Raw genomic sequence first — 62691 nt, 5'->3', positions numbered from 1 at the left:
GTAAAAACACTAAATGTGTAAGTTAAAAATATTCTAATAATACAAAAAGCTACACAGTGAACAAATTCCTTCCCCCCCAACCCTGGCCCCCAGCTTCTGCTGTCTGCCCCACCCTGGCCACTCTTAACAATCTATCCTATAGGCATGTAACCTCCCCCTGCCTCACTTATACAAGTAGTGACATGCCACACCTGCACCCTGCAGTCTGCTTTTCATAAAACTATCTATAAACGGACCTCCTGGGTCAGAAGATACGTGCGTTTTCTATTTTGATGGATATATTCCTACACTATCCACCAAAAGAGGATGATGCTTATTTCTCCAATATGTCATCAACACCTTATGCTATTACTTTTTCATTTTTGTTATTGTACAGGATCAAAAAACCACATCTCGTTGTGGTTTTGCTTCACCTTCTTTCATCCTGTTTGAGGTTGAGAATGTTAATATGCATAAAAAACATGGACAGTTGTTATTTTGTAAGTCAGCTGTACAGGCACCTCGCCCATGTTGTGCACCTACCAGTTTTCTTGGAAGGTAGAAAATGCGGCATCCTCAACCCTCCTCTCCTGGGACCATGGCACTTAGTGGCCATTGCATTAGGCCGCGGAGTGACAGGTGGGTGTCAGAGTGGGGGCAGCGGGCCAAATGGCCCAGGAGAGACCCACAGAGTGTGGGAGGGAACCACATAGACCGAAAGCACGGCTTTTATGTCAGAAGGGGTTTAAACATCAACAAACAAAGAACAAAAGAATGTGTGAGAGGGACCTTATGGCCTCCTAGACCTAAAGTATTGCCTATCTGGGTTTTTGCAGAAAACGTTTGCAGGTCCTGGAAGGGATAAGGAGAAAAAAGAGGAGGTTAGGAGGTAGGAGGCTGGGGGCAGGAGGGGACTCAGACACATGATGGCTCAGAAGGGAAGAGTCCCCAGTTCTCTTAGCTGGAGGGCTTCGTGGTGTCAACATTCAGCCAAGAGTTCAGGAAGGATGATTTAAGAGTGTTCTGGAATCAGCAATGAGGAAGTGGGTTACTATGACCTTTGTAGAACAGGTTTGGGGGAGTGTTGATGGGCAGGTTTTTGAATCACAAGAAAGAAAAAAAAAAAACAGTGACGGAAGGGCCCAGGGTTGGGGTGGGGTGGGGTGGGGATAGAGGGAGGGAGAGAGAAAGAAATAAGGAGGGAGGGAGAGGCCCGGACACAAAACACAAGTGCTTAGCAAAAGTGAGTTGGAACAAAGAAAAAGTGGCATGACTTCTTTAAGACAAACAATAATTATTATATAATATTATATAATTATAATTATTATGGACACAAATACTGTTCACTTCTTTAAAGCACACCTTAGGTCTGTCTGACGTAAGCTGCAGATCGTCCTTCTCCAATCTCTCATTCTTTAGGGAAGCAAATCCCTGATGCACATAACAAGAGTGTCAGCCCCCTGGTGGGACCGTCCTTGGGTGTGAGCCCGTCCTGCCCTGACACGTTTCAATGCGCTCCTCAAAGAGGAAAAGAGACACAACCAGGACACATGGTGAACAGTGCAAGAGCCACAACTCCGGCTTTTAATCTCCGCTCCTTTTCTGTCTGATGGCTGCCATGCCTTCCTCCTTTGAGATCCCCAGCAGCGTCTAACATCCAGCTAGCATCAGTAGATCCTCCGTAAATTTTTCCAAATTTTATAGATTCATTTCCAGACATTGTAGTTTATTGTTTCCCAACCTTCTATTTGGAATACCTTCTTCCATTTTTGGAAAATTAGCATCAGTGAGATAGGATTTTTTGTTTATGTATTTATTCATTGGTGGAGAGGGAGTATGATGCGGGTGGGGGGGGTGGGTAGGGAAGAGCAGAGGAAGAGAGACAAGCAGACTCCTCGCTGAGTGTGGAACCCAACGCGGGGCTCAATCTCATGACCCTGAGGTCATAACCTGGCTGAAACCAATAGTCAGATGCTTAACCCATTGAGCCACCCAGGTGCCCCAGAGGTAGAATTTTTTTATTGTGCTAAAATATACACAATGCAAAAATTGACCACTGCAATCATTTTCAAGTGTACCATTCTTTACCATTATGTACGCTCTCATTGTTGCATAAAAGTTTACACGAAAAATTTAAAATTTACAGATAACCTGAACTTTTTCATTATCCCCAACTGAAACGTTGCACCCATTGTGCAATAAGTCCCTATTTCCCAAGTTGAGGTACAGTTTGTAGACAATAAAATCCCCATGTTAAGTGTACACTGTGTTAGACGTTGACAAATGTATACTCTTGGGTAGTCACCCCCTAATCAAAATATAGAATATTTCTGTCACCACAAAATATTCCCTCCTGGCTCTTTGCTGTTGGTCCCCAAACTGCCTCTTGTGCTTTGCTCAAAGCATGTACTTTTGCAGTCCTGCAGATTAAAGAACCACACCTCATTGTGGTTTTATTTTGTCTTTTGTGTCTGTGTGTGTGTATGTATGAGGTTGAGAATGTTTCTGTCTTTACAGGTTTTTTTCTGCTTTTCTAGGATTTCATAAGAATGGGATCAAACAGTATATAGTCTTGGGTATTTGGCTTCTTTCACTGAGTGTAATGTTTCTGAAATTCACCCATGTAGCAGTAGTTTGTTCCTTTTTATTGCCAAGAAGTGTTCTAGTATATGAATCTACCAAAGTTTGTTTATCTGTTCACTTGCTGACAGAGATTTTGGGTATTTTCAATTTTCTTTTATTTTGCTATTATGAAGAAAGCTTCTAAAACACTCACGTACCAGTCTTTGCGTGGACACATATTTTCAATTCTCTTGGGTAAAAAACCAAGAGTAGAATTGCTGGGTCATATGATTAGTGTAAGTTTGGGAGAAATTGCCAAACTGTTTTCCAGTGTGGCTGTACCATTTTGTTTTTCACTGCATTGCAGGAGAGTTCTGTTGCTCTACGTCCTTGCGGACACTTGGTGGTGGTGTCAGTTTTTACAATTTTAGCCATTCCAGTGGATGTGTAGTGGTGTGCAGTGGCTTCGGTTTGCATTTGTCTGATAAATAAAAACGTGGACCATTTTTCACATGCTCATTGGTCAATTGTATATCTCATTTTGTGAAGTGTTTGTTTAAATCTTTTTTCCATTAAAAAAATTGGATGCTTGTCTTATTATTTATAAGAGTTCTTTAAATATATCTGTATACACGTCCTTTGTCAAACGTATATGAATATTAGAAGTTTAAATTTGTCTAATTTTCCTCCACAGAGGCAAAGGTGGGACTTCTTTTTTTTAAAGATTTATTTATTTATTTATTGAGAAAGAGAGTCTGTGTGCACGTGTGCACGGGGGGTGATGCAGAGGGAGAGAGAGAATCTCAAGCAGATTCTCCACTGAGCACAGAACACAACATGAAGCTTGATCACACAACCCCAAGATCATGACCCCAAGACCATGACCTGAGCCAAAACCAGGAGTCAAATGCTCAAAGGACTGAGCCACACAGGCATCCCAAGGGTGGGACTTCTTAATTCCCCAGAAAAGCAAGGGCATCCTCACCAGGTTTTACACCTGTGGGTGGCATTGCTCTCAAAGAGTAAACAAAGGATGGCTTGGAGGCAGTTGGCTTTTTTGAGCACTACGCCTAAAGTGGTAACAAGCAATGGCTTGTGGTCTTGGTGGGTAAAGGCAATCTATGGCTCCCTGGCATTCCAGAAAGCAGCCGCAAGAATCCATAACCCAAAGCCATGGAGGGTATCTGGTGAGTAGGGTCTGAGGCGTTTAAGCCATGTGTGTCTTTGGGAGAAGGAAAACATAGTAGAAGTGGAGTGGACCTCAGGAAGCTGGGTGCCCTGGCTTAGTCGCTGCATAGGGAACTCTAATGAAGGTCTGTAACCTGTGTCTTGTCCTGATTAGAATGAGGGAAAGCAAAGAGCACTGATGGTGCAAAGAGCCTTGGAAGGTGTCACCCTAACCTCTGGTGTCCTCATGTTCTCTCTCTTCCCCTTTCCAGTTAGTTGAATGTTTGAAATCATCCATGATGTGGGACCTCATGGAGTCCTCTCACATGTTCGTTGTCTGCTGGTGCTTTATCAGAACCTCGTCAAAACACAGTGCCTAAAATCCTATCCAGGAAGTTCTCCAGGCAGCAGTGGGAAGTCTCAGGGGTGACCTCTACACACAGTGATTCCAGTGATTATCTGGAATATTTATCTGCAGGAAAATCTTTGGTCAGGAGACTGGAGTTTCCTTAGAACATGACTAACAAGCAGGAGGGTATCTTTGCCAGCACTGGTAGGGTGCTGCTGAAACGCTCTGTCCCATAAAACTGACCTCACGTGGGCAGCTGGAGCCAGAGCGGAGCAGCTGGAGATGCAGTGTGTGAAGACTGCTTGTCGGGGGCTTGCTCTGACCCCAAGGGGAACCAGGAAATCAGAGCTCGGATGAATGAGAGAAGAACCATGGTGGGTGGCAGATGCACAAAAATCAAGCAAGAAAGGAGAAGCCAGGAGACCACATCTGCTCTATAAAGAAATAAAAGGAAGTTGCGGGGAGGGGAGTCAGGAAAACTTCATCAGGTCTCAGATGGGACCTCAAGGATGAGTAACATGACGCTAGGGATGGAGGGAAGGGCCAAGGAGTTCAAGCAGAGGGACCAGATGTCAAAGGTCCCTAGGTGGCCTGGTCTTCCTGGAGATGTCACTTTCACGGTGACACTCTACAGCCTTGGAGCTCCAAGCACAGGGTGGGCACCTTGTCCTTAGCGTGAGCTGGGGCTGTTACCCGACTTGCTCTGCAGCCATTCTCTGGTGGGGATGTGTCCTGTCCCCCTGCCCCATGCTGCTATCCAGGGTCCTGTTCATATCAGAGGCTGGCCCTTTAATTTTTAAAGCCCTCCCTAAAGCCTTGTGGCTCCTGATGGTATCTATCTCCCTTGGGTCCTGCGGACAACTGGCCTCCTGGTCCCAAATTCCTGTTTTCTTGCTTCCTTGCCAGGCTTGGCCAGCCTCATTCCATGACATCTGGAAAATAACTTTCTTGCGCCATGTTTTAGCTTTTAAAAACTACATGTGATTCCATAATCTCATAGTCATATTGTGATGGCCTCAGTATTTTTGTTTAAGATCTTTTGAAGAAAATATTATATAATGATATTTAGTTTCATTGTAGGTGTAGCCAAGAATGCAAAGTGCAATTATAGGTGCACCCAGTTCTTGGAAAAACTGATACATGGAAATTCTCATAACATGGTTATATTCCGAGAGGATTTTTCACATTAAAAAAACCACTGCTGGTTTCCTCTAAATAATTTCCCCAATGCAGTTAAAAGAAGATCAAGTTTAAAAAAAAAAAAATTCAATCCATATTCAACTTCTCAGCATCCGTAGGAGGATAGTCGTTGTATGAAAGGAGGCACATCTGATGCTCTGTTCTCCTTCCCACCTCTCAGCACACCAGGACTTGTGTGGCCTCCTCTTCCCGAAACCCTGCAATCTCCAGCCTTCAGCTGGTCCCCCCTGTGCTCACCCAGGGACTCCGCCCAGCACAGACTCTGGAGCTGGAGCTGTCTCTGGGAGACCTAAAGCTTACCTCCCTTCTCTTGATCCCAAACACACTCCAGCCACTGACCCATTTCTCTCTCCTCTTTCCAACAGAACTCTTCAGAAAGTTGTCTGTACCCATCATCTCCACTTCCTCTCCCAGTATCCTTTTTTTTTTTTTTTTTTTAGATTTTATTTATTTATTCGTGAGAGACACACACAGATAGGCAGAGACATAGGCAGAAGGAGAAGTAGGCTCCCTTTGGGGAGCCCAATGTGGGACTTGATCCCAGGATCCCAGAATCCCAGGATCAAGATCTGAACCAAACGCAGACACTCAGCCACTGAACCGCCCAGGTGACCCTTCCCCCGTTATCCTTGAACACAATCTCAGTAGGCTTTCACCTAACCACCCCTCCGAAACCACTCTTGTCCAGGTCACTTGCCAGGTCCAATGGGCACTGCTCTTCCTCCTCTTACTTGACCACTCACTAGCTGAGTGTTCTTCTCTGTGGAACCCCTTCCTTCCTTGGCCTCCGGACCCCACTCCCCTATGCTTCTCCTGCAGTCTCGCTCGTCTCTCTTCACTGTGTCCTCATCTCCCCAAAGCCCAGCCATTGGACTATTCTGGGACTTAGTCCTCAGACTTCTTCTCTCCTCCTGTCTTCACTCCCTAAGTGGTATCTGCAGCCACGTGGCTTCAAAAGCTACCAAATTCATGTTTCAGTTGGGACCTCTCCTCTGAACTCCAGACTCACACAAGCCTTCCACTTCCCCTCTTGTTCATCTCCAGTCTATTCCACCGAGCTGCTAGAGCGACCAGGTTAAAGCATACATTCGAGTTTGTCGTTCTTTTCTCAAGATCTTCAATGGTGCCCCACCTCATGTGGACTGAAAGCCCGTCTTCGTGAAGGTCACCGAGGTCTGTAAGGACCTGGCCCCTGTGTGTTTCTCTGCGCTTTTGTCACTGCTTTCTCACTTTGCTCCCATCTCTGGCATGCAGTAGGTCACTGGGCTGGTGGACAGCCCTTGGGCGCTAGGGATGGCCTCCGGGCAGGAGAGTTGCCTCCCCCAACAGCCCACCCTGAGCCTTTTCCCATGGCGGCCACTGCTGAATGACATGGGGTGCAAGGGCCCAGCCCCCTCCCCTGCATGGGACAGCCCTGGAGGGTCATCCATCTTCAGAACTCCCCACGGGAGACCGCTTACCTTCCCACATGGTCTTCCTCCTCTCCTCCCCTTCCCTCCCACAAGTTGATCCCAAGAGTACTCCCTAATAAACACCCCAGGCACCAATCACCACCTTAGACGCTGCTTCCTGGGGGAACCCATCCTGGGAAACTGATCTCTTTGCTCTTTCTTGAACCACCTGCCAGGTACCCTTTGCCTCAGGGTTTTTGCAATTGCTCTTCCTTCTCCCCGCAGAGCTCTTCTCCTAGATATTCCACAGCTCACTCCCTTGCTTCCTTCACATCTCTTCCAAACATCCTGTAGGGAGTGGCCCTTCCTGATTAAAAGAGCCGGCACCACCAGCACCAATTCCACCCCTCCTATTATCCCTTAGACACAGTTGAATGAGTGGTCACCCCAGCACTCCTCTGCAACTGCTCTTGTGGAGGAGCCTCACTGGGCTGCAGGGTTTTCTACAGTCTTCATCATCATGTGACACATATTTCTTTGTGGATTTCTCCCATTGGACTCTAGGTCCATAAGGATAGGGACTTCATCTATTTTGTTCACTGTTCTTCCCCTGGCTCCTGTCCAGGCTGGTGCTGGACCTGCTCTGACCTGATGCTAATCATTGGCCGTTGTTATATCCTCTGTGACAAAGTCCTGCCTTGTGGGTTTCCATCTTGATTCCTTTGATCCCTTTGACTCTGAGTCAATGTCTTCCCATGGCTCCCACTGTCTCCTCGATGACTTAGGGTCCGCCTTATTATCTCCTCTTGAGTCTTTCTAGAGGTATGATCCCATCCCTAGAGTCCAGTTCCTATCTATCTGCTGTTCGATTACCGGGAAGCCTACATCTCACTCTCCAGATGCCCCTGTGTTGTGGAATACAGGAACCTCCACCCCGCAATCCAAATCCCTATTCTCATCCACATTCCACCTGGGGTCTGGGCAGCCTCCCTGAAAGCCTTGTCCAAACTAAATCTGCAGCATCAGAGAGGGCACTGAAAGGTGGTGTTACCTCTGCAGGGAAGGAAGTTCACGTTGAGGCCAGAAGGGCCCGGGTGCACATCCCCGCTCTGTTCCTCACGGTGGGGCACCCTTGCCCTAGTCCCTCATTTCTCTGTGCTTTCACTTGCCCCCCTTGGAAAGCACCCTTTATGACATCAGCCTTGCAGAGCAGCTGTCAGCAACACACGAAGACATGAAAGAAAATGTCTGGCACATCTCTGGCAGTCAGCAAACTTCTCCCGACTGCACTGAGACCATCTGCAACATCTGTCCCATTGCATTCAGTAGGGTAGCACTATGTCCTCAGGAGGCAACTTTGAGTCCAGGTGGCTCTGTGTGGAAAAAAAAAAAAATATATATATATATATATATATATATATATATATATATATATGTAGTATTTTTCTTGGGAAAACATTAGCATTCTGTGAAGGGTCATGATAATTCCAAACATGTTGGAACAATACAACAGTACCTTGTGCCACTCAGTTACACTGTCAGCCAAGTCCACCAGGTCCAGGCATTTATCTCATGCACAGGAACGCTTGGCTTTACCTCTGAAAGGCAGCCCTTACTGAACAGGTAGCACTAAGGCTTACTGAACACTATCCTTGCTTTTGCCAGATTTAATGGAAACATTTATACTAAACCTTGCCAAATTCACAGAAGCTTTTCTAGTTCCCATTACTTTGCTACTCAAAAGGAAGGGAGTACTCGCCTCGGCGGTAGGGTGTGGTATATTTAACAGAGTGCTGAAAGCAAGTTCAACGCAAGTGACCAATGTTGGCAGATTGCACAACTCTCAAGTTATTTTTGCGGTGGGCAGTGTTTTTCTTTTTTATTCTATTTTCTTCCCTCTCGAGTTGGCTAATGATTTCCAATGAATAGACTCTGTCTGGTACAATCCAGCTAGCTTGCATTGCATACGCAAAGTCAATGAGGAGGGGCTGTGTGGACACTCATTATTTTAATGGACCCCTGGTACAGTGAAGATGGAAGAGGAAATGTTGGGGTGTTCATTCATAATTTGTACTCTTGGTTTGGAAGCAGGTCATCAGCTGAGCAAAAAGCAGGTAAAAATATGCAATAAGATTATCGCAATTTCTGAAGTCTGAGCCATCATCTATTAAGGAATCAAAACATGTGTAGACACATCATGAAAGCTTTTGATACTCTTCTACGTGGCCTGGTACAGAGCTTCCCTGTCTGCCTCTTGTGCTTTCTCTGTGATACTTCCAGGCAGCATGTGTTTAAAGTCATTATTGGTCACTACAGAATCTGACAGACATGGTATCCTCTCAACGTACTGTATCCATTGCCATAGCTGGAGGTGAAGAGTGTCCTTGAGAACATGGTGTGCGTCCAAGAAGGCAATCAGATTCCTGCTTCATATTCAGCCCAAGATGGTTCAAAGATTCCCAGTTTCCTCCTGGGGAGCTGAGTGCAAAAGTCAAGGGTGAATGTTTTCCAAGACAAGCTTTAGCATTTAAACTTCCATTTTCTTTTTTTTTTTTTTTTAAGAGGGTGGGGTGGGGCGGAGGGAGAGGGAGAGAGAGAATGTTAAGCAGACTCCACACCCAAGCATGGAGCCTCACACAGGGCTCGATCTCATGACCCCGAGACGATGATCTGAGCCCAAATCAAGTCAGACACTTAACCGACTGAGCCACCAGGTGCCTCTCAAGTTTTGATTTTTAAAAATTTTCACATGCTCATGTTAAAAAAAAAAAAAATTAGGGCAGCCCTGGTGTCGCAGTGGTTTAGCGCCGCCTGCAGCCCAGGGCGTGATCCTGGAGACCCTGGATCGAGTCCCACGTCAGGCTCTCTGCAGGGAGTCTGCTTCTCCTTCTGCCTGTGTCTCTGCCTCTCTCTCTCTCTGCATCTCTACGAATAAATAAATAAAAAATCTTAAAAAAAAAATTAAAGACCACACCGTGAAGAGTAAGCCTCCCTCAGCACACTGACCCTGGGAAGCAACTACTGTTACCATCTCTTTGTAGGTTCTTCCCAATAGTGTCTACGCATAGAAGAGGAGCTTTGATTTTTGAAATGCATTTTTATATGTTCAGCTAAAGTGGTTTGTAAGATCTCTTTTCCAAATAACTCTCCATGGTAACATAACTTTGGAACATGCACAACAACACACGCTCACACGGACACACACATAGACACACACACAAGTCGTCCTCTTCAGCATAAAATGGAGGGGAAATGATGCAACAGAGTGACTAGTAGGTACATTCCAGTAAACCGCGGTGGGGAGTGGATTCTCAGATGGTTCCAGACAGCTTTTTGTACAGAAATAGCCCGGTGAGAACACCCAGCCTACTCAGACAGCAGAACAAATCCCAGGAACTTGCCTTTGTGCAACCTTCCCCTTCAAGCTCAAGTCTAAACACATCAGAGCTTGGCAGGGCTGCTCGGGTACATTGGCCGACAGACAGACACTCCAGTTTCTCAGGCTGTCCATGCTTTTCCCTCCGAACCAGTAGATTTCTAGATCGGATTGCGTCACCTCCTCCCCCGCTGCCAAGACGCAGAAGCTGAACACCCCTTAAGTTTCTCTCCATCGTGCAGTTGATTAAAAACCCAACTCGCTCCCACTCAGGAGGAAAGGGAAAAACACCAGCAAGCACAACGCTAAAACATATGTGTGCATGTTTGGCAGAAACGAGAAAAATCCTTCTGTCTAGGCCACTCTGAAACTAGGTCATGCACGGTATCGCTCAAATTGGGAAGGTGTATTTGGCTTCAGGACAGAGGTGGCTGGATGAGAGCGATACGGGGTAACTTGATAAGCTGCCATTCTAGAGACTTTCCATACCTGACATGTGAGTGGAGACACTGGAGCTTTTACCTCAGTACTGATACAGAATAAAAGAGCTGTCATAATTTTGAGTAAAGTCAGCCAATCTACAGGAACCTGAGTAAAAATCTCTCATCAAAAGCCAACACTCTAAAATAGGAACCATATGGAAGCCAATAGGAAAGGAGCATTGCCATTGTGCAGTGGATATAACTCGGGAGCACAGGCCTTCCTCCTCATTAAGGAAGTAGTGACCTGGCTGTCTGGTTTTGGGAACACTGGAAAGATCACGTTCCGCAGAAATACTGCCTCACCTGCTGGCTACTGCCTGAAAAATCCTTTCTGAGTTGAGAAAGCCTTGAAGTCCTCAACAGCAGAGAAAGCGTAATAAGCAAAATGCCCTGAACAGAACAGGGATCATCATAATGCTCATTTCCTGAACGCTGACTTACGGTAGAGGCTCACATTCATACTCAGGACTTTACATGAATGATCTGCTTTAATCCCTGTGGTAGCTGGTCCCCAGGATGACCCCTCTGTGACCTGGCCTCTACATATATATGCCGGCGTGTGGTGCCCCTCCCTGGAATCTGGCCTGGCTCTGTGACTCACATGTAACCAGTAGAATGGGGCGGAAGGGAGACTGTGTGGCCTCCAAGCTAGATGAGGAGAAGCCTTACAGCTCCTGCCTTGGTCTCTTGGAATGGTCATTCTGGGGGACAGTCAATTGCCATATGAGAAATCCAATGTCCCTGGACCTGCCACGTTGTGAGAAAACCCAAGCAAGTCATGTGGAGCCGCTGAGCGGAAAAAGAGATGCTGGCGAGCCCTCGGCTCTTCCTGCCATCCCACCTCGGGTACCAGACACGTGAAGGAAGAAGCCAGTTTGACGTCAGCTCAATGTGGTCTTCAGATGATTTGGCCCCCAACTGGTAGCTGATTACAACTGTACCTGAGACCCTAAGTGAAAATAGCCCAGACGAGCCCACTCAATCCATTGAACCATTAGAACTCCTAATAAATTGGTGTGTTATACCACTAAGTTTTGGAATGTTTTGTTATCCAGCGAGAGATGACTGAAACATTTACTCTCCAAGACTCTGAAAATCACAGTGACCTCTCCAACACCCATTTCACCCCTTCCTTGCAGTGTAATCTCAGGAACCGTTCCCTGATCCGGTCCCTGGGGGTCTCAGGGTACCCCTCATCAGACTACGCTAGCAGTTTTCAAAGTGGGATCCAGCGGTTTCAATGTCATCTCAGAACTTGTGAGAAAGGCAAATTCTCAGGGCACCTGGGTGGCTCAGTGGTTGAGCGGCTGCCTTTGGCGCAGGTTGTGATCCTGGGGGTCCTGGGATCGAGTCCTGCATCGGGCTCCCCGCAGGGAGCCTACTTCTCCCTCTGCCTGTGTCTTTGCCTCTCTCTCTGTGTCTCTTATGAATGAATAAATAAAATCTTAAAAAAAAAAAAAAAAAAAGGACCGAGACCTGAGTCAATCACCACCTGGCATTCCCTTGGGGTCAGTCATTAGTCTGTGGTCCACGGGGTGGTGCCCTCTGTCCTGGCGACAGCCAGTCTGTGAAAGGAGCTGGCCTTAAGGTACGGCTGACATCGAGGATGGAAGGCAGGGATGCAGACAGAACCTGGTCCCTGGCAGCAGGGTTCACTCAGCCTGTGGCACCTTGGAACTTTCAATCAGGGCAGGGGTCCATCAATTCCTTTATTGCTTAAACCCACACGAGTTGGCTTTTCGGTTACTTGTAGCTGAAAGTGCACTGCCTGGCACAGTGAGGATCATGATCTGTCTTTTACGTGGGAGAGGTTAGCCGATTTGCAGTAGCTCAGACCCCTAGGAAGCAGAAAAGCTAGGGTTTGAACCCAGTCCACTCTCATCATGAAGCCCTGGAAGGGTGAGATTTGTCTTCTCCCTGAGAGGAGAGGCTTCTGCGCATATTTTTGGTGCATTAGGGCACTGAGAACACATGGAGACAGTGGGCACCTAACAGAAGAAGGGATATCATGGAAAAGATCATTCTTGCTGAATTCTACTCAGGTCTGGCCTATGCTCAGCTATTTCTTCATATCCCTTCATATTCAAATTGAATGACATCCTTTCTCCTCTCCTTTCCCCGCAAACAGATCGTCATATTCTGTTGTTTTGCAAGGAAGATGCTGGGAGAGGGTAAGGCAAGTGTTCTTTCGGGGAGGCTGATGGGTCCAAGGAGTTCTATAAACTGCATCCACCCACATCACGCTACTCCATAGACAGTTTATAATCACAAAAGGAACAATCCGGAAGATTCCAGCTGTCAACACAGCTAAAATGTAGCAGCAGCAGACCATGCATGGGAGACACAGGCCATGGCATGGATTTGGGATTTTTCTAACCTTGGGGATCCCCAGGCTCTGTATCCTCACTCAGGGGACGCCAACATTTGAGGAGGACTCTTGCCTCAACTCCCGTACACTGGGGTCTCAACTGGAGGTCGGCTTCATCCACTCCCACCACATCCCTGCCTCTTCTGGTCCCCCCCACCCCCTGCGAGAGTGAAGTGGCTAATTTTAACCTGTAATCTGAAGCCCTGTCCGGGGCAGGCCCAAGGTACCAGGGTGGCTGCAGTGAGAGGACACTTGCAGGGAAACCATGAAACAAGGCTTGAGAAAACAAGACAAACAAGAAGGTGACAAGTCTTTTCTCCAACAATCATCCAGAGTTTGAACTACAGGCAGATCAGCCTTGATAAAAGTTCCAATCAATGTTCTCCTAATTTGAAACAGAGTGCTCTGGGGAATGGCAAGCATTTATTGAAGGCTCTGCTGTGTGCATGGCATTAATTTAACACCCAGGCGAGGACATCAGTTAGGGGACAGCCCCTTCCAGCGATGCTTAGAAATGAGCATAAATCACCAGGTCAACAAGGAGAAGATACAGATGGTAAGATGCACTAACACAAAATTGTTTCTGGGTACTGGATGCTGACGTGTGTAAACTAATGCAATCCCTGTAATGAGCCTATGACGTAAGTCCCATTATTATTCCCATGTCACCGATAAGGAAACCGAGGCCCTGAGAACGTAAGTTATTTTCCCAAGGTCAAGGGATTCGAACTGAAGCAGGCTGGCTCTGGAGGCTGTGCTGCTGCCCATGACACACGACGCTGATAAGGAGGAGAACGCAGAGAAGAATGAGGTTGATCCAGAAGGCTTCCCAGAGGAGGTATCTTCTCACAAAGAATGATGGGGATTCAAGGCCATGTTTGTAGCTGATGAGAATGAGCAAGATTTAAAAAATAAAACAGGTTCTGCTTCTTGCTAACCCATGTTACTTTTTTTTTTTTAAGATTTATTTATTTGAGAGAGAGAGAGAGAGAGAGAGAGAGAGAGGGCATGAGTGGGAGGGGCAGATGGAGAGAATCTCAAGCAGATGTTGTGCTGAGCGTGGAGCCTGAGACGGCGCTCGATCCCAGGACCCTGAGATCATGACTTGAGCTGAAACCAAGAGTAAGATGCTTAACCGATGGAGCCCCACTAGGGGCCCCTGGCCCGTGTTACTTTTAATGGTTGTAATGGGCATCCTTCAATGGGAGGTCTCTTCCCTAGCTTTCCTCACTCCATGGGGATCAGGCCCTGGGGGCTTGTTTGCCCTGAGCTCCATGAATAAAGTGCTGGAGAATCAGAGCTGTGGGCCTCAGAGGAAGATAAAATTCCGTTTACCCTCCTCATTTTATAGACAAGGAAGCTAAAGCTGGAGAGGGATTCTGTGGTGGCCAGACCAGCATGCACCAGACCCCCGGAGAGCTCCAGGCTTTCGGGGGAGGGGGGGAGCCCTCCCAGCACCTGCACCCTCATCATCTCAGAGGATGCTGCAAATCTAAGACGACGGTTCACAGGTGGGGAAGCCAAGCACATCTGGCTTGCACCCCTAGGATTAGTCCAGAGTTGGGGGCATGGGGAGAGCATGGTGGCCATCCTGTTGGACGACCTTTCTGTGTAGCCAGGTGGTCCAGGCCCCCTGGATGGCTAACCTCTGGGCCTTCCTGCCTGCCGTAGCGCCTCCTTCAGGCCCCCTTGCTCATGGCCTAGAGGAGAGGCCTGTGGTCAGGATGGGTAGCCTCTGCCCGCCGAGGCTACCATGGGCCCAGGCCCGATGCTGAGAGCCCAGCAAGTCCTCACCCTGCCCTGGAGGGGCCTGCAGTGCAGCTGGGGAGACAAATTTATAAACCCATGAGCTCAGTTTTTCTTCCTGTGCTCTGCTTCTCATAAAATATTTTATGTATTTTTTAAAAGATTTTATTTATTTATTTGAGAGAGAGAGAGAGCATGAGCACAAGCAGGGGGAGGAGCAGAGGGAGAGGGAGCAGCAGACTCCTTGCTGAGCAGGGAGCCCGATGCAGGGCTCGATCCCAGGACCCTGAGATCAGGACCTGAGTCAAAGGCAGATACTTAACCGACTGAGCCACCCAGGTGCCCCTCCTCAGAAAACATTTTAAATAGAGGGATGTACTAGATTATTTCATTTCGTTATTACTGAACCTCAATAACTAAGTAATTCAGGATTTATCAGTAGCTGGAGCATCGTGTCGGGAGACTGGCCAGGAGTCTGGTGGCTCAGGGAGGGCACTGGAGGAGGAGTTGGCTCACTCTTGGCCCGGGAGGGGGTGCCCAGTGACCAGCTGTGGGACCCACGCAGTCAATTGCACAATTCTCTGCTTTTGGTTCTTCACCCAAAAACTGAAGGTGTAGGATAGACATGTTTTTAAAAAACAAAAAAACAACCCCCCCCCCCCAAAAAAAACAGTTTTAATGAGTTCAACATACACTTTACTGATTTGAAGTGTGTCCTCAGTATATTCGCTGAGTTGGGCAGCCATCACCATAATCCATTGTTAGAACATTGTCATCACCCCAAAAAGGAATTTTCTACCCTTTGCACTCACTCTCCACCTCCGCAGCCCTTGGTAAATACCAACCTCCTTTCTGTCTCTATGGATTTGCTTATTCTGGTGAAGTTGTGTGTGTGTATACACATTTTACACATATGTAACCTTTTTCACACACAAGAAGCTGGGGTGAAAAGCAAGTGTGCCCCTTCTTCCTACCACCTCTCTGAGATCTAAGGTCCTGCTTTGCTTGGGAAAAGCAGGAGAGACATGGTTTCCATGGAAAGCCTAAAGCAGGCAAGAACGGTTTTATGCAAATAAAACAGAATTTGGATAAGATGTGAATGCTTCCAGGGGCCCCATCAGGATTTGGGTAGGTAGTCCAGCTTCCTGGGAAACTTTTGAAAAGTGGCTGTTTTTTTTTTTTTTGTTTTTTTTTCTCACGTAGTGCTACAGATATATGGTTGACTCGGTTGATCAGGACTAAAATATCCCAGTGGCCCTGGAATGTCTCAGCTGGTTAAGCATCTGCCTTCGGCTCAGATCATGATTCCGGAGCCCCCCGAGTCGGGCTCCCTGCTCAGCAGGCAGTCTGTTTCTCCCTCTCCCTCTCCTCCTCCCTTCTCTCACTCACTCTCTCTCAAATAAATAAAATCTTTAATAAAAAAAAATCTTTAAAAAAAGGAATGAGATGTCCTAATTGATGATCATATCACCAAAAAACAAGGTTACTAACTAACTAATAAGGAATTATTTAAGGCTTGTACTTTGGATGAATCTAAGGCTTAGACAGTGGCTTTCAGGTCAACAACAATTCTTTTATAGAAAGACCCCCCAAACAAAATTACGAACATTCAGTCACCCTGGGATTTCTATGAAGGGCTGGTATAGTACAATATTTGAGAGTTTATGCTTATTTCTTTGGGGTTGTCTATATTCCTCCAATAACTGCTACAATCTATATATACTCCAGCTTTTCAAAGGATTAGTATTATTTATTTATTTATTTATTTTTAAAGATTTTATGTATTTAGTGAGAGAGAGCGAGAAAGAGGCATGAGCAGGGGGGTGTGAGGTGGGTGGGAGGAGCAGAGGGAGAGGGAGGAGCAGATTCCCCATTAAGCAGGGAGCCCAAAGAGGCTGGGCTCAATCCCAGGACCCCAGGATCATGACCTGAGCTGAAGGCAGGTGCCTAACAGACTGAGCCACCCAGGTGCCCCAGGATTAGTGTTTTTCGCTGGGATACTGCATCTGAATACATTCATCTGTCTTGGTACTCTGGAGAGACAGCAGGGGAGTAGAGTAAGGGAAAGGTACTTATTTGGGGAGTGGTATAGGCATCGTTAGTAGTAATTACTAGTAAGTGATTCCTGTTATTGCACATAGTATCTTATAGTTTATAAGACATTTTCATGTTTTGACTTTATTTGATCCTTACCAAGTGCTATCAGTTGGTAGGGTCTGTATTCCTCAGAGTCAGAATGCCTGGGTTTGAATCTAGAGTCATTGCGTATCAGCTGGGTGCTTGGGGGCGTGTTACTTCGACTCTCTCTTCCTTCATTTCCTCCTCCGTAAAGAGATCAGAGATCATTTCAGTACTTACTTCACAGGGATGTGATGAAGAGTAAACGAACACGGAAAAACTTTAGAACTGTGTCCGAAATATACTAAACAAATGCTCCATAATTAATCCCATTCTCATTATTATTGTTGCTGTTATTCTAGAAATGTGGGAACCATGGCTTGGCAAGGGTCAGTGGTTTTCCCAAGAGCACAGCAAGTGGCCGGGCTGGGAGCTGAACCCAGAGCTCCTGACTCATCACATTAGTGGTTGTGAAATTATCTGCCCATAAAAACTGATGGTTAGCAACCAGACCAAGAGACTGTGCTGCTGAAACAAAATAATTATGGTTTTATTAATTGGCCTGAACAAGCTAATAGACTCTTCCCAACCTTAAACTTTCTGCCTTGGAGTTTGCTTAACCCTGAGGACTTGCTACTGTTTTTTTCTACTAGCACTCGCCGTGTTCATGACCAGGCAAAGGCATTCACATAAATATTAATGGAGAAGACTCAGGACTGGCTGACCACGTGCAGTTCAACAGCTTTTTTGTTCTCTCTGAGCACTGACCTTCTGATTTAATTGCATTCACACGTCACAAGCAGGCTTTCTGCGGGGACACCTGTCCTGGGTCACATGAAGGAATTAGATATGCCAGGAAGCTGCAGCATCCCGCAATGAACAGAACGTCCAGTAGAGTCAACCACCCGCTTCCCAAGCCTGGTGGTCACCAACTGTGCCACGGCCCTTCCTCCCCAACTCTGATTTCTTCTACCAGATGTAGGCTGACTTTTTTTTTTTTTTTTTAAAGATTTTATCTATTCATTCATGAGAGACACACACACACAGAGAGAAAGAGGCAGAGACACAGGCAGAGGGAGAAGCAGGCTCCATGCAAGGAGCCTGATGCGGGACTCGATCCCCGGTCTCCAGGATCAGGCCTTGGGCCGAAGGCAGGCGCCAAACTGCTGAGCCACCCAGGGATCCCCATAGGCTGACTTTTTTACACTGTTCCCTCAACTATAGAATTTCAGATCAGTATGGATGCTCTGGTTACTCTCATGGGAGAGAGCGAGAAAAGAAGGAATCAGGGAGCTAGGAACAGAGGGAGAGAACAGATAGGATAGAGCAGGGGCCACATGCTTATGCCACGCAGCCCAAGGCAACCGAGGCAAGAATAAACCTCAGGACACAGAGGTGCAGCACTTGTTGGAGGGGAGGGAAGTGGTGTCTGGGTTATGTTGTGCTTTGGCTAAAATAATACAGCAAAGCTGAAGATGTATCACCTTGCAGATTGGGGTGGAGTTTTGAGAAATAAGCATGTACGTGAACTTGTTCATTAATAGATTTATTTTCCCTCAAATATACAAGTTATTTGGAACAAATCCTGGGAATTAGTTTTTAAATTTAAAAAAAAAAAGGGGGGATCCCTGGGTGGTGCAGCGGTTTGGCGCCTGCCTTTGGCCCAGGGCGCGATCCTGGAGACCCAGGATCGAATCCCACGTGGGGCTCCCGGTGCATGGAGCCTGCTTCTCCCTCTGCCTGTGTCTCTGCCTCTCTCTCTCTCTCTCTCTGTGACTATCATAAATAAAAAAAAAATAAAAATTAAAAAAAAAAAAAAAAAAAGGATGGGCCGCCTCCCAGGGGCTCAGCGGTTTAGCGATCCTGGAGACCCGGGATCAAATCCCACATTGGGCTCCCTGCATGGGGCCTGCTTCTCCCTCTGTCTGTGTCCCTGCCTCTCTCTTTGTGTCTCTCATGAATAGATAAATAAAATCTTTAAAAAAAAAAAGGAATTGGGATGCCTGGGTGGCTCAGTGGTTGAGCGTCTGCCTTTGGCTCAGGTCATGACAGCCTGTGTCTCTGCCTCTCTCTGTGTGTCTCCCATGAATAAAATAAATAAAATATTTTTTAAAATAAAATAAATTTAAAAAAAGGAATGAAAGATTTGGTTGGAGAACCAGTAAAAGTATTCTGTGGCCTAGAATAAAATAAAATTATCTACAGGTTCCTGGAAATAAAGGGAAAGGACATCCTGAAGTGCTCCTAGACACTAAAGGATGGTGACTTGAAGCCATGAGAGCCTTCTCTCTAGTATACAGCCTGTGTTCTTTTCACACTGTTGCCAACGCTGTTGACTGCTGATCCAACAACCACTTCCAGCTTCCTTCTTCCTCCCCCCGCCCCACGAGAAGGCAAGGGCTGCAAAAGCTAAACATTCTCTTTTGCCACCTGTCTTGTTAGAGCTGACATGTGACTTCATCCTGGCCTACGAGACACCAGAGGTTCTCTGTGGGAGTGGGTTAGACCTTTCTCCTTGACTAAAAGAAGACAGACCTAGGAGAAGAGCACTTGTGCACCTCTCTCTCCTTTCGCTTTGCGCGCTGCTGTGTAAGGATGTGATGCCTGGAGCTGTGGCAGCCTCATTGTGATTACATAGCCCCAAGCCTGAAGCTGAAAGCTAACATGCAGAGGAAGGTAAGAATGGAAAGATGAAAAGAGCTGGGTCCTTGAAGGCAACGTTGAGCTGCCAAACCAACCCTGAGGACCACCTGTATTTCTAGGGTCAACTGAGTTAATAAAAGTCATTTGGCATTAAGCCTCTGTTTATGTTACAGTTAAAGCATCCTACTGCTACGATGTAAAAAACAAAAAAAAATTTGTAAGTGCTCACATAGGTTTGCTGAGTTTCTTGATCCTCCAGGCTTCCTTCCATCTTTTGTCCATAAAGTTTCTTCACCCTTTTCCGCAGATTGCACAGAGGCACCGCCTGTGAGAGCGCCTCTCAGCGTGATGTGAGGCTTGTGCACACTCCAAACTTCTAGAAGAGAAATAGTAAAAAATGCTTCTGTGTTAGGCCAAGACACCGACTTTCACACAGTAAGGGACTAGATGCGACTCCGCGGCAGTTTCTTCTTTCAAGGGAGAACCATGGCTGTGGATGGAGTCGGGAGGTGACAGAGGAGGAATGGAAACACCTGTGCCAGACTGTAGCCCTGGGAGTGACAGGCGAGCAGCAATCGTGAGTCGACCTGAAGCTTCAGAGTCATGAACTGATTAGTGGGAGGTAGGGGGTGGAAATTAATTTAAACAGAGGGAAAAAAGATCAGGACCTTGCAAAATGCCCACATACTTAACTCCTTATTCCTTAGAGTCCTGGCCTAGAAATAGTCACGTGCATGTTCGCAACATGTAAAAGGTAACCTGAAGCTCAGTGCCGTCCTTTTATGTGAAGGATGCAGGTGTTTAGCCCTGCGTGGGTGGTGGCAGGTGTGACCCCTCCCCAGCATCCTGCTGTCCCCAGAGTCCTGCTGTCCTGACCCTTGTGCGGAAGCTGCGGGATTACCATAGAGACAAGACCGGTGGTACGATGCAGGGGCAAAGCTCGGCTGTGCAAAGCCAGAGGCTTTGGTATCCAGAGAGAAAGCTGCTTCTAGAAAGCGTCATCCTTCGAAGCTTCGTTCTTATTTGGAAAGACACCAAAGGCCCAAGGCGAAGACGAGGTCTGCAGTTTGCAGCCAGCAGCTACGGAAGCAGGACCAGGTTGGGAGGGTGCACGGGCACACACCCACTCGATAAACAGAGGCCGAGTCTGCAAATCATTTGGGGCCTTTTAGGAACTTTATGGCTCGCCCTCAAGTCTAGTGCATTTGACTAACTGATGGATTTCTGGTTGGAGAAAATGGAAGGTACTAAACATTAGTTTCTGGGCTATTTCATTCATCAGCCTTCCCCAGGGGCTTGCTTTCCTCATGAGCAGATGGTTACATCAAAGGTCACCTGCCCAGAGCGACTCCTGGAGCCTCCCTCCTCCAGCCGTGGGACCCTGGCCCTGCACCAGAGAGCCGCGGCACCCCTCCCTGCACCCTCCTGCGGGCTGCCACGTGGGCTGCTCCTCAGATCCTTTCTTCGAGGCCAGTCTTGGTGAAGGAACCCTCCAACCACCAAGCTGTCGGGCACGTGCTGGGAGTTCCCAGTTCTCCATCACGGGAGCTGGTCTGAGAACTCTGTCCACCCAAAGGGGAGCTAAGAGGTGCAGGAAGGGATGGCATTTGAGTTTTGCCTTCCTGAACTCTGAGGGTGTAGGCCAGAAAGGCAAATTTCTTCTTGGATTTCTATCACTCGCAACCTGAGTCAGCTCAGCTACTTCTAAAAACTTGTGCTTAAAACTCATTTCCTCTCTATACAAGCTCCCAATTCCAACCATCTTGAGTCACATTGAATTCCCATGTACAGAGATGAATAAAAAAAATTTTTAAAAATCCCTCATTTCCCCTCAAACAAGTATTACACTTGAGCATGCTAATTCTTTTGAATAAAAATTTTATTTCGTAAGTCAAGTAAGCACTTTCAAAGTTGTCTATACAAACCCAAATTTTAAGGTTTTCTTATAATACACCAGAGTTATCATACACAATGGAGGGAGTAACATTAAAACACAGTGCAGGCACAAATTGTTCTAGATTTGCCTACTCATTGAATAATTTGAATGAAAAGTGTCGTAGTCACACAGAAATAATTAAATATTTTAAATAATAAAAATATTATGCCTACTGTATTATACAACAAAATGGAACTGAATATTTGCTTATGTGATAAAAGGGTTAATAAATCATTTGGGTTATAATCGGAAGAACATAAGTGTAAATCTGTAGAGAGATATTTTCCAAATAAAATTTCAGTGAAAGGCTAAACATTCTCAAGCATAAAGAATACATCAAGAATAAATCGTGCTTAACATGCTGTTGCTTTAGTTAGTGTCAGAAAAGCCACAAATTTGATAAACGTATGGTTAAAGCCAACGTTTCCTAGGCATGAATTCTACTGTAGTTACCATTTATGTGATACTTGTTTGGAAATGATGCCAACAGTATCAACATAGCTTTGCAGGGTGGGGGAAGAGAAACGCTCGCCCATGCTGACATGGTTAATTAACAGGCAGAGGCAGCGACGGAGGAGGCTGGAACACGAGAGGAGAGCTCACGTCACTAAATGCAGCTACAGAGGTAAAAGCACGAGCTGAGCTGGGGACAACCCAGGCAGGGACATGTTCTCTGTGGCTCAGGATTTTTATTTTTAGAGTGTTCCGAGACAAATTCCAGCAAGATGTCTGGTTTGAGTCAAGCCTTTCTTCTTGAACTTGACTTCTCAACTGAGGTACTTGGCATACTTAAGGGAAAAAATGAATACAACTCAGATTTAGTTTTGTTAGATATTAAGCTAAAAAACCAGCTGAAGGAGTAAGAACAGCCCAGAAAAATCAAAATCCTGTTTCCTGTAAAGAAATGTATAGGCAGACAGGTTTTGCTTATTAAAGGAATAGGAAAGGAGTAGAATTAGAGTTTGGGCTTTTTAAACGAGAAAAGGAGAGAGAAGAAAGTAGGAATGCAGAGGAACCCCTCAGAATGGAAATGAAATACAGATCCTATCCATCTGATGTTCTGCTTTGGGTGTTTGTAGCGAAGGCACCTGTGCCTACAGGGGTATGTTCACAGTATCTGGCTCTGGTTGATTTCCCAGGTGGTACACATGGGTTATCTGCAAGTTGTTCTAGGCATCTTCTGAAATTAGGCTAAGGCCTAAATCCCAAAGCGATGGCAATCCCGAGCCAGGCTAGTTCAGGAAGTTGTCCCACTGTGTCCAGTCCCAGCATACTTGTGCTCCCCCCAGAAGTCTAGGCCAGCTAGCAGTGGGAAAGGTATGCTTCTATTTCTGGCTCATGCTTTTCAAATAGTATGCATTTGGCCAAACAATGGGAACACAGTCCCAAACCCCCCTGACTTCCATATATGCATGCAATCTGAGCCACCAAAATTGAGTTCATTTTTTCCCGAGGCTGTTCTGACACAGTAAAATCCAAGGCCCAAATTCAGTGACTGGTGCAGCACACCATAAACCAGTAGGACTGTTATTTGGAATACTTTTGGCAGATGAAAGAGTATCACCCCACCAAATGTCATTCAAAAAATATTTTACCGGGAAATAAGGTCACTTTGCTTGTTTTTAAGCTATACAAATCAGTGTTTACTTTGAGACATAATTGCATACAGTACTTTTTCCTCTTGGGGATTCTGTTAATTTTGGAAGAATGTCTGTGCTCCAGGCTCTTTCTCCAAAATCTTACCATAGTTATAACTCTATCAAGTAGTTGCAAATGTAAATGTGGTCTTAATGGGATGTCACTCGCTAAAATCTGTTAATACTTAAGGCAACTGCTAAATGTGCAGTATTTTCTGGGACTTCTCTGAAAGGGGAAGCACATATTGCTACAGTATTTTATGAAGCAGTTGATATAATCTTGGACCAAGTTGAAAACAATCAAATCATTATTCACTTTGAAACTGATACTACGAATGCCAAAATACTTGATTTTCAGGCTCATCTGGAGTTCAGCAGCTTCGTGCTAAACATATGTTTTAAAAAAGGCAATGACTTATTTTCTGAAGTTTGACATCCAAAGGACAAAGGTAACTTTCTTGCAATGCAGCCAGAACAGTGACAATGGGTGATTTATTCCACAGTTCCATCAACAGGCATGTCTGTGGTTCCCCATTGTACCAGATTTTGCGCACGTGTGTATATAGAGAAAGACAAACGTACTCTTGATGTCCTTGTTTTTAAAATGCTTATTCTCTCCCAGGCCATTCAAATAACATGAGAATGTGCTTCCCTAAAAGAACCCTGGCTGTATCTAGAGATTCGTTTTAAAAAATAGAAGGTAGGTATGAGTGTCTTTACCAACCAAAGGAATCAAATTTGATTAGGATAATACGTGGCATGACAGCTCTCTAATTTTAAAGCCTACAATCTGAGCTTGTAATTGGCAAAGGCATATTCCTTAAAGACTTTCTAAGAAGTGCAGATGCTATCTGAATATCTCGATATTGCTACAGAAGGAAAACTGAGTGCCAGATGAAGACCAGCAGGAAAGAGAACTTGTCTCACAAACTGGGACATCCATGCTGAAAATTATCAAGTTTTCTGGGTAGGCAATGCCAGAAGTAGAGTATTGATATAGTTCTTAGGCCATGGGGAGAGGGTGGGAGAGAAAGATTCCCTATCATAATTATAAAACTTAATTAGGCAATAAAACTTTCTAGCTGGGAGACATATGAAAAATAACCAAGACAATAACTTACTAAGACAATGGAAATTCAAAGAAAAAAATTCCTTTAGGGGATAGTACAGGTGAATCATTACTACACCTGACTGGCTGCGGGGAAGGACAGGGTTACTAGGTACAGAGGGTTCGGTGCTCTTGGTTTAGTTTGGGTGATTCTTTAGTACTTAGTGAAACCAGCTGTGCCTTTTAGGTGGAGACGCCCCCCTCAATCCTCTATGTGACATAAGATTTAAAATTGTAGAGAGTCATAATATTTACTGTTGGCAAGTTCACTGGTCCAGCTGAGTGGGGTCTTCGTGCTTTGTCCACCACTCATTGTTACAAAGGCAACTACACAAAAAAGACGAAAGGAACCATTATGAATTCTTTCCTTGGTGATATGTCCATAATCTGCATAAAATAGATAATATACAATAAATCAAAACGAGTGTTAAAATGTGGAAATGGTGGGGGGTGGCAGAAAAGGCACAGCAATCTGGTATTCTTAAGGCAAAACAATTGGGATCTCTTTAAAAAGACACTTTATTATATCCACAGGCGGTAAAATCCCAGAGCTACTGTTAGGCACGTGAATACAGACCCTGTAAGAAAAAAAATGAGCAAAGGATTAGTTGTGTTAGCAGTTACTAAAGGATCCACTTTTTATTAAGAAAATATATAGATGCTTATCCACCTATCCACGGAACAGAAAAAAACAAATGTAAGCAGCTCAGGTTGCTTGCTGAGGTGCCACATTCCACAAGACACCTGCCTATTTTTTTTTTTTTTGACACCTGCCTATTAAAACACTCCATCCTTTACAATTATCTTCAAAGTAAAAACGTATCCAATATTCAACAAAACTTTCCTTTTCAGGGAAAGTCATAAATTCTGTCATCACAAAGTATATATAAATGTACTATAGAGGGACACACCCTTTAAAACTTCCTGAACAAAACTCCACTTCTAAATGCTATTATGACTTAAAATATTGATTAATCCAAAATGTTAAATATGAATTAAAATAATTGCTAAGTTATTTTTATACAGGAAATCTTCATTCCCTCTTCTGGCTCAAAAAATTGCAAAACCAAAATAACTCCTTACAAAGAGTGTCCCCAAGTGAAGCAGAAAGCATCCATAAAATATTGCCTTGAATTTCACTAAAAAAAAAATTCCAAGTAACTATAGTTCAATGATAGTACCTTACAAAAATTAAGATTCTCAGTTGCAAGACACATTTTACTACTAAGGAAAAAAAAATACTGATTATTGTATGATACTTTATCTACTGGATATCAAAACCTGCCTTCTAATTTCAGAGATGTTCAAATGTGGGGGAAAAAATGTATTAGAATCGAAACACAGTATTCATCTTTGACTAATTTTCCAAATTTTATTGATTCTCAGCTTGTTTGAACTACCTAGATACAAGAGCTTACCTGCTAAATATTTAATGTTATCAAGCTTGTGTGACTCCAGCATGGTTTTGAGGCCAGCAACCTCAGTGTCTATCTTCCTGTCTGTCTGGGTGACAGCCCGATCTTGCTGGGCATGCTTTTAAAAGAGAGATTCACAGCATTAAACCACTTGGGATATACCTGCTATCCCCTTGGCTCCCTCTGTCCTAGAGACCCTCAACAGCAGGTGGCAGTCTGAGGGAAAGGTGGGGTGATTAAGAACATGTGGGCTTTAGCTTTAGTTCTACTATCTTCATGCTAGGATGCATTGGTCAGGGCCTTTAGCATCTCTGGGCCTGTTGTTTTTTTTTTTTTTTTAATAAATTTATTTTTTATTTGTGTTCAATTTGCCAACATATAGAATAATACCCAGTGCTCATCCCGTCAGTGTCTGGGCCTGTTTAATTAGAAAAAAGCAAAGAGAAAAGAAAAATAGAAAACCAAATACCCAAAAAACAAACTGTTGGCCCTGCCTTCACATAGGCTACCTGGGCAACTGAACGTAATAATCTGTAAAATGCTTTTGTAAATTTTAGATTGCTCTACAAATTAAGATTAAAGTTACAAAGCCAGCATTGTTCTCAATGACAATAAAGATGTCTTATCTTTCTAAATTCTTCCTAATGAGAAGTATTCAAATAACGCTTTAAAAAGTGAATGTAGGGACGCCTGGGTGGCCCAGCAGTTGGGTGCCTGCCTTTGGCTCAGGTTGTGATCCTGGGATCTGGGATCGAGTCCTACATTGGGCTCCCTGTGAGGAGCCTGCTTCTCGCTCTGCCTATGTCTCTGCTTCTGTGTCTCTCATGATAAATAAATAAAATCTTAAAAAAAAAAAAAGTGAACACAATCTTAGATAATCTTACAATTTTTTTTCATAGATCAAATACCAAGTGTTTTATTAGGAGACTTGGTTATACCAAAAGCCTCTTTGTATTCTCTATCAAATAAAATACATTAAACTAGATACATAACAATTGCCCCTAAAGGGTGGTGAGTTTGCCTGATGTTATAAAGGGGTTGTACTATTTCAATAATGCATAAAAGCATTGGAAATAATTAACTAAAATCCTAGGACAAGTTAAGAAAGATTGACCCTTGAATAACACAGGTTTGAAGTGCATGGGTCCACTTTTACATGATTTGTTTTGACGTAGTACAGTACTGTAAATGTATTTTCTCTTCCTTATGATTTTAATAACATTTTTTTCTCTAGCATACCTTATTATTGTAAGAATACATTATGTAATATAGGAGTGCCTGGCTGGCTCAGTTGGTTAAGCATTCAACTCTTGGTTTCTACTCAGGTCATGATCTCAGGGTCATGGGATCAAGAACCCAAGTCTTCTTGGGATTCTCTCCCCCTCTGGCCCCTCTCCCCACCCTGGTGTGTGCATGTACGTGCGCGCACACACACACACACTCTCAAAAATAAATCTTTTTTAAAAAAGGAATACATTATATAATACACATATAATATACGAAATATGTGTTAACTGATGTTTTATATTATCTGTAAGGCTTCTAGTCAACAGTAGGCTATTAGTAGTTAAGTTTCTGGCGAGTTCAAAGTTACATGCAGATTTGATTGCATGGGAAGGTCCCTAACCTCCCTATTGTTCAAGGATCACTTCTAGTTTCTTATGGCTAATAATTCAGGTAATAAGTAAGAAAATAAAGGCCCAGATGAGTAGAAAATTGTGTCAAAGGTTTTCCTCCAAGTCTCTTCCAAGTTTCAGAGGTCCATAGATGGAAAAAAGTAATGTATGCCATAAGTTTGAAAAATAATTTTAAAATCTCCATTCTTTGTTAGTCTTCAACACTGGGATTTGAACTTTCATTAAGATAATCAAGTAAGTGCAAAAAAAAATTCTCTGGTACAACACTTCTGGGTACATACCCCAAAGAACTGAAAAGAGGGACTCCAACAGATATCTGTACAATCATGTTCATAGTAGCATTATTCACAATGGAAAAAGATGGATGCAACCCGAGTTGTCCACTGACAGATAATCCAAACATGATCTATTCATATGTGGAATACTATTTGGCCTTAAAAAGGATGGAAATTCTGACCCAGGTTACAGCATGGAGAAACCTTAAAGACCTTATGCTAAGTGAAAGAAGCCAGGACAAATATTATGATTCCACTTATATGAGGTCCCTAGAGTAGCCAAATTCATAGAGACAGACATAGTCCTGGTGGTGGCCAGCGGGCTGGGGGAAAAGGGGATGCAAGTCAGTGTGTCGTCGACAGGGAGAGTTTCAGTTCTACAAGATGCGAAGAGTTCTGTGGATAGATGGCAATGATGGTTGTATAATGATGTGGATGTACCTAATGCCAATGAGTTGTATACTTAAAAACAGTTACGATGGATAGAGGAGGCACCTGGGTGGCTCAGGCAGTTAACTCAGGTCATAATCCTGGGGTCCTGGGTTCAAGCCCTGCATCAGGGGCTGATGCAGTCAGCTTCTCTCTCTCTCCCTCTGCCCTTCCCCACCACTCACTGTCTCTCTCTTTTGCTCAAATAAAAAAATAAAATCTTTTAAAAAATGGTTAAGATGGTAATTTTATGTATACTTTACCACAACTAAAACAAAACAAACAAACCCTAGGACATGAAACTTGCACATACCCTCCCATAACACATCATTACGAAGGGCAGTAACCACGCATGGGATGAAGCCAAGATGAACACTATGACTAAGAAAAGTCAGTCTTATTTCTTACCAATGCCACCATTTCTGTCCTCATTTCCAGCAGCTTCCTTTCATTCAACGAGTACTGAAATAAATAAACATGTAACATAGGTCAGATTATGATTTATCTTCTTCTTCCTCTCCTCCTTCTCTAGTGCCTTAAATATTCTGGTCTCAGTACCTTCAAGAATAAAGGATACCAGAAATCACCTCTGGAATCAAGGAGCCTACTTGACACATTAGATGTGTCTTCTGAAGTTTCTTCCTTGTAGCCACTCACTGCTCCAGTATCTGGATTCCCTTTGTCACCCTTCACCTCTCTCTTCTGCTCTTGTCATCTGTTTGCTCTGATGTCATTGGGCCCCTCCTACTTGTATAACAGCATTCCCCGGAGACCAATTTGCATGGCTGCTGAGTCATGTGCTTTCTGGCTTTGAGAGGATTGAAGAAAGTGGGGAACAATTTAGTTTGAGAGCTAACCCATCACAATCACAAAATTGGTCACTGCCTGAAACTTAGACAAAGACAGAAATGTTATAAAGTTGAGGAAAAAATAGTTTCAAAGAATAGTATTATGTGACATAGACACTGCCTAAGGATACACCATAAGTACATCGGTACAAGAAATGCATGAAACCATCACGTGTTGGTTTTATTAAATAACAACAACCCACTTGGGTGTTGTCACAATCCAGTATCACAAAAGGACTGACTAGCACTACCCAGAATCAAAGTGGTATCTTGCTTTTGGCTATTAACATTTATGCAAAGATTTAGTGCAATTTTGTTGACATGGAGACAAAAATCAGACACGCCTCTCCTCAGCAATGGGTATGGGATTTAATTTAACAAATGAAAATCTATAATTTAAATAAAAAATTAGCATTTAATTCTTTACTAAATTAACCCTGTTATCGGGGAGAAAATTAATGCTTAAGTATTAGAATCTTTCTTAGTTATAAAATGTTCCCCTGGAACTACCAGGGGACTTACAGTATAAAAACAATATTGCTCAGACATTTTTTTTAAAAAAGGAGAAAAAACCTACGACCCCAAAGACTAGTCTAGGACCAAAGAAAGAATGCTCATCTCCATCTTCAAATGTCAGGGTTTCAGATGAAGAAAGAGTTATGCATGGATCGCCACCAGAGGGCAGGGCAGACTAGATTTTTTCCACATCTCCCCAAGTCTTTATTGACCTGGCCACAAGAGAAAAGTTTGTATCCAGACGCTGCCATTTTTAAAATAACATCAGGTGACTCTATCTCCCTGTACCACAAAGCAGTTTATAGGCCATACTGCTCTGAAACTGGCTGTAAGTATCACCAATTATGTAACTGAAACATTCTATACAGAGTGGGAAGGTCCCAGTCCTCCTCACCAACACACCCTGAGAGTACACACTATTGTCCTGTACTTCACAGTAATCTTAAGTTCAGGATTACCAAGAACCACTTCTCAACTCAGTTAATAAATCCCACCAATTCACTGGCTTTCACCCATGTTCATCAGTCCTACATCTTCCTTAGCTATGGGCATCTTCCCAAATCAAGTGCCTTCAGATTTTTTGCTAAGTACACGACCCATAAGGACAGGGTAATTCAAAGAGTTTCTTCTTTTTTAGAGACTAATCGTATGCTACTGACTTTTAAGTATTTTAGTGATATTAGGTGAATTCATCTTTATGGTTGAAAAGTGGTTTTTGAGACAACAAAGGGACATGGGCATAATAATTATTTTGTACTACAAAGCTCAGCTTAACTCCTGAAATCCACAGGCAGTTCCAGAAGAGTTAAGAACTTGTTTGAATTTCAGTACTGACTTCCTTTATCATCGTCGCATATTCCGGTTAAAAGCAAACTGTGAAAAATCAGAAGACAACGAACAATTGTGCACATTTGGTTTCTATAGGTGTATCCAGTTCTGTGTTAGTAAAAGATGCTTTACATGCCCTATTTTTCACTATCCTAATAAGAGAGAAGGTATCTCACTATTGCTATCACATTCAAATAAAGCCTGAACAAGAAGATAGATGAGTTAAGTCACTAGAGGCGACTCAATGTTATCTTTGTTAGAATGTACATATTCACTGCAGCATTATTTACAATCGCCGAGACACAGAAGACGTTAAGTATCTACTGATGGATGAAGGGATGAAGAAAATGTGGTGGATATGTATAATGGAACATTATCCAGCCTTAAAAAAAAGAAGGGAATCCTGTCATTTGTGACAACATGGATGGACCCTGGGTGATTACCTTAAGCGAAATAAGAGAAAGACAAAATACTGTATGATCTTTCTTATGTGTGGAATCTAAAATCTAAAAAAACCTCCCTCAAAACAAAAAGAAGCCCCCCAACCCCAAACCCAAGCTTACAGATACAGAGAACAGAATGGTGGTTGCCAAAGGTTGGAGCTATGGGGTGGGTGAAATGGGTCAAAAGGTACAAAAATAGAGTTGTAAAATAAGTTAAGTCCTGGGATGTAATGTACAGCATGGTGACTACAGTCACCATGGTGACTACAGTTAATAATACTGTATTGTATATTTGAAAGTTGTGAAGAGAGGGATCCCTGGGTGGCGCAGCGGTTTGGCGCCTGCCTTTGGCCCAGGGCGCGATCCTGGAGACCCGGGATCGAATCCCACGTCGGGCTCCCGGTGCATGGAGCCTGCTTCTTCCTCTGCCTGTGTCTCTGCCTCTCTCTCTCTCTCTCTGTGTGACTATCATAAATAAATAATAAAAAAAAAAATTAAAAAAAAAAAGAAAGTTGTGAAGAGAATAGATCTTAAAAGTTCTCATCAGAAGAAAAAAGTTTTATAACTGTGTGGTGAGACGGTAATAGATCTTAAAAGTTCTCATCAGAAGAAAAAAGTTTTATAACTGTGTGGTGAGACGGTAACTAGACTTACAGTGGTGACCATTTTGCAGTATATACAAAGATCATTATTATACAACTGAAAATAATAGAACACTGTGTCAATTATAACGGAATGAAATAAAAAATGGAAAAAAAGGTGTTGTAAAAACTTTGAGGGGAAAAAATAGTATTTACATGCATTATTTTTGAAAAAGCAAATGAGCAGAATGGTATTTGCACAGCCTTCTTGGGTCCTGTATACGACCCCTTAAGTTACCTGTACAGGTACAAGTACCTTTCAGCCTACTTACTTACAACCTACATTTCTGATATCTTTTTGGTAACAAATGTACAGAAGTACTTCTCTCAATTAAAAATTTCAATTGACAGACACCTGGGAGGCTCAGCGGTTAAATGTCTGCCTTTGGGAATCCCTGGGGGGTTCAGTGGTTTAGTTAGTGCCTGCCTTTAGCCCAGGGCATGATCCTGGAGTCCCGGGATCGAGCCTCACATGAGGCTCCTTGCATGGAGCCTGCTTCTTTCTCTACCTGTGTCTCTGCTTCTCTGTCTCTCTCTCTGTGTCTTTCATGAATAAATAAATAAAATTAAAAAAAAAAAAAAAAAAGTCTGCCTTCGGCCCAGGGCATGATTCCAGCTCCCTGCATGGAGCCTGCTTCTTCCTCTGCCTATGTCTCTGCCTTTCTCTCCCTCTCTGTCTCTCATGAATAAATAAAATCTAAATAAATAAATAAATAAATAAATAAATAAATAAATAAATAAATATTTCAATTGAATGCAACCTAAAGATTCATTTATAATTTGCATTTCTTTTTTTATAATTTGCATTTCAAAACAATGCAATCAAGTCATTAAGATTTCTCTAAAACAAGAGACTACAGAAATATTTTTTTAATCTTGAATTTCAGTGTAGCATCTAATTTAATATTATTCAAGACAGATGATCAAAAAAAAGATGATCAATTTAACTTTTGAAAAATCAGGACTCCCCCTGTCCCCCCCAAAAAAAGAAAAATCAGGACCTGTGGAGGTCTAAGTTAGGTTAAATTAAATTAGACTGAATTTGATTTCTTTGATAATGTCTAAGTTACACATAATTTAGTCTCTCTCTGAAACAAAATGAGATTCAAACTTGACTTAACCAAGATCTTATTAAAAAATTTTTTTTTAAAGGTTTTATTTTTAAGTAATCTCTACACACAATGTGGGCTTGAACTCATGACCCCAAGATCAAGAGTCACCCGTTCTACTGACTGAGCCAGCCAGGCGCCTCCCAATCTTTTCATCTCATTTTTGAAAGCATCAAATTTAAGCTATAAGCCAAAGTAAAATTAAAGAGAAAACTGTGTCTGACAATGATACACAGGTAAATGTTTAACAGACCTGGTGAACTATCTGTATGTTCAGACCGGACCAAGCATTCCATCCTGCAAAGAGATGAATTCATACTCTGTGTTTAATAGAGGAACATACCAATTCCTTCACTCTGCTCTTTTCTAGATTGAAGTCTAACTTGGTATCTGTTCGGACTTTGATCACTTCATCCTAGCAGGAGGGCAAAGAGAGAGAGAAATCCAAAGTGAGAAATAGAAACCCTCTTGGGAGGTGAATCCTGGGACTTCCCAGTCATATATACACATGACCCTCTTCTATAAAGCTTCAGTTGGTCCAGAGGGGGCTGTGGGTTACTGTTACTTTGAACCTCCAGAGTCTCAGTGTCATCCCCTTAGGGAATTTATGACTCAAGCTGTTCCCTGGACAACTCTGAAAAGCAGAAATGGACTCAAAGAAGGAAAATATGAAATTCTGGCTTAAATAAAGCCTTCTTTCTGATGCTCGTCAGAACCTTTTCTTCCTTAACATCCATGTCCTTTCCACTTAAAAAAGAAAAAAAGAAAGAAAGAAAAGAAATCCAAACAGCTGGCATAGTAAGCATTTTGAAATCACATATAATTCTCTAAAGCCAGTCTTTTCTAACAGAACCTAAAGGCTCCAGGTGGCAACTTCTAACCATTTTTAAATTTAGAGATGACTTCATTCATCCTACATAATTTTCTTAATGAATTTGGTTACAGACATCACTCATTTATTCACTGACCATGGTGGTGGCTAAATCTTCCAGTGTGTACTTTTAAGATATATTATACAAATATTTAACATGGTATTAAGTTTTTAAGAACACTTAAAGTACTTCTGACATTATATTTATTACTATGCCTATGTAACTGCCAATAAGCACACAAACAGGACTAAGAATCTCACCATTATTTGTTGTTTTAATCGATGTAGTTCCACGTTTATCTTCTAAAAACACATTAAAAAAAAAAAGTCAAGTATATGGCTAGAAGGTTAGAAAAAAAGACATACAACTTGGTAATAAACACACATTAGATGTTTTTGTGCACAGTTCTAACTCTCACTCCACATGAACCTGGTTGTATTCAGAATGAAAAATGAGCTGAAAAGCCTTAGTGGCAGACATGATTATCTCTCCTGCCAGGACGTTATTACAACGCATGTGCCTACCTTGAAATCAGTTTTAATTCATCTTAGAAGTTACATAAAATCAGCAATACAATTGTTTTTTAAAGTAGGCTCCCCAGGCTGCGGCCCAATGTGAGGCTTGAACTCAAGACCCTGAGATCAAGACCTGAGCTGAGATCAAGAGTCAGATGCTCAACCAACTGAGCCACCTGTGTGCCCCAGTAACACAATTGTTTTTAGTACACGTTTGCCTCCTTCAAGTGTTCTTTTAACAAATTCACTTTGTAAAAACGCACCTAACACGGGCACTTTTGTCTATGCATATCATGTCTCAATGTCTCAAGAGTGACCATTTTTTATTAGTATGAGTGGCTCTCTAGTTTTACCTCATTTTCTGCTCTGAGGGCTGAAAATTCGCTCTTCTCCAAAATAATCATATCTTTTTTCACATTAGCAATCTGAGACATTATTTGCTGAACAGTGACCTCCTAGGAAAAGAAAAACAAAAAACATATAACCTAGTTGGCCTACGATGTCTGCCTCCTACCTAGAATCATCTTAGTGAGAAACCAGAAGTGGGATATGACGAAAGAGGTTCAGCAAGGTCATCTTCTATTTCAGAATGAGGAAAGGAAAAGAATAAAGATTCAAGTCCAGTATCATCATCAAGTGAGCCAGTTAAAAGGGTGGCACAGCCTGAGGACCAGCAGCTCAAGAAAACACTGCTGTAATTCCAGCCACATCTCCATTTGTTAAGTATGGTAAACTGGAATAGTCCATTTTCAAGCCTACTGAGTCTTCCAGCATGAGTCTACAATAGTTGACAAAATAGCTTCAAATACTTTTTTTCTTTTCTTTTTTTTTAAAGGAGGCTCCCCAGTGTAGAGCCCAATGTGGGGTTTGAACTCATGACCCTCAGATCCAGATCCAAGCTAAGATCTGACTGAGCCACCTTGCTGCCCCTTAAAAAAATATTTTTTATAGCACTGGAATTATTTGCCTCTCAACTACGGTTAAAAATACGATATGCTTTTCAGTAGAATATTATCTAATATATATTACAAATAACATCCCAGCCTTACACTTTAAATTTGCTACTGTGCTCTAACAAAGCTAACCTGCTGCATTTTGGTGACCATATCCTTGTAGACGATATCCATGTTGGCATCCGTGATCTTGACCAATGCAGAGACAGTGATTTCTGCTTGCTGAGTGGTGAACCCTAAGCAAACAAAGACAGACATTCACACTCTGGAGACTCCATTTATTGGTGGTGGTGGTGGTGGTGGTGGGGGAACCCTTCACAGAGGGGGGGAAATGTTTGAATTTAGAAAAGACTGGAGTCCCAAGCTATGATGTGTCTGTCACTCTGGACAAGCATGACACATTTGAGTCTGCTTCTTCATGTAAGACAAAGAGCTGGGCTAGTGTCCTCTACTGTCCTATCTAGCTGTGAAAAATCATGTTTCCTTAGAATGTCTCATGATATCAGGAAGCCTGCAATGTGGCGTGGTCAAGGAAAGAAAGGGAAAATCAAAATTACAGATGCAATTTATTGCTTTTGTAACTTAAAAATTCTAGGTAATTATTATTTCATTCCCCGTGGCCTAAATTTTCTACAAAAACGTGACTTCCTTAACTTTAAGATGCACACGTTAGTAAGAATAATTTGCTTAAGTAGGAAAGCTCAATTATTTCATATCCAGCATAAATCCATCAATTCATTGACCACATAAACATAATTAGTAATTTCACTGTTCATTTAGCTGATGTTAAAAGGTAAAACCCATTCTTTTACTTTTCTTCCATAAGTCTCTTCGATTGCTTATGGAGAAGGAGCCAGTCTGGATGAAAAATATATTCTTTGATATTCAGTAAATTATGCTGAATTGAAAAATCCAACTCAGCAGTTATATCATTTTGTGGTTTTACAGATTCTATTTATTTATTCATGAGAGACACAAAGAAAGGCAGAGACATGGACAGAGGGAGAAGCAGGATCCCCATGAGGAGCCTGATGCAGGACCCCAGGATCACAACCTGAGCCAAAGGCAGACACTCAACCACTGAGCCACCCAGGTGCCCCAATGTCATTGTTTTTAGTAACTTTAGATAATACTACTTGCAAAACTAGTAATATTAGGTGAATTAAATTAAAAAATAAATAAAATTACAAATAAAAAATACTTTTAGATAGTAATTTATATTTTACATTGTAAATACTAATAAGATGCTTAAAACCAAGTCCCTAGAAAGTAATTTTTTTCTATTAAATGCTTCCATCCATAAGAACTACAGAAGAGAGGCATCTGGGTGGCTCAGTGGTTGAGCTTCTCCCTTTGGCTCAAGGCATGATCCCTGAATCCCAGGATTGAGTCCCACATCAGGCTCCCTACAGGGCACCTATTTCTCCCTCTGCCTATGTCTCTGCCTCTCCCTCTGTGTGTCTCTCATGAATAAATAAATAAAATCTTAAAAAAAAAAAAAAAAGCTACAGAAGAACCTACTGATTCTTATAATTAAAGGCACATCTGTTTGAATAAAGTTATAACTGATATAATTTGGATGAGAAATACAGACTGTAATTTTTTTAAAATTTATTTTAGAGAGAAAGAGAGAGTACACACATACATGTACGAGTTGGGGGGAAGGGCAGAGAGAGAAGCCCAAGCAGACTCCCAGATGAGCAGAGAGCCTTGACCTGGGGCTTGATCTCATGACCCTGAGAGCATGACCTAAGCTGAAATCAAGAGTCTTAACTGACTGAGCCACCCAGGTGGCCCCTGACTATAATTAAGAAACAAAGACAAAGATTTAAAAGAGACAGAAGACCTCCAAAGACCTACTCCCTCACTTTATTCAAAATGCTCTAATTTTCAACATGTGGGTCATGCCTATCTAGAAAAATTATCCAAAAGGTTACCCAATAAAATGTAAATAATGTTGTTTCACTCTGGTGCGCTGGGATTCAGGATATTGTTTCTTTTCTACCTTCCTAATTTTTTGAAAATGAAAATGTGTCTTGTGATTTTTAAAACCTTATTAAGTGTTCATAGTTAAACACAGTTTTAGTTTGGCAATTATGAAGAAAATAAAAAGACTGGAGAACTTATGCTGATACTAAACTCCATAACATTATAATTTATAACCACCTGTGGGAGGAGAAATGGATAAGAAAAAGCAGAAGTTAGGCCTGAAAATCTACCGGGTTACCAATACAAAAGAATGTTTTGGAGAAATGAGAGAACAAGACATGTTCAGAGTTAGAGAGATTACAGACATGCAGGAAGTTTTGTGAAGCAGGAGACGCAGCCCTAGAGAAGACAAGGACAGAAAGTGGGAGAAGACAAAGATAAAAGATGTGAGACGCTTCCATCTGGGCCTCAACCTATGACATCTTAGATATCATTCATCTAAGAAGCCTCAAGCCCTACACTCAGTGGGGTCTTCAGAATACAGGTCTTGAGATATGCAGACTGGTAGGTCAAGGTTTGAAATAAAAAAAGCACGAAGTACATCTATCGAAACATCACACTTTAAACATAAACAATGTTTATTTATCAAAAGTAAAAAAATAGATTTTGGTGGAGGTGGGAAAATAAACCTCACCTGTTAACAGGACGAAGATGTGTGGCCATCTCGAGTCCATTGCAGCTACTTTACCACTTAATAAGATTTATGATGCTCCTTTACTGTCGTCAAACACCTAGCGTATGGTGAAATGCCCTAATTCTCTTGAATATGGCTTTTTACAATGGGTTACTTTGAATGCAAGAACACAAGGTCCATACAAAAAAGGAAAAAGCAGGATGACTTCTGCTTAACCACATAACTTCTGATGCCTCTCTTCTCACTTCTTTTTTAAAAATTCTGAGTTGAAAGTAGTTTTGGTGAAAAAGGCCTAAGCAATGAAAATTATGATATGTTTTTCCAAAGTGCATTCAAGTACACTATATTTTCTTTAATACTCAAAATAATCTTTGGAATTCTTATTGTGCCCACCCTGATGAGGACATAGAAACTGGGAAGGATGGAGGTGCCTGAGTTGCTGAGTAGGTTTAGCGTCTGCCTTCAGCTCAGGTCATGATATCTAGGTCCTGGGATCCAGCCCCACCTTGGGCTCCTTGCTCAGTGGGGAGTCTGCTTCTCTCTCTCCCTCTGCCCCTCTCCCCTGCTCTTGCACATAGGTACTCTCTCAAATCAATAAGTAAAATTTTAAAAAGAGAAAAATGAGGGATACCTGGGTGGCTCAGTGGTGGAATACCTGCCTTTGGCTCAGTGTGTGATCCCAGGCTCCTGGTATTGAGTTCCACATCAGGTTCCCCACAGGGGAGCCTGCTTCTCCCTCAGCCTGTCTCTGACTCTCTCCTTGTGTCTCTCACGAATGAGTAAGTAAAAATCTCTTTAAAAAAGAAAAAAGAACCCAGGAAGGATGAGAAAACTGTCTGGCTTTGCAGCTGGGCCCAGGCAGAGCTCGAACCCAGAGCTTCTAACTCCCCAACCAAGTACAGAACTCACTCCATCCACTTATCTGTCCTGGGCAAGAGAAGCACAGCTATAGACGGTAGCTCTGTAGAGAAGAGCACGTACAACTGGAGAAATATCTATACAGTGTAGTAAAGAGTCACAGTATAGAGAATAAGAATTCGTGTATCTGTCTAGGTAAGATTAAATGGGAATGTTACCTATGTCCTTAATGCATTTTCAAAAAACATCTTATGTGTTGGAGAATCTTTAATTATCAGCAATAATGGAAAATATTAGTTGGACTACTAAAAAAAAAAAACCCACAAGATAAAATTGTAGTAATTGCTGCTCAGCAACATTTTAATTTCATAACAATTTTTTAAAAAGGTATTATTTATTTTTGACAGACACACAGAGAGAGGCAGGGACACAGCCAGAGGGAGAAGCAGGATCCGGGGTCCCTGGGACCCCTCGATCCCAGGACCCCAGGATCACGTCCTGAGCCAAAGGCAGATAGATGCTCAATCACTGAGCCACCTAGGCGCCCCTAATTTCATAACAATTTTAAAAGCACACAATATCGCAGTATCAAAAACTACCACTTTTGTGCTTCAGGTGGTTGTTACAGGAACCATTCCTGAATTTTGCTACCTTGTGTCTAAATTTTCATCTGTAATGCTATACTTCCAGAGTGATGTTATAAAAATATACTTCTCATGGACAAAGAGAAAATGTGTGCAAAAAGTCTCCACTGTACTGTACTGGCGGAAGCAAAAATGTCCTTAAACAAAAAGTTAAGAACTTGAAAAAATGGGAGACTGATCAAAAGATTATCTGTAAACTTGAACATCAAAGAGAAATAGGAGAAGTTAGATAAGATCATAAGAACTCATGGGACGCCTGAGTGGCTCAGCGGTTGAGCGTCTGCCTTTGGCATGGGGTATGATCCCGAGGTCCGGGATCAAGTGCCACATCTAGCTCCTTGTGGGGAGCTTGCTTCTCCCTTTGCCCATGTCTCTGCCTCTCTCTCTTTCTCTCTCTCATGAATAAATAAGTAAAATCTTAAAAACAAAACAAAAAAAACCCCAAGAACTCATAATTTATAGTGTTTTTCTGTGGCACTGAGTGACCAACGGGAGAATTACCATTTTCTTCCAGTAAACAAACTAAGGCATGAGTGTCAAAGTAGAGCTTCTTGTTCCCGCAGGAGGTGAAATCTCTCTTCTTGTGCTCCAAATCTCTCCTGTGATCCAGCTGCAGGCTCCCAGCAGAAAGGCTTAGCTCTACAATGTAAAGAACAATTAGGCTTAAAAGAGGATCTGATGGTAAACAAAAGCTATGAAAGAATATTGCATACCTTAAAAGCCTACCTGATTGCTTTGTGGGATTTAGTTTATTTTTAGTAATCTTTATGCCCAACGTAGGGCTCGAATTCGTGACCCAAGATCAAGAGTCACACACACTTCCAACTCAGGCAGCCAGGTCCCCCCCTTTTAAACAACAGCTTTATTGAGATGAAAATTCATATCCCATACAATTCACCCATGTCAAGTGCTCAATTTGATTTTTACTGGAATTCTGTAACATTCTGCACAGTCAACTCTAGAACATTTTCATTATCCCAAAAAGAAACCCTTCAGCTATCAAGCCCCAATCTCCCTACTCCCCCAACCTCAGGCAATCATCTTTCTGCATCTACATATTTGCCTATGCTGGGTATTGCATATGAATAGAATCATAAGGGATGCGGTATCATGTGACTGGTTTCTTTCACTTAGGTGAGGTTTTCAAGGTTCATTCACCTTATAATCATGTACACTTTATATCTTTCTACTGCTGAATCACATTGTTTTAAGAATATACCAGTTTTTCCTTACCCACTCATCAGCTGAAGGACATGACACCTGAGTTGTTTCCACTTCTTGGCTGTTATGAACAATGCTGCTGTGAACATTTGTGTATGAGATTCTGTGTGTGAACAAGTTTTTGATTCTCTTGGGTATACAGACAGGAACTGAATTGTTGCATCATAGAGTGACTGTCTTTAACCTTATGAGGTTATGCCAGACTGTTTCCCAAATTGGCCACACCACTTTTTATTCCCAACAGCAGTACCTGAGGGTTCCAATTTCTGTACATTCTCAATACTTTTTTAAAAATTATTTATTTATTTATTCAGAGATACACACACACACACACACAGAGACAGAGAGAGAGAGGCAGAGACACAGGCAAAGGGAGAAGCAGGCTCCATGCAGAGAGCCTGACATGGGACTCGATCCAGGGTCTCCAGGATCACGCCCTGGGCTGTAGGCGGCGCTAAACCGCTGCGCCACTAGGGCTGCCCCTCAACACTTGTTACTGTCTTTTTTAACATAACCATCCTAGTAAATGTAAAGAGGTATCCCAATACAATTTTTAAATTTTATTATTTTTTACGTGTCTCTTTGACTATGGTTTTTACGTATTTGTTCCCTATAATTAAAGAGTATTTATTGGCTTGTCTCTTTTTTCCTTTGTTATTTGTTTCTTAAATCTCACACAAGTGAAATCATATGCTGTTTGTCTTTCTCTTATTTCACTTAGCATTATACTCTCTAGCTCTACCATGTCCCTGCAAATGGCAAGATTTCGTTCTCTTTAATTGCTAAATAAGTCTATTTTATGTGTATGTGTATGTGTATGTGTATGTGTGTATATACACACACCACCTCTTCTTTATCCATTCATTTATCGATGGACATTTGGGCTGCTCCTATATATTGGCTATTGTAAGTAATGTTGCAATAAGCATAGGGATAGCTCATTGTAGTTTTGATTTGTACTTCCTTGATGCCAATGATGTTGAGCATCTTTTCATTGCTAATTGGTCATTTGCATATCTTCTTTGGAGAAACATCTATTTAGACTCTTTGCCCATCTAAAAAAAATTGTGTCACCTTTTGGGGCACTTGGGTGGCACTGTTGGTTAAGCTTCTGACTCTTGGTTTCATGATCTCAGTCATGAGATCGAACCAAGCTCAGTGCAGATTCTGCTTGAGATTGTCTCCCCTTCCCTCTGCTCTTTTCACACGTTCTAATAAATAAACAAATCTTTTTAAAAATTGGGTTATCTTTTTATTATTGAGTTAGTTCAGAATTCTTTATACATTTTAGATATAAGTTCCTTATCATATGTATAATTTGCAAATATTCTCTCCCATTCTGTGGGCTGGCTTTCACCTTCTTGATGGTGCCTTTCGAACCACAATAGTTTTAATTTTAATGAAGTCCTATTCATTCATTCATTCATTCATTCATTCATGTATATTACTTGTGCTTTTGGTGTCACATCTAAGAAACTACTGGCTAATTCCAGGACACAGATTCATACCAGTTTTTTTCTAAGAGTTTTACAGTTTCCGCTCATATTTAGATCTCGATCCATTTGAGTTAACTTTTATGTCGTGTGAGATAAGAGTTCAACTTCTTTTGTGTGAGGAAATCTAGTTGTTTCAGCATTATCTTGGAACTTCTCAAAAATCAGTTGACTGTAAATAATCTCTGGATTCTCCATCCTATTCCACTGAATTATATCTATCCTTATACCAGGGACACATTGTTTTGATTACTTGTAGCTCTGTAGTTTTTATATCCGGAAAGGAGTTTTCTAATTTTCTTCTTTTTTCAAGATTATGTTGGCCATTCCAAGTCCCTTCCATTTCCGTATGCATTTTAGGATCAGTTTATCAACTTCTACAGAGAAGCCACCTGAAACTTTGACATTTAAAACTTTTGTTTTAAAGCTGTAGATCCAAAAAAAAATCTGTAGATCAATTTGGGGGAGTACAAAGTCTTCCGAGCTATGAACATAGGATGTTTTTCCACGTATTTAGGTCTTCAATTTCTTCAATGTAGGTTTCACAGTACAGCTGACCCTTGAATCCAGGTTTGAGCCACAAGGGTCCACTCATTACATGGATTTTTTACAGTATAGTATTTCCTCTTCTTTATGATTTTCTTCTGTTTTTAAACTTTCTCTCTCTTTCTTTGAGAGAGAAAGACCCCCTGCTGAGCAGGAAGCCTGACAAGGCTCTATCCGGGATCATGAACTAAGCCAAAGCAGACACCCAACTGACCAAGCTACCCAGGTGCCCCTCTTTATGATTTTCTTAATAACTTTCTCTAATTTATATTAAGAATACATATTATAACACATAATATATAAAATATGTGTTAATTATCTCTCTCTTATGGTAAAGTTTCTGGCCAATAGTAACCTATTAATGGTTAAATTTGGGGGAAGTCAAAAGTTATACACATATTTCAACTTTGTGGGAGTTGGCATTCCTAAGCTCTATATTGCTCAAGGGTCAATCATATGAGTTTTTTGTTCAGTTTATCCCTAAGTACTTTATTCTTTTGTTACTACTATAAAGGGAGTTGTTTTTTAGACTGTTCATTCTAGTGTAGAGTAATGCAATTGATTTTTGTATTTTTTGTTATTTTTTTTTTAAGATTTTATTTATTTTTTCTTGAGAGACACAGAGAGAGAAAGAGAGAGAGAGAGAGGCAGAGACAAAGGCAGAGGGAGAAGCAGGCTCATTGCAGGGAGCCCGACGTGGGACTTGATCCTGGGTCTCCAGGATCACGCCCTGGGCTGAAGGCAGTGCTAAACCGCTGAGCCACCCGGGCTGCCTTTTTGTTATATTTTTAATGTTGATCTTGTATCCTAAATTCTCGTTGAACTTGTTAATTAGCTCTAATGGTATTTTCAATTTCTTAGACTTTTCCATGCACAAGGTCATCACCTGTGAACAGTGATAGTTTTACTTCCTCCTTTTCAATCTGGAGGCCTTTCCATTGTCTTGCCCTGGTTAGAACTTCTAGTACAACGCTGCACGGATGGTGATGGCAGATATCATTGCTTCTGACTTTTGGAGGGAAAGCATTCATCTTTCACCATTTAAGTATGATACTAGCTGTGGGTTTTTTACATATGTCCTTTATCACTGAGGCAGTTCCCTTCTATTCCTAATTTGTCAAGTGCTTTTTATCATGAAGGGGTGAATTTTGTCAAATTCCTTTTCCATGGCTTTTGAGATGATAACATGGTCTCTCTTTTCTGTGAAATTGATTTTCCAATGTTAAATGAACCTGTTGTTTTCGGGGTAGAAATCTCCTTTGGTCATGATGTGTATTCCTTGTTTACATACTGCTGGATTTGACTTGGTGAGCATTTTGTTGAGGATTTATGTGTCTTTACTCATAAGACATCTATAGTTTTCTTTCTTTGTGATGTCTCTATGAAAAAAAGCCTCTTTAGAGAGATGTGTTCTAATAATTTATATGTTACCTTTCCTATGAATTTCTGTGCATTTAGTCACAGATCAAACTCATTTTGTAAACTTGTTTCAAGGTGCTCATTTGAAGAAGGTAGGATGTTAATAGTTCTCTGGCTTTTGTATTTCATGAACCATACAAATAGTTTTTTAAAAAAAGTAACAATTGCAACGCCAATTAGTAATTCTGTCAAGAAAGAACATTTAAACACAATAACTCCTTGCTACGACAAATACTATGAAAGACATTTTGACAGCAAAAGAAAAAGAGATGAACAATATGAAATTAAAAAAACCTTTCATTTCAATGTAATAAACACAGTTGTATGAAAATATTGCTACATATTTGTCCTTACTTTTCTATGATCCCAGGTTTGTAGAAGAAGTAAGTCACTACTAACTCGAAATTCTAAGGTTTTCTCAGTAAATCCCCTAAGTGACCAGAACCATAGTTCACCTAACCCGCTCCTATTGTTAATCCTTCACCTCTAAAGGATACGTGACATGGATTGGACCCTAGAGATCTGATGCTTGTCTGTAAGCCTATAGCAGTGGATCCCACCTTGGAAAGAGGATCACAGTCAGTGTCAAGATAAGTACGAGATCCAATAATCATTTTGTACCAAGCACTGTTTGCAGACTGACAATATATATAAAATGCAACAACTGTTATATGTTTGAGTTTAATGATTAAAAAAAAAAAAAAGGCCCTTGCATTCAGAGAACCATTAGCCTACAGTACTGGGTCCTTGGCAAGGCACACAAATACAAAGCCTGTCCTAATTTAGCCAACACCTACTGTTTCAGGTTTCTTTCCAGTCACCTAAGCTATGCTGTGTCCTGCACTTGCATACCTTGATGCTCCATCCTGAAGTCTGGCTTGCCCTCCCTTTTTCAAATGACAAATTTTAAGCATCCTTTTTACCTCTCTTTATTTTACAATCAGCTAAGCAAATTATTATGTTCTGGGCAGGGCATTATGCTACACTGTGTGGTTTGATTGGCCAGTTCCACCCAGGTTAGAGGGCAGCCTTGATTGCTCTTTATCTATGTTCAGATAGCTCAGTTCAGATAGCTCAATCACAGCACTTATCCTATTATTTCCACATCGGTATCATCTGTGAGTCCAAACATCTCAAGAGCAGCCAGTCTTAGTCATTTTCATGTTGTTAGCATCTAACCTGGCATACTGCAGGCCAGAAATAACTTTTTTTTTTCCAGAAATAACTTTGTAAGAGAATTCTAGGATCTGGATCATGAGACTCCCTAGAAAGAAAATTTGAAATCAAGTCCTTTTACCTCTTCACCTATAATCTTCCTTTTTTACATAAATTAGCTCAGTTAAATCTGGTCCTTTTTTCATTCTTTATCCCTAGTATGAGAGAAAACTGGCTCCAAGAGAAGAGACTCCAAGTATCTGCTTGACACAGAACAGATCTAGCTTGAGAAAGTGGTGAATGACTGAATTAATGTCTCAAGGGGCTCTCTAGAGGGTAACCCACCCATTTTTAAACTGCGATCTATTGTCCCATTGGTCAGGGAGCTTGAAAACATTAGAACTGGCCAGTGAAGAGTGATGGGATTTTTCTAGTACCAAATTTCTCACTTCTAACAACAAATCATCATTTGTGTGGTTTGAAACATCTCTTTCAGTTACACATACACACCCAAAATAAAGTATCATGACTACTTTCTAAGCAAGAACTAATTCCAATTTAGATGCCACAGATTTTTTTTCTCGCCCAAAACAACTGGAATTCATTTCAACTGCAAGCTCATTTCAACACAATATGTACTATCATCTAAAAAGTGGAGAAAAGGGCTGGCCACTTCTGACTTGGCAGGCCAACTCCTGCTGATGGAAGCTGAATGCCATCTTGCCTTCTGTAAAAGGGCAAAGCCTGAGGAGGAGCAATACTCTGGCATTCAGAATACCTCTGACTCACTTTTCCTCCTTTATTGTGACAACAAAGTAAGCCCCAAGAACTATGAATTCCTACTAATAACCAGGAAGTAAACTGAGCTATGTTAAAGTGTAATGGATAAATCCTCCTCTGGGGGGACCTTCAGGATATCAAAAGGATATTAAAAACACACACAAAAGCAGCCCAAAGTTAGCCAGGAATGGAGGAGGAAACCAAGTGTAAACTTGCTATTCATAAATCCTTAAGTTTCAGGAGCCCTACTGAGAACCCTGGCACCAAATATATCACCAGGCTGAAAGTAAAGGAACAAAACTCATTTGCTGACGCTTGCTCCGTAACTATGTCGTGGGTGCTTCCCCGTATTTAAGCATCCATCCTCATTCCGAAGAAACGAGATCCTTCGCCCCTAAGCCAATAGTACTGCCTTCCGGTTATGATGTCAGAAAACCGATGAGAAAGAATACTTTTCTTCCCTTTTGCCACACAGTCTTGAATGATGAGAAGAAAATAAACCACAAGTTACCAGCTCGTCCAAAAAAAAAAAAAAAAAAACCAACAAAGTACAAAAGTACTGAAACAAAGACCAAAGTCATCTCTAAGTCATAATTACTGACAGAGCTCACCGCTCATTCCCCACCCTTTATATGTAAAGATTCTTTCCTTCATTTTGCTCTCCCAATCAAGTGTCTTCCCCAAAGGTATTCTTAGATTTTACAAAATGCCAACAATTACCGGGCATTTCTATTAAGAAAGGCATTAAAAAAAAAAAAAAAGCCTTCAGTGTGGTTACTGAAGGCTACTGATCGACACCATAAGCGATATTTTTGCTCTTTGCTAATAAAGATGACTCCAAATGATATATTCCTCAACAATCTGCTATCTAGGAAATTGAGCCTAGGCTTCCCTCATCTTCCTGCAGGACAGTAACTGCCCTCACCTCCTCCAAGTATTTAATCAAATGCCACCTTCTCAATGAAACCTATTCTGAAGCGCGCCTGGGTGGCTCAGCAGTTGAGCGTCTGCCTCCGGCTCAGGTCATGAAGGGTGGGGGGGTGTTTCTGGGATCGGGTCCCACGTGGGGCTCCCTGCAGGGAGCCTGCTTCTCCCTCTGCCTGTGTCTCTGCCTCTCTCCGTTGTCTCTCATGAAAAAAAAAAAAAAAAAAAAACTTAAAAAACCAAAAAGTCCTATTCTGATAAGTGCATTTAAAATTCATAGCTGGACGCCCGCTTTTGGGCAACCTGGGTGGCTCAGCATTTTAGCATCACCTTCCGCCCAGGGTGTGATTCTGGAGACCCAGGATCGAGTCCCACATCAGGCTCCCTGCATGGAGCCTGCTTCTCCCTCTGCCTCTCTCTCTGTCTCTCATGAATAAATAAATAAATAATTTAAAAAAAAATAAATTCACAGCTGGGAAAAAAAAAAAGAAAAGAAAAAAAAATTCCTAGCTGGAAGCGCGCCTGCACTTCTTCCCCTGCAGTCTGTATCACTTCCACCACGCACGTGTCAATCTCGTGTCCACGCAAGCTGCAGCTCCCGGTGGGCATCATCTCGTCTGCCAGAGGGGAGCTCCGGGGTCTCGTGGGCGGGCGCGCCCCGAGCACCCAGAACCGGCAACTGGTGTCGACGGAGGGAGTCCACAGGTCCGCGCCGGTCGGAAGTGAACCCGCAGGGCCCGGCGCCGCGGCCCTCAGCTCGCCCGCCCCTCCCCCCCCGCGGCGCGCGGCCCTCGGGGTCACGCAGTCCTTCGTCCGACGCCCGGCGGGGCGCGGCGACCTCGGCCGACCCGCCCTGCCCCAAGGCCGGCGCCAACGCCGCCCCTCCCGCGGGGCCCCGCCCGGCCCTCACCTCACCTCTCCGGGGGGCGGCGAGGGCGGCCGCCCGGCGGCGACACAGGCGGAGGGCGCCGGCGGCCCAGGCGACGCCCGGGGCGAGGCCCGCCGGGGGCGCGCGGGGCGCCAGGCGCGAGCGCTCGGGGTCGGCGGGGGCCCTGCGCGGGGCGACGGCGGCCAGGCGCGGGGGCGGCACGAGCAGGAGGAGGAGCAGCGGGGACGCCCGTGACGCGCCGCCCAGGGCCGCCGCAGCCCCGCGCCCCGGACCCCCGCGCGGCGCTGACGGGCAGCCGGCCGAGGGCAGGAAGGGCAGGAGCCGCCGGCGGCCCGGCGGACGCCGCGGCCCCCGCCCCGCGACGAGGCGGCGGTCCATCGGGGCGGCGGTCACCGGCCCGGCCGCGCGCTCATGCCGCTCGCGCGCTCGCCAGCCCGCCGGAGTCGGACGACAGGAGGGAGCGTGGGCGGCGGCGCCGGGCCGCCCTTTACTTCCGGGAGGGCGGGGCTCCGACGCGCGACGGGGCGGGGCCTGCGGGGGCGGGGCCTGCGGGGGGCGGGGCCAGGCTCGGGCCCAGGCTCTGCTCAGGCCGCTGGAGGCCGCGGCGGCTCCCGCGTCTGCGCTGCCCCGATTTGCACGTTCGTCACACCGGTGCCCTCACAAACACGAGCGTGACGCCGACGCCCTTCGGAGTACCTGGGAGAGTCCCCCGCACCACCGGCCTTCCCTAGATTGTACTTCCCCCGTCTGAAGTGCCCCCAGAGTGTGGCCCCGGGGTGCATGCTAAGGAATTAACAAAGCCCACGGAGCGGTGCTTACACGGCTCAATGCGTTTTAAAAGCTGAACATCAGAGCTTTTGTTTCCGGATTAGCTCACCAAGAAAGGAGAAAGTCTCAATCTGGGGAATTTAAAACGTGGGGCAAGGTTGTTCACTGAGACCTCCTGGTGCAAGACATTAGAAACCAGTGGTGTTCAGGTCAGTGAACCTTCTGAATGCTCAGTGCACCTGTCCCAGGTACCGGTCCAATGTGTGAACTCAGGAGATGTTCCTTGACCGAAGAGAAGGGATATGCACAAGGCTCCAGGCTTGAAGATACAAGAAAAATGAGATCATTCTTGTCCTCCAGGAGTTTTCTTACACACTTTTATTTGACCTCACATATGATGGAACAAAACCATGTTATGAGCCATAAGAGCTGCAAAGTGCTGATTAAAGAGAGTACATATGGCTACGGAAGACGTGGAAGAGAGGTTTAAATGGCTATCAAAATGTAAAGAATTACAAATATTAAAGTGCAAGTAGACACTTTCGTAAAAAGTACGGAGTTACACATTTGTAGAACTGGTAGAGAAAGCAACTTAGCAATGTGTATCAACAGCCTTTTATGTTCATGAGATGATGGCATGTGATTTGTTTCCAGTTTGGGGCTATTTTTTTTCTTTTAAAGATTTTATTTATTAATTCGTGAGAGACGCAGGGAGAGAGGCAGACACACAGGCAGAGGGAGAAGCAGGCTCCCTGCAGGGAGCCGGATGTGGGACTTGATCCAGGACCCTGGGATCACACCCTGAGCCAAAGGCAGATGCTCAACCACTGAGCCACCCAAGTGCCCCCCGTTTTTTATTGTTATGAATGAAGCTATTATGAACATTCTTGTATAAGTCTTTGTGTGGGCATATGTTATTTTTCCTTTGTTAAAGAAAAAAGTTATTCTATGACACTTGTTAATGCACAGTAAGGAAGACTATTCAAGGGTAGAGGACTATCTTGGCAGGTATAGGGAACGCTGCTGTGGAATTTTGTGGTGGGGGAGAGAGATTAGGCTTAACTTCAAATAAAGCGGGGAGGGCACCTGGGTGGCTCAGTGGTTGAGCATCTGCCTTTGGCTCAGGTCTGATCATGGGTCCTGGGATTGAATCCCTCATCAGATTCCCTGCCCAGTGGAGAGTCTGCTTTTCCTTCTCTCCACTCGTGCTCTCTCTCTCAAATAAATAAATAAATCTAAAAAAAAGAAAAGAAAAGAAAAGAAAAGAAATAGTAAATATCAGGTAAATGTAATACACTGCTCTTTCTTCTTTAAAATACACTTAATGGGGCAGCCTTGGTGGCCCAGCGTTTAGTGCTGCCTTCAGCCCAAGGTGTGATCCTGGAGACCCAGGATCAAGCCCCACGTCAGGCTCCCTGCATGGAGCCTGTTTCTCCCTCTGCCTGTGTCTCTGCCTCTCTCTCACCCTCTCTGTGTCTCTTGTAAATAAATAAATACTTCTAAAAAATACACTTAATGGTTGAAAGTAAAAATTATAACAATGTCTGGTGGAGTTTTCAGTGTCTGTGGATATAATTTATAAGTACAAAATAAAGGGCCAAGACTAAAGAGGTTTATATGGTAGTATTTTTTTTTTTTTAAGATTTTGTTTATTTATTCATGAGAGACACCAGAGAGAGGCAGAGACATAGGCAGAGGGAAAAGCAGGCTCCCTGATAGGGAGCCCAATACAGGACTCAATCCCAGGACCCCTGGATCACGACCTGAACCAAAGGCAGCCACTCGGGAATCCCTGGGTGGCTCAGGGGTTTAGCGCCTGCCTTCAGCCCAGGCGTGATCCTGGAGTCCTGGGCTGGAGTCCCGCATTGGGCTACCTGCATGGACATGCCTGCTTCTCCCTCTGCCTTTGTCTCTGCCTCTCTCTCTCTCTGTGTCTCTCATGAATAAATAAATAAAATTTTTAAAAAACGAAACAAAACAAAAAAACAAAGGCAGCTGCTCAACCACTGAGTCACCCAGGAGTCCCAGTGGTAAGTTTTTTACATTGCACTTCAAGTGCTAAATACAGATTCTAAGTGGACTTAGAAAAGTTAAGCAACCCACAAACATACTGTTCAAAGACAGAGTTAAAATATACAATAAATAAAATGTAATAATAGAAAATGTTAAAATAACTGAAAAAGAGAAAAAAGAAATAGAAAATAAAAAAAAAAAAAAAACAGAGGGAACCACCTTAAAGCAAATAATGAAATGGTAGATCTAAATCCAAACATGTAATAATCACATTAAATGTAAATGATATAAACCAGGTATCAACAAAGTTTTTAAAAAGGCCAGATAGTAAATATTTTAAACTTTATGGGCCACATACAGTCTCTGTTGCATGTTCCTCTCCAAAAACAGGTGATGGGCTGGACCTGGCCCAGGGGACATTGTTTATCAACCTCTGGTCTAAGAACACCAATGAAAAGTCAGAGATTGTTGGATGAATTAAAAAGTAAAAGAAAAAAGAAATGATGACTAATGACACAATTTACAAGAAACTCATTTCTGTTGGGATATAAGTAGGCTGGAGGGGTAAGGTAAGAGGGGATGCTCCTTCTTAGTGCTTCCCTGGAAGGTAAAAATCTCAATGAAAGGGCATCTGGTGGTTCAGTGGTGAGCATCTGCCTCTGGCTCAGGTGGTGCTCCCAGGGTCCTGGGGTCAAGTCCAGCATCGGGTTTCCTGCAGGGAACCTGCTTCTCCCTCTGCATATGTCTCTGCCTCTCTCTTTGTGTCTCTCATGAATAAGTAAATAATTCTTTAGAAAAAAAAAAAATCCTGATGATTGTACCCTCTGATATGTACTGAGATGGGAACTTGTCAGAGAGGGATTTCTCCTTGCTATTTCCTTTCTCTTTCTTTTTAGGGAAGCTGGATTTCTGGCAATTTCAGAGTTTAAGAACATAGCCCTGAAACCGAAAGTGAAGGATGGCTCTGAGTCATCATCAGTTACCGGATCAAACCGGAGCTCTTCATGCCAAGCAAAGGCCTTTGGACACTCATTCTGTGCCCATTTACTCTTACTTTACCTATGATATTGAATACATTAGCCCCTCCCGCAATCTTATCAGGTAAGAAACAGTAAGTTAAAAGGGAGGAGAAATAAGACACTAAGGTGTAAGGAAGAGTAAAAAATGTAGTGATAGTGATATGGGAGGGAAATATAGATTAAAGTAAATGTCCTTATAACCTGCAGCCCATTGACAAATACTTGAGGCAGGCAGAGTATAAATTTACTCCTGGAAACTCCCAAATGTCTTAATGCTAATGCCTTGCTAGAGGGGAAAACAATCTTGGTTTGACAATAGCAAGGCCTCAGGTTTCCTTAGTCTTCTTTAGCATATGAAAATCCTTTTGAAACTCCCCTTCTCTTTACTTCCCCCGACCCCAAAGTATATAATCAGTTGTTCCCAGGCACGTGGGTGGCTCATGGTTGAGCATATACCTTTGGCTCAGGTTGTGATCCCGGGATCCTTGGATCGAGTCCCTCATCTGCTTCTCCCTCTACCTATGTCTCTGTGTCTCTCTCTGTGTCTCTCATGAATAAATAAAATCTTAAAAAAAAAAAAAATCAGTTGCTTCTCACTTTTCTGGGGCAGCAGTAGCTCTTTCTGCTCATGTCCTGTCCCCATGCTTTATAAAACCACCATTTTGCACCAAAGACATCTCAAGAATTCCTTCCTGACCATTGGCTCCAGACCCCACAGAATACCAAACTCATCAAAAACATTCAAAAATTACATCAACAGGGGGACCTGGCTGGCTTAGTTGTTAGAGTGGTAGAGTGTGCGGCTCTTGATCTTCGGTTCGAGCTCCCTGTTGGGTGAAGAGATTACTTTAAAAAAATTAAAAATAAAATAAAAGCTAAAAAAAGAAACAAACAAAGAAAGAAATGTGACAGCACAATTGCCACTGAACAGTATGATGGCAACTTAGAGGATTCAAGCAAAGGTTCAGATATAATCCTTGGCTGAGTTTCCACTTCAGGGACAACTATCCATATACTGGATCTCTTCATTTTCCATATCTATTCTACTTGTTGGAATGACTGTGATGGTTTTTTGTTCACCTGCATTTACTTTGATCACCTCAAGCCTTCTTCTTCGGGAATAATTTAACTTTTGCTACACCAATTCTGTTCCTTACTCTGATAAGCAGTCTGCCCCTGATATTTGCAGGGATTGGAGCAAGCATTTGCTAAAAAGCAGGACATATATCTGTAAAGGTGTCCCCTCTCTTTTGTCTACAAGGAAGGACAGAAGTTCATCACCAGAGGGAATTCTTGATTAGTATCAGCCTGTCCTCATAACAAACCTTTTTTACGAGTAGACTTTATTTTATTTTTTTAAAAGATTTTATTTATTCACGAGAGACACCGAGAGAGAGAGAGAGAGAGAGAGAGAGAGAGAGAGAGAGAGAGAGAATGAGAGAGAGAGAGAGAGGCAGAGACAGAAGCAGGCTCCATGCAGGGAGCCCGACGTGGGACTCAATCCTGGGACTTGAGGATCACGCCCTGGGCCAAAGGCAGGCGCTAAACCGCTGAGCCACCCAGGGATCCCCCCACAAGTAGACTTTAGCTACCAATACTCCCCCACAGATTTGCCTTCCTAAGATTTGCTGTCCCTGGAAGCTCAAACTCCTTTTCCTTGCCACTTCTCCACAAAATAATTGTGCTTTGCTAAAATGCTGTGTGAGCCTAAGTTCTCCCCACTCCTAAGCATTACTCATCTCTGACCACTCCCATGTGCAGCTTCTACTTGTTAATAAACTTGTTTGTTTTTCTCTTGTAGATCAACTCTATAAAATTAATTTCTTTCCTTCATTTCAACAAAATCACTAGGTATGTTGTTATAATGAAGATTTTCAAATAATGTGTTTTCTTAAGACAGGAGAGATCTAAAGGATTAAAAAAAATCAAGTGTACTGAAATTGGAGAAAATCTGAATAACTTACATGGAAAACCCAAATTAAATGGGGAAAAGTTTCAAAATAAATTCTTTCAATGGTTTTTATAATTTTCTCCAAAATATTGAGGCCTGCAGGGTGCCTGTGGGTTTGGGTGAGAGTTGGAAGAAGCCGCTCAGCGCAGAGTTGGGGAAGCTGTCTTTCATAAAGCTAATGGGCTTTGTTGCGGGACAAAGAAAACATTACATGGTGTATCCACCCCCACACGTCTTTACCTGGACCCAAATGTGTGACATAAGACACGTGAAGTCTTTACCTGGACCCAACTGTGTGACATAAGTCTTCACATGGACCCAAATGTGTGACTTAAGACATGTGAAGTCTTTACCTGGACCCAAATGTGTGACATAAGTCTTCACCTGGACCCAAATGTGTGACATAAGACATGTGAAGTCTTTACCTGGACCCAAATGTGTGACATAAGACATGTGAAGGTTGTCATCTTGGGACAGGACCCATATCATGGACCCAACCAAGCCCATGGGCTCTGCTTTAGTGTTCAAAGACCTGTTCCACCTCCACCCAGTTTGGAAAACATTTATAAAGAGCTGTCTACAGACATAGATGGTTTCGTTCATCCTGGTCACAGAGATTTATCTCGGTGGGCCAAGCAAGGTGTTTGTTCTCTTACTCAACACTGTCCTCACCGTCCGGGCACATCAGGCTAATTCTCATAAGGAGAGAGGATGGGAACAATTTTCTGATGCGGTAGTGTCCTGGCTAAATCATAACTCCAGTGGCCTTGTCTTCTTGCTCTAGGGCTTTTATGCTCAGAAGAAAGGCAGTGCCATCGATAGGAAACGTCACCATGTGCTGCAGACTGCGCACCCCTCCCCGTTGTCGGTCTACAGAGGGTTCTTTGGGGTGTAAACATTTCTCTAAAACCAATGAACTGCTGCAGAAGTCTGGCAAGGAGCCCATCAACTGGAAGGATCTGTGACCCTGAACTGGGGGGCGAGGTGCTGTCTCCGGGGCAGTTTCTAGAAGCTGCTATCGAAATATTTGCCAGGAGTGGCAGCTTTATTCAGACAGAAGCCGCAAAGGCTCTGCCCTGGGACCATATGGCTGTCTTTGCAAAATGGCTTCAGCCTAAAACCTGATGATACAGTATCTGGGAGAGAGCAGAGGTCAAATACTTGAGACTTGTTCTGTCACCTTTATGGTAAAAGGGGACAGGATGGAAGCACCTCTTTGGTACAGTCAGCTGTGACTTGTTTTTACCTGGCAGGTTAGACTTTAGATTGTAAGGTGGTTGGGTGTGTTTATCTAGGAAGGCCTCCCCTCCCCTGCTTTGCCCCACCTGGGATCCCAGTTCTTGGCCAAGAACACTGTTCCCTCAATTCTTCCCTGGGCCCTCAGGCCCTTCCTTAGAGGAAACAGGAGGCATTTGCCAGTGCTCAGAACTTTAGGGATGACAATTCCTGAGGACTAATCCTCCGTGGGAGCCTTCACAGAACCTTCACAGACCGGCAGAAGGGAGTGAGCCGGGGCTTGTTTTTATAGTTCTCTGCGTGTCTTTAGGAACAACCGTGGGAGTTGAACTGGAAGAAAGAGAAGGGGGAATTTTTAAACTTTATTTTTTTAAGCAAAGAAATGCTTTTCTCCTAGATGTGTCCTAAGATGGGGGTTTTAAGGCTGCACAGACTACCAGATGCTGGGTTTTTGTTTTTGTTTTTTGTTGGTTTTATTTGTTTGTTTTTCTTTATTGACTGAAATAATGGAGGGTTGGCCCCCCCCCCGCCCCCCCGCATCACTGGTGAATTTTGCTGTTTTAAAAATACTTATGCAGGGATCCCTGGGTGGTGCAGCGGTTTGGTGCCTGCCTTTGGCCCAGGGCGCGATCCTGGAGCCCCGGGATCAAATCCCACGTCGGGCTCCCGGTGCATGGAGCCTGCTTCTCCCTCTGCCTGTGTCTCTGCCTCTCTCTCTTTCTCTTTGTGACTATCATAAATAAATAAAAATTATAAAAAAAAAAAGATTTAAAAAAATAAAAATACTTATGCAGATGTATATATGTATTTTGTAATCCTTTGTTGGGGAGACAATCTTTGTTAGGTCTGCACTTCCATACTAGATCCTCTTAGAGATGCCGTTGATCTGTTAGCCAGGGAAAGGGTTAACCCCCCAGTGAGAGTTTGGGAATAAAAGATTGTTGAAGTTTCACTCCTTGCAAAACAACAACAACAACAACAACAACAACAACAAAAACCCCAAATATTGAAGTTTCTTTTTTTTTTTTTTTTTAATTTTTATTTATCATAGTCACAGAGAGAGAGAGAGGCAGAGACACAGGCAGAGGGAGAAGCAGGCTCCATGCACCGGGAGCCCGACGTGGGATTCGGTCCCGGGTCTCCAGGATCGCGCCCTGGGCCAAAGGCAGGCGCTAAACCGCTGCGCCACCCAGGGATCCCTGAAGTTTCTTTATTGAAAGACAACATAATTACAATTAACAAAAATAATAAAGTTAACATTTTTTTACTTAATATCTTAAAATTTTAACACAGTTAAAGTAAATATTTTTATATTGAACCATTTTGGTGTTTAATATCCACATAATTACCAATGTTAAGTATTAAAATCATTTTACATATGTTGTGTCTTGAACGTACATCAGTACACATTTAAGAATAAGGTGTAATATGGGTTGTTTAACACTGCAAAATGTTCCTTAATACCATGTGCAATAATTGTTACTGATGCTCTAATTTTTTAGTGTTTATGGACCAAAGAATTGGATGCAAAGAGAAAGATCAAAGGATGCTTGGCCTACTGGCAAACAACACTGCTTTAGGCAATAGTTTCATAGAGTCCTGGTAGCTGAGACTAAGTATTTGACAAGTTAATTAATTGGTCTTTTATTTTTCCTTTTTATTTTTTAAAGATTGTATTTATTTATTCATGAGAGACACACAGAGACGTAGGCAGAGGGAGAAGTTGACTCTCTATGGGGAGCCTGATGCGGGACTGGACCCAGGACTCTGGGATCATGACCTGAGCCAAAGGCGTCAGCTGCTCAACCACTGAGCCACCTAGGTGCCCCGGTCTTTTATTTTTCATAAAGACTTCAGCTCAAATCCTCCTCATACTCTTGAGCAGTGTCCATTTCTGATGCTGGCAAAGGCACAAAAGCCTTCCTGGCATTTATTTGGCTTTGTTCAGGGCATTTGAAGAAACATTTCCTTGGAGCCTGAAAGTAGTTATTTATGTGGGCAGAGTTTGGGGTTATGGGTTTCTCTGTGCCAGAGCAGGGCATGGACAGGACCATGTGTTCTTTAGTAAATTTATTTTCCTGGATATTTGTGATATCATCTGTCCTCTAAAATCAGAGACCAGAGCCTCTTCTGCTTATATGTAAGGGTATATATAAGACACTGAGTTTATTAGTTACGGTATTCTTTCTGCCCTTAATTCATTTAGTTGAAATGGAAAAGTCTCTTTTTTCATATTATTGCATTTATTTCATCTTAGAGTTCTTATTTGATAAAACTCATATTTTTATTGAGTTGCTTTATAAAGAAACCATTACAGAAAATTATCCTCTTTCCTTTGAGTTATATTTTCTTTGACACTGGGTCCTATGTCTTGATTTCTAATCTTGTTTATTTCTTTCTCTTCCTTTAAAAAATATTTTCATAACGTGTGCAGCATGTTTTCATGTTTTTAATACTTAATGTAAGTGGCTCTATCCAGACCTTTAATTTACTCACATGCGGGTGATCTCTCCTCAAAAATTGTTTTCTGATTTTTGTGTGAGACCCGTTTGTCTTACTCTCTGACCTATACCTTGAGGCTATAAGTCTTGTGCTCTACTTTCTGTTGCCTGAAGTCTGGTACTGACTGGGGAGAGCTCAGCTAAAATTGCCTACGTTTCTTAGAGAGACTAGGCTAATATCTTTTTGAGGTTTTATTGATTGACAGTCAATCAACAGACTTTGCTTCACCATGATGGATTGGGTAGGGAGGAGGAGGTGATGGAGAAGTAATTGTATTTCCATTGGAAGGAAAAATTTCCCTGGAGTGTGTTTCTTTAGAGAGAGTCAAAGCTGGCAGTTCAATCCCCCATTTTACCTGCTTTCACCCAATAGCTGGAAAATAGTATTTTGGGGAGATTAGTCTGGCATCAATACTCAAGATGGATTGAAATGGAAGAGATTGGGCTCAGGGAGACCAGAGAGGCAATGGTAATGTAGGTAAGAAATGAATTAGGTTGAAAACATTGAGTAGGTAGAAAAAGAGTAAAACACATTTGGAGGGGGGAGAAACCTCACCAACCAGTGGTAACAGAAGAAATGTAGATAACCTGGGATTGGGAATAGACAAAATTTATTTAACCGTGAGGACTGAAAAATTGATAATGCTGTCTGCCGCATGATGAAAACTGTATTGATTTTTTTTTTTTTAATGTAAAGAGAAAGATGAACTCGGTTTGGGCATACCACACTTTCAAAAGTGAAAAAGAAAGCAAATAATACTATTAGTATCATACAATCTCAATCTGCTATATATGTATTACTAATATAATGTATATTATACAATCTATTGTATTATGTATAATTATTATATTATTCATATAATAGCATTTATTATTATTGTTACAAGTTACAAATTGTTACAAATATTATTATTGTTACAATCTGCTATATACGTATTACTAATATAATGTATATTATGCAATCTATTGTATTATGTATAATTATTATATTATTCATATAATAATAGCATTTATTATTATTGTTACAAGTAACTCCCATTTTTCAAAAGCTCACGTTACACTATTTTGCTTTTATGGAAGACCTACATTAGTACCTCTGTTCACTAAATGAAAGAAATCTGAGGAAAGTTTTTACTTTTATAGAAAAAGGCAAAAAAGCCAACAGTCTGTTCAGTGTCTGTTTTGCAAGGGATTGTTCAAGTGGTAGTACCCCCTTCCAGGCAGTCAGAGTGACCCCACCAACCTCCTTACCCTGAACACACCCAGTATCTCAGCATCAAGCTGTCAGAGCTTTCAACTGGGTCTGTAAGCATCTGGGCTTTATCCTGATTGATTATGTGCATCTTTCAGCAAGATGCGTCCTAAGCTCTCAGGAAAGCTTAGGAGAGGTCTTTTTTTTGGGTTTGGGAAACCTCAAAACCTTTTCTGTGTAAATTAGTGGTATTTGCTTCACTGTTGTACGTGATTCTGGTTTATGAAAGTTTTCATAAGAGAGCTGTACTTTTGAGTGGCAGGAGAAACATGTATATTGTACACTATATATAAATACATATTAAGAGAGTCACATGTATTACTTTAGAAGCCCACATATTAAAATATTTAACAGTGGTTCTTTCTTTTTTTTTTTGAAGATTTTATTTTTTCATGAGAGAGAGAGGCAGAGACTATTCTGAACTGAAGATGAGCTGTAAGAATAAAATATAAAATGGATTTTGAACACTTAGTACAAAAAAAGAGATAAAATATCTCAAGCACTCTTTAACATTAGTTATGTGTTGAAATGATAATTTTAGACATATTAGGTTAATAAAACATTATGAAAATGAATTTCATGCGTTTCTTTTTGCTTCTTAAAATATGCCTATTGGAATGTTTAAAATTAACATATGCGGTTTGCATTTGTGGCTAATGTTCCTATTGGACAAAAATCATGTGATTTTTTATTTTATTATTAGAGAGAGAGCAGGAGTGGGGAGGGGCAGAGGGTAAGGGAGAGGGAGCAGCAGGCTCCCCGCTGAGCAGGGAGTCAGGACACAGGGCTCCATCCCAGGCCCCCCTGAGATCATGACTGAGCTGAAAAACAGACTCTTAACCGCTTAACCCACTAAGCCACCCAGGCGACCTGTATCATCTGATTTTTAATAAACCAGCAAAAACCAAGTGGCTTCAAGGGCTCTATCTGTCCAGTGCTATCCTTTTCTGTACCTTTATCCTCTCTGAAGCATTTGTACTCACAATACTTCTGACACCAAATGTGTGGGGATTTTTTTTCCACACCAGCAACTACTTCTCCAACTCCAGACACCAACTGCGGTGTCTTACCATTGGTGAGTTTTACCATTGAATGTCTTACCATTCAATTCAATTCTAACACTAACTTCCTAGAGTTAGTGTCACAGTCCCACAAGACTGTCCCCACTAAAATGCCAGTCATAAGTCCGAGGTTCTCACCTGTAATTCAGACCAACGGCTATCCATTGGGGATTCAATAATTTGCTAGAATGACTGACAAAACTCAGGAATGTACTTATTATTACCGGGTGATTATAAAAGGATACACAACCCAGGAAAAGCCAAATGGAAGGGATGGGCAAGGTATGGGAAGGGTCTTAGAGCTGCCATGTCCTCTCTAGGTGCACCATTCTCCCCGGACCATGATTGTGTTCACCAGCATGGAAGCTCTCTCAGTCCTGTCACTTAGGGGTTCTATGGAGGTTTCATTACTTAGGCATGATTGATTAAATCATTGGCCATTGGTGATTGAACTCAACCTCCAGCTTTTCACCCCTACCTGGGTCTTTTTCTTTATTTCTTTTTTTTTTTTAACATTTCTTTTTTTTTTTTTTAATTTCTATTTATTTATGATAGTCACAGAGAGAGAGAGAGAGAGAGAGAGGCAGAGACACAGGCCGAGGGAGAAGCAGGCTCCATGCACCGGGAGCCTGATGTAGAATTCGATCCCAGGTCTCCAGGATCGCGCCCTGGGCCAAAGGCAGGCGCCAAACCACTGCGCCACCCAGGGATCCCCTGGGTCTTTTTCTGCTCTTTCCAAGGGTATACCAGATTTGGATACCTAAGAAAAGTACAGAATCAATCCACGGTCTAGTGAGTTCAGGGCTGGAAATAGTCATCTCCTCATTCCTGGGAGCTGTGTTCGTTTTGTTCTTGGTTACTATGTGTTGATTTCTTTTATTTATTTATTTATTTATTTATTTATTTATTTATTTATTTATTTATCAGAGACACAGAGAGAGAGAGAGAGACAGAGATGTAAGCAGAGGGAGAAGTAAGCTCCCCTGGTGGGGAGGCTTTTTTTTTTTTTTTTTATGTTTTGTCTATTTATTCATGAGAGACACAGACGGAGAGAGAGAGAGAGGCAGAGACACAGGCAAGAGTGTCGGATCCCAGGATCACGACCCGAGCCAAAGGCAGGCGCCCAACCGCTGAGCCACCCAGGTACCCCTATGTGTTGATCTCTGAAACTACTACCCCTTCTTCTCTTTCTCTGACACAATGCCAATGCAAGGCTTTTTGACTAGCAGAAATTCGTGAAGTTTTAGAGGATAACTACAGCATAAGTACAGATTGTGTGCTGCTCATTGCTCTCCCTGTAAGTTTTCCTGCCATGCTCCACTAGAAGGAATTTCTTCTCTAGAAAAACCTGTTTTGGGGATGTCTGGGTAGAGTCCCCTGATGGGATCAGTGCCCACATAAGAAGAAGAGACACCAAAGCTCTCTCCCTGCCATGTAGGGACATGGAAAGAAGACAGTCCTCTACAAACCAGGAAGAAGGATCTAACCAGGAACTGAAACAGCTGCCACCTTGATCTTGAACTTCTAGCTCCAGAGCTGGGAAAAAAATAAATTTCTATTGTTCAAGCTACTCCACCTATGGCATTTTGTTATAGCATCCTGAGCAGACTAATACACTAGCTATACTGGCTTATTAGAGATACAGGTTCAGAACAGAGACCCACAAGCAAGCTTGAATAGTAGGGTTGATATGGTAACTCTGTGGTGTTGGCAAACTGGTTGACTCCCCCTAGAGTGATGCTGTTATCTGCCAAGATAAGCCACCAATATTCTGGAATTCTAAGCTGGCAGAAAAGAAGGGGAGGCCCTGTAGGGCCATGATCTAGAAGTTGAATACATTTCTTCCACTTATATTCCACTGACCAGAACCTTGTTAAATGGCCAAACCTAGCTGACAAAGAATCTGGGAAATACAGTCTTTATTTTGAGTGGCCTGGAGAAAACAAACACCCAGTGATACATTTTATAAATGTTAATGTTAGTGTGCTAAGTACAAAATAAATATTTTTAGCAAAGAGGTCAGAAGACATTTGATGGACAATATTTCATGAGTATGGCTCATGAAATACTAGTGCCCAGTGTTCTCATCAGAGATGCACTAGTCTGCTGGTCATGCAATCCTGCCTAACTAAGGCCATGGATTTATAGTCCCCTATAACTCCAACCAAGTCAACCAGAAACTTGGGCAAAATAATTTAAAAAGATTGCAAACCACATCATTTGGATTTAAAATGGTCCCAAGCATCATTTCTCATAATGCTATGGGGCCATTCTGCCATATTGTTTCAAAGATTATATATTATGAAAATGATTACTCATCAACAACTACAGCTACATCTCACCTACTTCACAATTACCTGAGACATGTGCACCAGGTCATCTCCATTGCAAGGCCCAGGAGACACCCAGCTCAGCAGGCTTGCCAAACATAACCTACCCCTACTCCCAATTACATTTTCTCCTTGATTCATTAGCTACTCTTGACTGGGCTGGACTCAAAAAGAGAAATAATTTCCTCTCTATTTCTACCTCATTTTGTCCTTTTTACTGCTATTATCTCCAGATAAGAATAGGGAATTTGTCAGGGATAAAGGTGACTGCATAATGACTGGATAGGTGTGACACCAGGAGAATGACTTCTCAGATCCCATTGACTGTGGCATCCTGATCTTTTGGGGAGCTTGGCTGATGCTGGATACAACCTTCTGTGTCTCAAGTTATGCAGAATACAGTCAATATAGCAAGCTTAAACTGTAGTTCTTAGAAAATCCTGCTTATTAGGTTAGCACTTGGGTGGTGTCTGGGAACTTTGATCTCAGGAAGGGTCCCACTGTTAAGTGACAAGAGTAGCTCACTATGCCTAAGCTGATTGTAGAAATAATATGGTTTATGTTGAATACTTGCTTTCTTTCTGGGTGTCTGGAATTTTGGCACATGTCAAACAGAGGCAGTTTACATGATCAGTCCCTAAAAAGACCCTGGGCACTGAGTCTCTACTGAGCTTCCCCAGTAGACAACACTTCACATCTGTTGTGGTAGCTCATTGCTAGGGGAATTAAGTATAGCCTGTGCGATTCCAGTGGAAGGAGACACTCGGAAGCTTGTGCCTGGTTTCCACCTATGTGCCTTTTTCCTTTGTTGATTGAGCTTAGTATTCTTTTGATATAATAAATCAGTGGTGAATATAACTATGTGCTGAGTCCTATGAGTCTTCCTAGGAACTACTGAATCTGAAAGTGATCTTGGGGATCTCCCATATGCAAGTAATAAAAACTTGTCAGTTTTGTTACATCCACCATATGTATAACGCTTTAGCATCCATCTTTCCATTAGAATGCAAGTTCCATGAGGTCAGGGGCCATGTTCTGTTCATCACTCTATTTTTAGCACTTATGTATAGTGTCTATCACATAAATGACGATTAATTACTTTTTTCTGAAAAATAGACTAACCAGGGTGAAGGAGCAGGTTCTTAGTAGGTGAACTGTGAATAAGTAGATGCTATGGATTTGAGCCCAAATTCAATTTCATTTTAGATCATAAAGATAAGGAACTCGGATTATGGGAACATGTTTTAGGATAAATACCATATCTTATATTGTGTTCTAGGCATAGACCTGGCCCAGATTCCTATGTTATAAAATATAATTCTAGGTATTTTCACTTATCTATATTTACCCCTAGTACTAGGTTAAATAGTGAGTGTCTCCCCTAAATTCATGTCCCCCTAGAACCTCAGAATGCAATTTTATTTGGAAATAGAGTCATTGCAGATTGAATTGGTTAAGATGATAA

General features: G+C 42.5%; 1 protein-coding gene and 1 pseudogene across 2 annotated transcripts; one reads left to right on the top strand and one right to left on the bottom strand.

Annotated features, from left to right (window-relative positions):
- Nucleotides 1-21242: 21242 nt before the first annotated feature.
- On the bottom strand, nucleotides 21243-47572 carry MCUR1 (mitochondrial calcium uniporter regulator 1). 2 transcript variants are annotated; one of them, XR_011995685.1, is made up of 10 exons: nucleotides 47122-47572; nucleotides 39170-39307; nucleotides 34676-34779; nucleotides 33944-34045; nucleotides 33336-33377; nucleotides 32547-32618; nucleotides 28227-28280; nucleotides 25481-25595; nucleotides 23675-24640; nucleotides 21243-23606 (listed from the first exon to the last, which is right to left on the bottom strand). XR_011995685.1 is itself a non-coding variant. In XM_072729103.1 (9 exons), exons 1-9 carry the CDS (start codon nucleotides 47471-47473, stop codon nucleotides 24585-24587), a joined length of 1035 nt encoding a protein of 344 aa, XP_072585204.1. In that variant the 5' UTR covers nucleotides 47474-47572; the 3' UTR covers nucleotides 21243-24584. The 2 variants fall into 2 exon arrangements, 1 of the variants encoding a protein (XP_072585204.1); XM_072729103.1 differs by having other exon boundaries at nucleotides 21243-24640.
- Nucleotides 47573-53248: 5676 nt separating this feature from the next.
- LOC112920431 (uracil-DNA glycosylase-like) lies at nucleotides 53249-54572 on the top strand (annotated as a pseudogene).
- The last annotated feature ends 8119 nt before the right edge of the window (nucleotides 54573-62691 follow it).

The sequence above is a fragment of the Vulpes vulpes genome, chromosome 12 (assembly GCF_048418805.1).
Source record: "Vulpes vulpes isolate BD-2025 chromosome 12, VulVul3, whole genome shotgun sequence".
Lineage (NCBI taxonomy): Eukaryota > Metazoa > Chordata > Mammalia > Carnivora > Canidae > Vulpes > Vulpes vulpes.
The sequence above is the reverse complement of the archived record's forward strand: the minus strand, read 5'-3'. Positions and strand labels throughout refer to the sequence as shown.

Bases quoted from the DNA above. Each gene is read 5' to 3' on its own strand.
- MCUR1 (XM_072729103.1), bottom strand. From the start codon at position 47,473: ATGGACCGCCGCCTCGTCGCGGGGCGGGGGCCGCGGCGTCCGCCGGGC. The intron at 32,619-33,335 runs GTGAGATTCTTA...CCCTCCTGCTAG, and splicing joins GATTAAAACAACAAATAATG to GATGAAGTGATCAAAGTCCG. The intron at 24,641-25,480 runs GTAAGCTCTTGT...TTTTTCTTACAG, and splicing joins TAACATTAAATATTTAGCAG to GGTCTGTATTCACGTGCCTA.